This window comes from Dipodomys merriami, unplaced genomic scaffold, assembly GCF_024711535.1.
Source record: "Dipodomys merriami isolate MVZ:Mamm:240054 unplaced genomic scaffold, mDipMer1.0.p SCAF_23, whole genome shotgun sequence".
NCBI lineage: Eukaryota > Metazoa > Chordata > Mammalia > Rodentia > Heteromyidae > Dipodomys > Dipodomys merriami.
Window position 1 is genome coordinate 8564845 of NW_027203715.1, and position 72089 is coordinate 8636933.

A 72089-nucleotide genomic window follows, 5' to 3' on the forward strand; every position below is an offset into this window, starting at 1 on the left:
CAAAGTCATTTGTATTCAAGTATGACATAAAGGATATATACAGATTCTGAAAGAAAGATAGATGAGAAAATACATACTTATAATAACTGTGTAAATAAACTAAGAAATTTGGTTAACATCGTGAGGACACATGGCTCATTAGATGAGAAGGCTACTGGCATCTAAGATAATGCCAAAATGTCAGACTTGAGCCTAACTTTAAGACTGCTTAATACTATTGCTTTTTGAGTCAGTATTCTTTTTGTTGTTGTTATTGGTGGTAGTGGTGGTCGTGGGCCTTGAACTCTGTGCCTGGGTGTTGTCCCTCAGCTCTTCAGCTCAAGGCTGGAGCCACATCACCACTTCCAGTTTTCTGGTGGTTTATTGGTGATACCAGTCTCATGGATTTTTCCTTCCCAGGCTGGCTTTGAACCGCGATCATCAGATCTCAGCCGACTGAGTACTTTGGATTATAGGTGTGAGCCCCCAGCACCAGGCTTCAGTCAGTATTCTTAGTACACGGAAAAAATACAAATATTTTGGAACCAAGCTGTAGAAGACTGCCTTTTTTGCTTTAGAAGAGAGCTGTCAGGTACCTTATGAGTAGATAGATTTAACAAAAATTGAACATATCAGTCCACACTGAATGCTACCAAACATTTTGCAAAGTTCCAAAAATGATAAGAACATTAACTGTAATAATTACCTGGGCAATAAATGACATGTTTGAGTGTTCTGTCTTTATTGTTACTGTTGTAAATGTACAATGCCATTTTATTCATTTTTGTTGTTGTTTCCTTTGTATGTTCTTTCCCCTATGGCATATCCCCTGTTGTCACTGTACTCAGTTTTGATACCCTGCATCTTGTATATACATGTCTAATCTGGGGAGGGGAAGAAGAATTACAAAACGGTGAAACAAGGACACAGGATGACACATTGCAACAAATATACTCACAAGACAGTATATTGGAAATGAACTTTACCACTTCATGCAGTAAGGGGTGGGTTGATAGGAATGTGAGAGCTGGGGGAGGGAAGGGATAGTGGGACAACCCAAGGAAGAGAAAGGGTAACAATGATCAACAATTAATGTACTCATTGCCTTACTCATGTAACTGTAACCCCTCTGTACATCTTAACCATAAAATAAAATAAAGTAAAATCAATAAAGGACATGTTTGGCAAATATAGTACAATGATAACTTACAGAGAAATGAAAATAATAATATACATATATACCTATATATATGTATATACACATATATATATTCATATATGTATACATATATAGGCATTTGTATGTATACACATATAAGTATGGATATATGCACATGTATACATAGTGTGTATACATATTCATTTACTTAAATCACTTGTATCAGAAATATATTAAGATTCCTTTCTGTCCATATCCCCTCCAGCATCTATTGTTGTTAGAGTTCTTGATTTTTGCTGTTCTAACTGGAGTGAGGTGATATCTCAATGTTGTTTTGATTTGCATTTCTTTTATGGCTAGGGATGTTGAACATTTCTTCATGTGTCTATTGGCCATCCTTCTTTCTTCTTCAGAGAAGCTTCTATTTAAGTCTTTCGCCCACTTATTTATTGGGCAGTTGTTTCTTTGAGGATTTGTTGTTGGGTGGTTTAATTTTTTGAGTTCCAAGTATATTTTAGATATGAGACCCTTGTCCATTGTATGGCTAGTGAAGACCTTCTCCCAATCCGTGGGCTTTCTATTGATCTTGCTAGCTATGTCATTTGCCCTGCAGAAGCTCTGCAACCGTGTGCAATCCAATTTGTCCAACCTTTCTTTGATTTGTTGTGCTTCCGGGTCTCTATTCAGAAAATTTCGGCCTGAGCCAAGGAGACCTAGGGTTTCTCCTATTCCATCCTGTAATGTTTTCAGAGTGTCTGCTTTGAGTTCAAGGTCTTTGATCCATTTGGAGTTGATTCTGGTACAGGGTGATATATAAGGATCTAGCTTTAGTTTTCTACATGTAGTTAACGAATTTTGCCAGCACCATTTACTGAAGAGGCTGTCTTTCTTCCATTCTATTGTTTTAGCTTCCTTATCGAAGATTAGATGGCTATAGGTCTGTAGGTTCATTTCTGGGTTTTCAATTCTATTCCATTGGTCCTGAGGTCTGTTCTTATGCCAATACCAAGCTGTTTTGATTACTATGGCTTTATAGTAGAGTTTGAAATTTGGTATTGATATTCCTCCAGCAGTGTTCTTTCCGTTGAGAAGTGTTTTTGCTATTCGGGGTCTTTTATTGTTCCATATGAATTTTTGGATTGCCTCTTCTACTTCATTGTTGGTGGGAATGTAAACTTGTTCAACCACTTTGGAAAGCAGTATGGAGGTTCCTCAAAAGACTTCACATGGATCTCCCCTATGGTCCAGCAATCGCACTTTTGGGCATTTACCCAAATGTATACAAACAAGACCATACTAAAGCTACCAGCACAACTATGTTTATTGCAGCATTATTTACCATAGCTAAGATATGGAACTAACCCAGAAGCCCCTCAGTAGATGAATGGAGCAAGAAAATGTGGTATATATACACAATGGAATTCTATGCCTCCATCAGAAAGAATGACATTTCCCCATTTGTTAGGAAATGGAAAGGCTTGGAAAAAATTATATTAAGTGAAGTAAGCCAGGCCCAAAGAAGCATAGGTCCCATGGTTTCCCTTATTTGCAATATCTAGTATAGGTATGAGTCAAGCGGAAAAGGTCAGATAATGTGATGTTAGGAAAACGAACTTTAAATATGTATTTTAATGTTTTCGTTTCTTTCATGCGTGTGTTTCTAACGCATTTATAAGATTGTTTCTTTGTTGCTTTGTATGTCCCTCCCCCACAGTGTAACCCCCGCTTTCACTTTATTTGATGTCAGTATAACATGTGGAGGAGATGGGGACAAACAAGTCGTTTAAGGATTCAGGTGGACCTGTTGCAACAAGGAGAATTACAAAATGTCATGTCAAAGCAAGCTTTATAATGTCGGTGTGTGGGGGGGGAGGGGGGTATGATTGGGTGGGGGGAGGGGGGAGGCTGGGAAGGGAGGTGAAGGGTAAACAAAGGAGGAGGCTGCAATGCTTGGTAAGAAATTTATGCATTATCCTGACAATGTAATTGTAACCCCTCTGTACAGTATGTTCTCAAATAAAATAAAATAAAAGATAAAAAAAGAAATTTATTAAGAGCATATTAATACCAATGAAAAAAATTTAACCATCGTGAATAAATTATCAAAAAATTGAAATACATATCTCTATATTAATATAACAACATAGGAACATACCTAGACATTGCATACATATAGAGATTAGTGGAAATAGAAACAACAATGAGATTGCACTGCACAACCACTTTGTAGAAATTGGAATTCTTATACATTGGTGCTTGTCACTTAAAATGATAGAGTCAGTGTGTTAAACATACTGGCAATCTTTAAGATATTACACATAGAGTTGCTTCTATGATCCAGCATATTTTTTGTTTTCTTTTTGGTCAGTCGTGGGGCTTGAAGTCTGGGCTTGGGCACTGTCCCTGCACTCTTCAGCTCAAGGCGAGCGCTCTACCACTTGAGCCACAGCGTCACTTCGGTTTTCTAGTAGTTTATTGGTGATAAGAATCTCACGGACTTTGCTGCCCTGGCTGGCTTTGAACCTTAATCCTCAGATCTCATCCTCCTGAGTAGCTAAGATTACAAGTATGAGCCACTGAAGCCCAGTTTGATCCAGCATTTTGAATCATAATTTTATATACAAAATATATTTCAACGTATATCCAATGAGACATATATACAGGAATATACATAGCAAAACCTTTTACAATAACATATGATAAAATATTGAAATGTCCATTGAGGATGTTATATAATTATTCACATGCATACAAAACAATATACTCCATCCATGAGAAAAATTTACATGGTCTTACTTTGGAAACAGTAATATTACATGGAAGAAATGGATAGACTACATTTTATAATAATGTGAGCTTTTTAAAATTGGCACATCTGTAGAAGTAGAATATGAAATAATAGCTGCTCAAGAGGAGGTAGGTTGAAATGATGACAGGAAGTGACTACTAATAAATATTGGAGTATTTTGAGAGGGTAGTGATGACAAAATGTTCTAGAACTGAAGCTGATGTTCTTACTCCAACTCTTTAACATTTTAAGAATCATTGTACTTTATTAAAGAATTACAGAGTGCATTTGCATAAACCTGAGGAAAAATTTTTATACTAGTAATGTGTGAATCTGTATAGTAGTATGTGCAAATTTAGAATTTCAAATCCCAGAAATCTGTAATGCATAACTTTAGTATGTTGATGAATAAAACTAGCAATAAAGTATAATCAGTTATATATTTTCTGAGTGACAATATATAACATTGCAAGTAAGTGAATATTCTACAAAATTATGTAAATTGAGGGATGAGATAGGATTGAGAAGGATGAAGGATAATGATCATCAAGGTGCATTGTATTGGCCATGGAATATGGCTTAGTAGTATACTGCTTGCCTTGAATGTGTGAAGCCTTGGGTTTGATTCCTCAGTACTACATAATTTTTAAAAAGCTGGACTTGGCAATATGACACAAGGTGTAGAGTGTTAGAGTGAGGAAAAGAAGCTCTTGGGCATTGCCAAAGCCCTGAGTTCAAGCCCCAGGACTACCAAAAAATAAAGCTTCATTGTATAAGCCAGGCACTAGCTGCTCACCTGTAATCCTCAATAATCAGGAGGCTGAGGATTGAGGTTTGAAGCCATCTCAGGCAAGAAAGTCTGTGAGAGATTCCTATCTCCAATTAAATCTCAGAAAAATCTGATAGTGCTGCTATGCCTCAAGTGATAGAGTTCTAATATTCATGCAAAGGAGCTCAGGGACAGCGCCGAGACCCAGAGTTCAAACCTCAGAAGCCAAAAAAGAAAAAAAAACACACTAAACACTATTCATAAACTGCTTTGTCAAACAGCAACTCCCATACAATTACTTAAAGTTAATTAAAAATATGATTAGAATAAAATACAAATCACTTTGGGAACCAGACATGGATAGAATACAGGGGACAGAGTAAATTTTATATCACACCATTGAGTTGAAATATGTTCTTCAGTCTTCTTACATCATTTATGAAATTGACAATACTGCCAAATATAGGTCAATTTCCTTGAGGAATAGATTGAATTCTATTGTCTTTTCATAGTAAACCATAAAGGTGATTTTTTGCCCCTTTTTGAAGTATATCTGACACTTTAAAGTAGATTTTTCCTAATCTAATATGAATTTAATCAATAATTTATTAGGGTGATGTTGGTCAGATTTTTTTCCAGTAAATCTTATCCCTTATAATAAGTGAGAGCATGCTGTGTCAGTCTCCTATCAATATGACAACATAGTTTATAAAATTAACTTAAATTGGGGAAAGATTAATCTTGTCTTCTGATTTTATACATTTCATTTTATGTTTCTTATCCTCCTTGCTTTTGGTTGGTGGTGGCACAGTACCCCATGTCAGGAACATGTGATGGAATGTGTGTATTCATGGAAGCCAGGAAGTAAAGAAGAGGAGGAATAGGAGTGGGAGAGGGAAAAAGAGGAGGAGGGGAAGAGAAAGAGTGAGACGGAAAAGGAGAAGGGAAAGGAGAAGGAAACAGAGAAGGAAAAGAAGGAAGAGGAGGAAAGGACTTGATCTTAACATCCTCTTTGATCACAAGTTCTCAGTGACCAAATCTCTACAACTATGCCCACTTAAAAGAGTTCACTTCTTTAAGGCAACATAATGAAAGCTAATTATTAATCCCAATCCTTTATGACTTCAGATTTAATTTCTAGAGTGGTGGGTAGATATTTCTACACATTTCAATAACTTCTGTTCCTAAATATTGACTTGAATTAATCAGAGAAGCTATTTGGCATGGAGCTGGTTTGGTTATACCATTGCTGAAGAGATGAATGAAATATTTGAGTGCAAATACTTTTTATTTAACAGATAAGAAAGCTTCAAGAGATTTCATTTTGTGACCTTCAAAAATGACTATTTCATCTAACTCATAATGACTTGAATTTTTCATAAACTTTATGGCATCTACATTCAAGTTTTTGTCATCTATAGTGAGGTTCTTTCTTTCTACTTGAAGGAAAAATTAATATTATCATGATCATTTATTTCTTAAATATTTTATAGAGAGTAGGTATAATATGAATTTCCTACCATTCAAAAATAAGTTATATCCAAGTCTATAGTGTAATGCCAAAGTCGCAGGACCCCCCACAAGAAGACCACCGAGAGTCAGACTCCACAGCTGTTTTATTTAAATGGGCGGCAGCTTGGGCCTCTTCCTACACTCCGACACAGTGGAGCCCAGGAGGAAAGCCCCGAGCTAAGGATTTGCAGGTCTTATATAAGCACACAATCAACCAGGTGTTTTGATTACCACCACGTTTTGCTTTGCTAAGCAATACGTGGTGGTCACTGCCTCAAACTTTAACCTTTCATTCCCTCCCTTGACTTATGGTCCTGAGCCACAATCTTGTGGCTTTGGCTCAACACTAAACTCCAACAGCTCTTGATTTTGAATGAGTATACTAATAACAATCAGTCCATTTTTCTTTTCTTCAGGAGTGGTTGTGTAGGATGCTTGGAGACTTCCCATGTTTCCCCACAGTCGTCCAGACAAAGGGGTCAGCTGGTCTGGTGTGGGAACAGTGGATCCAAGCAGCAATGCCATCCACCTTAAGGGCAGTAGGTGTAGCCAGTAGCACCATGTAAGGTCCCTTCCACCATGGTTCCAGAGATCGCAAGTTGTGCCTTCGAACAAACACCCAGTCCCCTGGTTTAAACAAATGTGGGGTAGGAATAGAAGCAGAATCATATAATGCTCTAAGCTGGGGCCCCATACTCTTATGCACCAGCTGTAAATAGTCACGCTTACACAGAAATTCAGTATCATCCAAATCAGCAAGCAATTCAGTCTGAAGACTAGGGATTATGGGTGGAGGGTGTCCATACATTATTTCAAAAGGATTAAAGCCAAGCCGATAGAGTGAATTTCTTATTCTAAACAAGGCAAAAAGAAGGAGTGATACCCAGTCTATGCCACTCTCCAAGTCCAATTTAGTTAAGGTCTCTTTTAGAGTCGGATTCATTCTTTCTACCTGTCCTGAACTCTAGGGTCTATAAGCACAGCGCAATTTCCAATCCATCCACAGTACCACAGATATTCCCTGACTTACTTTTGAGACAAAGGCCAGTCCTTTGTCCGAGTGGATGGGAAGCCATACCTGGGTAGGATTTCTTCCAGGATCTTCTTAGTCACGACGTTCACAGTCTCATGCTTTGTTGGGTAGGCTTCAACCCACCCTGAAAAAGTATCTACAAAAACTAGCAAATATTTATATCCAAATTTTCCAGTTTTAATTTCTGTGAAGTCTACTTTCCAATGCACACCTGGCCTATCTCCATGGAGGTGACCTCCTTTTGTAACGGGTTCATTGGGGACATTGTTGAGCTGAAAGGCTTTACAATTTTTAACAATGTCCTCAATAAGTTGATTTCCTTGCCTAATTTTTACTTCTGAGTGTCGGAGCAAGTCCTGCATTCTTCGGGTTCCCTCCCCAGTTTTCTTCGAGTCTTTGTTTCCTTCTCTCTCTGGGGGTTTATAGGCCATGGGAATTTTCTTTACCCACTCCAAGTCTTCTTGGGAGTACTGAGGCTCAGGAGGCAACACGTGGTGGTCATTGCCTCAAACTTTAACCTTTCAGTAGGAATAATTGGATAAGTGCTGGAATATCTTGCTTTAGTTCAGATTTAAAGTTAAATTTACAAAGTGCCTTATAGTTCAATTTTGGCAATAAAAATGAAAAACAGGCATGTTTTATCCTGAAGAATGTCATTATTTTATGTGTGAAAAAATAAAATAAACGTAATATTAATTCAGTGGAAATAAGAAATCAAATCCTTATGTAATGCATCTATTCCATAGATTATGAAATATATTGGTAAAATTAATAAAACTTGTACTAAGTATGTTACTTAAGACATGAAGCAAGTGATAATTATTTTTCTAGGTGACGTTGATATAGAAATCAAAGCCCAAAGATTCCAGAGTTCTGTGTGATTGATACGTGTCAATTTACACATATGCTTGTCTCATCTCAATGTTATTTCAGCATAACTGAGAACAGAACTAAATAAAAATATCACTCAAATGTTTAGCTTTATTTTGTTACTAAATATGTCATTTTGTATCTATTTTATTTGAAAAATCTGGTAAATTTATTTAAGTCATATCAACAATAATGAGAAATAAACAGGATCTAGCTCCTTAAAAGAGAATGAATAAGAAAAAAAAAATGACTCTATTGTTTTCTTCCAAGGCTGAATTAAGCAAGGCCAAAAGAAACATAGGTCCCATGCTTTCACTTATTTGCAACTAGTATTTGTCTGAGACAAGAAGAATCGGTCAGATAAGTTTATGTTAGAAAAAATGGACCCCAAAATAAGGATTCAAATTTTTTTTTTCTTTCTTGCTATTGTTTCTAACATATTTATAAGATGATTTCTTTGTTGCTTTGTATGTCTCTTCCCCATGGTATAACCACTGTTTTCACTGTATTTGATGTTGGTATACTTTGTGGAGGGGGAGGAAAAAAAAACTTATTGTTTAAATAGTGATAAAGGTGGACCCATTGGAATAAAGAGATGTACAAGCCATTTTGTTGAAAAACGAACTTTAGAACTTTGGCGGAGGGGGTCTGGGTTGGGCATGGGAAAGGCTGCGAAGGGGAAACAATGGAAGAGGCAACAATGCTTGTTAAGAAATGCACTTATTACCTTGCCCATCTAATGGTAACCCCTCTGTAACGTATTTTCACAATTAAAAAAGAAAGAAAAAAAGAAGGAAAAAAGTGAAACAATAAAGAAAAAAATTGAACCTCATTTTGCATTTTGACTTTGTATATTCTGGTGCTTTGCAATTGTGTACTATGTGACTATCCCATAAATCTGGGCTCAAATCACTAGGGCTACCGGAAGAAAATTTCAATATCGAAAGCAGCTAATACCGCTGTGCAGTTGTTTGTGGGTTTCACTACAGTAGCAGCAGGGCATTGTTATACCTGGAATGGAGACCCTCCAAAAATCACCAGAGACCAAGATCAATGTAAGTGAAAAAAAGAGTCATTTATTTGCAAGTTCAAGCTTGGTCCTCCAAACACTCGGTAACCTGTGACACTTAGAAGCCCTGAGCATAGACTCAGTACAGTTTTCATGGTATTGAATACTCAACCTTAAGGGAGTGTTACATGAGATATTACATGATTGGCTAATATTTTAAGCAAATTAAGCTACACATACATGATTGGTTATTATTAATACTGACTTGTTATTGACGTATACCACTTGGCCACTGGGTCACCGTGTCTTGTATAGCCACCCAGGGTTTGGTTGATGTATCCAGAGAAAATTCCTGTAGCTTGCCAAAGGATTATTTGTTTCAGTTGCCTGGCAATTGTTTTCTTTTCTATATCATTTCTGGGTCAAATTCATATCATCTTGTCTTCCAGAGAATTGTAAAGTAGTCGTGGGATGAGTTGCACCATGACACAAAAGCTGTTTGTCCTATTTGAAACCTCCAATGCACAAAAGGGGTTAGGACAGTTGAACATGTCTACCAAACATCTTGGAGAGATAATCGATAAGCTTCCTCAGGAGTCCATTTTTGGGTCTGATTACATAAGTGAGTAAAATTAGTTAGTACTCGTCATACACATAACCGTTGTCCTTTAACTGCCTTTAGGGTAAGTTTTGCCTCTTTTTATTCCCATCTGCATGATTTACTTGTTTTAGTTACATTCTGTACCCCTGCAATACCCTCATAAAATTGGGGTCTCATATCATAACACATCCAACATGTACTGGTAATATCAGGCCGGGTCTGATTGATTACATTATAAGTTTGAACCAACAGCTGCCATAGAGAATCCGCCAGCAAGGGATGTTCTCCCTGAGGGGGTCTCCTCTTTTCGGAGGAGATGGGGTCACTACAGCCTAGGGCTTTTTCTTTACACTTGCTTTGGCTTTTGTGGCAGAAGCCGGTCTTAAAACAGTGTTTGGTCCCATTACTGTGGCAATTGTCTGTAGAATTCTATGTGTGCCATTGTGAGTCTTTCAACATCGGTAAAATCTTAGTCCCCAAGTCTTTCCTAATTCCCATCCTAGGACTTGTTTGCCCTTGTCTGTGAACCGAACTTTCACTCAGGCATCAGAATCCTGGGGAACCCTAATTTGTTGGTGCATAGGCATCCCATTAAACTGGATGCCCACTGGCCCTGATTTAGTAAAAGTAACACGGTCTCTTCCTTTTCCTTTCCATTTTCCTGAGGTACTTGTTTTGCAGCCCTAGCTCTTACAGTAAAAATCCTCTGGTCCTCCACAATTACTAGTCCTTCCTTCCCCTGGGCAAACATACCAGTGTCTCCATCTACACTCAACAAGCCTAGGTCCTTCCCATACTCCCTCAGGGAGCTGGCACAAATTAAATGTAAGCCTGTCTCAAAACCATAGTGAGGGTCCCTCTTTCACAGCCAGAGGGAAACGTTTGTCAATTACCTGATTACTAATAATCCAAGCCCAATTATATGGGCGATTAGGATTGCAGGCACCCACTATTATGTCAATACAATTTCCAAGTAAGGTATACGTCAACAACCATTTCATGACTCAATTTGAGCTTTAAGGATTGTCTTTGGAAATTGAGACTTATCACTCTGGGTTCTCTCCAAAATCGGTTATGGGATCTGCAGGCTTCGCATGCAAATGGTGGATCCAGGTAGCGATGCTGTCGACTTTGAGGACAGTTGGATTCTTCAAGATGACCACAAAGGTCCTTTCCACCGCGGTTCCAGGTTTTCCTGTCGGTGTCTTTTCACCAGGGTCCCTCTTTCACAGCCAGAGGGAAACGTTTGTCAATTACCTGATTACTAATAATCCAAGCCCAATTATATGGGCGATTAGGATTGCAGGCACCCACTATTATGTCAATACAATTTCCAAGTAAGGTATACGTCAACAACCATTTCATGACTTAGTCTTTTTTACAGCTCAATTTGAGCTTTAAGGATTGTCTTTGGAAATTGAGACTTATCACTCTGGGTTCTCTCCAAAATCGGTTATGGGATCTGCAGGCTTCGCATGCAAATGGTGGATCCAGGTAGCGATGCTGTCGACTTTGAGGACAGTTGGATTCTTCAAGATGACCACAAAGGTCCTTTCCACCGCGGTTCCAGGTTTTCCTGTCGGTGTCTTTTCACCAGGACCCAGTCCCGGGGTGGAAGTGATGTGGGATCAGTGGAGGGCCTGACTCGTACAGCACAGTCAGTCTAGGCCAGACATAAAGGCGGGTCCTGTACAGGACCCTGAGAGAAAACAAAAGTTCAGAGTCATCATCTTCCCTAAGAAACTGCTCTGAAAATTAGGGATTATGGGAGGGGGCATTTCGAACACAATTTCATAGGGGGAAAGACCAATTTTCAAAGGGGAATTTCGTACTCTGTATAAGGCAAAGGGAAGGAGAGTTACCCACTCACCACCAGTCAACATGGTCAATTTGGTCAGGGTCTACTTTACAGTTCTATTCATCCTTTCTACCTGTCCTGAGCTTTGGGCGTCTATAAGCGCAATGCAGTTTCCAATCTGCCCCAAGAGCATTAGCAATTCCCAGACTTACCTTCAACACAAAGGCTGGTCCATTATCTGATCCTATCATGCTAGGGATGTCAAACCTGGGTAAGATTTCTTCCAGCAACATCTTAACCACCACCTGTGCTGTTTCATGCTTGGTAGAAAAGGCTTTTACCCATCCTGAAAAGGGAAAACTAATAGATATTTATATCCATACTTGCCAGGTTTGATTTCTGTGAAGTCCACCTGCCAGTAGGTTCCTGGTCTATCTCCTCTTATCTGACTGCCTGGTCCTGCCTGAATTTTCCCTGCAGTAGACACCTGACATGCCTTACAGTCCCTGACAATCTGTTCTATTTTAGCATGTCTATTCTTGACCCTAAGATCAGTATTTCTCACCAGGTCTTGCATCTTCCTCCCACCCATGTGGGTGCTCAATGCATTTTCAGTAGTATTTTACTCCCTAACTGTTCAAGCAAGACAATGTTGCTCTTATAGTCTCTCCATCAACCATTCAGGCATTGTGCCATTGTTAGTTGATCAATCCATTTTAAATCTTCCGTGGTTGATGTAGGAGTGTCCAGGAGAGTTCTTGCACTGGGGTCTGGCAGGTTTATCATCATTATAGAGTCTCTTTGTGTTGTCATTTCCGGGCAGTTCTGTCGGCCAGGTTATTGCCTTTATTCACAGCATCTTTAAGTTTTTGATGTCCAGGGAAATGAACAATGGCCAACTTCTTAGGCAACCAAAGAGCAGCGATTAAGGCCAAAATTTCATCTTTATTTTTGATGGACTTTCCCTATGCTGTCAGTAATCTTCTTTCTTTGTAGATAGCTCTGTGTATATGAGCCATTGCAAATGAATACTGACTATCACTATACAGAGTTAGTCTTTTCTTCTTTCCTAGTGTTAGTACTTGGGCTATTAATTTGGCTCTCTAGGCTGACGTGCCTATGGGCAGAGTTTCGGCCCAAACCACATCAGTCTCAGCCATTACTGCTGCTCCCGCATACCTGTGTCCTTGATGAACACAGCTGCTCCCATCTGTAAACCACACAAGCTCAGCATCTGGTAACACTGATCTCTTAAGTCCTCTTGGATATTACGGACTTGCGCCAGGATCTCCGAGCAATCATGTAGTGACATGTCTAGGTCTGGATCTGGTAGAAAAATCGCTTGGTTGACAGCTGAGGGAACCAGGAAATTAATTCTGAGAGGACTGAGTAGCAGTCCTTGGTAATGGATTAGTCAGGCATTGCTGAGCCATGGATCTGGTGGCTGCTTTAACACACTCTCAATAGCATGGGCGTGGTCACATACAGTTCCTGCCCTATAGTTAATTTGCATCTTTTACCATTAGAGCAGTAGCCACTTTCATTCTCAGGCATGGTAGCCATCCTGCTGCCACCGGTCTAATTTCTTTGATAAGTAGGCTACTGGTCTGCTCCACGGGCCTAGATATTGGCTTAGGACTTCTTTCATAATCCCATTATGTTCATCCACATACAAATTAAATTGTTCAGCTGTATCAGGGAGTCCTAATGCTGAGGCTGACAATAAGGCAGTTTTTATCTGTTCAAAGGCTTGTTCAACCTACTCCATCCATGAAAACAGCTGCTTTTCTTTGGTAGCCTCATAAAGGGGTTTAGCCAACTCTGCAAACCCAGGATTCCACAGACAACAAAAGCCTGCTGAGCCCCAAAACTCTCTTACGTGGTGCTGAGACTGGGGTGTTTGAATTTTAAGGACAATTTCTTTTCTTCCTTTTGTAAGCCACTGCTGCCCCCCTTTCAATAAATAGTCCAAATAAGTTACCTCTGATCTGCAGATTTGAGCTTTCTTGGCCAACACTCAAGAAACCAAGGCTTCCCAAAGTCTGGAGTAAATCCTCCATTCCTCGGATGCATTCTCTTTCAGTTTTAGCAGCAATTAATAAGTCATCCACATATTGCAACAAAGTCAAGCTAGGGTGGCTTCCCCTAGCCTCACCTAAGTCCTCATGCAGGGCTTGGTCAAAGAATGTTGGTGAGTTTTTAAATCCTTGAGGAAGTATTTTCCAGTTCAGCTGTCCATTAATATCTCTTCCTACATCTGTCCACTCAGAGGAGAAGAGATCTTAGCTTTTAGCTGCCAAGGGTAGTCTGAAAAAGGCATTTTTTAAATCTAATACTGTGTACCACTGCCTTTCAGGAGGAAGGGTGCTCAGGAGTGTGTAGGGGTTGGGTACAGTAGGGTGAATGTCCATTACCCATTTGTTTACCTCCCTTAAATCCTCCACTGGCTTATATTCATTGGAGTGGGGCTTACAGACTGATAGCAGGGGACTGTTCCATGCCGACTGACAGGGCCGCAGTATACCCAGTTCTAGCAGACACCTAATGTGGGGTGTTATTCCCAGCCGTGCCTCCATGGATATAGGGCACTGCCAGACTCTGACTAGGTCAGCTCCTGGCTTTACCTCAATGAATAGAGCTGGTCTATTCTTCGCTAGTTCCACTCCTTCAGTCTCTGCCCAGGCTTCTGGATACCTTTCCAGCCAGTAGGTGATTTCTTGGTGAGGAGCCTGATGTGATTGGTGCAACCGGTACTCGTCTTCCAGGCTCAGAGTCAGCCCTTGTATTGGTCTCCCTTGGGCATCTGTCACCTGGAAGCCTTCTGGATAGAAGTGAATCTGTGCCCCGACCTTAGTCAACAAGTCTCTTCCTAATAAGGGATAAAGGCTCTCTGGGATAACTAAAAATGAGTGAGACACTCGTCCCGTCACCAGATCCACTGTTCTTTGGGTGGTCCATGAGTATCGTTTAACTGCTGTGACCCCTTGCACCCAAGAAGTTTTGTTCGAAAGTTTTCCATGGGGCTTTATTACTCCTTGGGACATTTTGAGTTGTGGTCATATCCCAAATTGCTGAAAGCATCGGCTATTTCATTTTGTGACAATTGTAATTAATTTTCTCCTTTCCTCTAGTCTTATGTGTGGATTGATATACATTGAAATGGGTCAGAACCAGAATTCACCTCACACTCCCCTTACCTTCCTAACCACTAATTTAAAGAATGTTAAGGACAGAGCTAACAATGTCCCAAGGTGTAAAGTGTGGACTAGCTGGTTTGTCTAAGATCCCAAAGGGGTAGACAGAGACACTTTGCGATATTCTAGCAGTGGCATCCGATAGATTACCTGACCCCAGCTTTGCTTCACGTGGGCCAATCTTTCTAGGCCAGATTTCACCCTTCGAGGTGGAAAAATAAGGGGGTCTGAAAGAGAAAGTAGTTATTATTGGACAAAGAAACAAAGCGAAGACTAACAGCCTCAAAGGGAGACAGAGTCTCTTGACATCCATCTCCGGATGAACCTGAGTGAGTAAAGTTTCATAATACTCACATTACAAACACACAGACATTAGGATAAGGCACACATTTAACATCATGCCCATGGTAGACTGTCAGACAGAAAGTGAAGGATTATAGACAGGATAAATCCCAAATGTCCTCACTAGTGGACAGTCTCCCTTGTAAACTATCGGAAAGAAAGTTTCTGACAACAAACAGGCCCAAGTGTCCACACTAGTGGATAGTTTACCTTCCCGGGGAACCGGGGGACCTCTCCCACCAGTCCAGTTGGCTGCCTTATCCGACAGGACTTTTTGCCAACTCCAATACCAATCCTGCAGGACATAAAGACCCCAGAGAGTTACAAAGTGGCAATGCCTTAACTTACCAGCCATTCTTTGCTACTCTCTGATCAGGTATCTGGGTGGGTTTATGGGTTTATCCCGGATGAGCCCCCCACCTGTTATACCTCCTCCAAAGACCACCAGAAACCCAAGATCAATGTAAGTGACAAGAGTGGTTTATTTGCAAATTCAAGCTTGGTCCTCCATGCACTCGGTAACTGGTGACACTAAGAGGCCCCGAGCATAGAATCAGTACAGTTTTTATAGTATTGAATAAACAACCTTAAGGGAATGTTACATGAGAAATTATATGATTGGCTAATATTTTAAGCAAATTAAGCTACACATACATGATTGGTTATTATTAATACTGACTTGTTATTGATGGGTACCACCTGGCCACTGAGTCACCGTGTCTCGTATGGCCACCTAGTGTTTGGTTCATGTATCCAGAGAAAATTCCTGTGGCTTGCCCAAGGATTATATATGTTTTAGTTGCCTGGCAATTGTTTTCTTTTCTATATCATTTCTGGGTCAAATTCATGGTTCTTTTTATAATCCGTACCTCAAAAGGTGGTTGCTAGTCTGTAATGGAGTTATTTAGTTCTTTATTGTGCCTCTTTAAGTCAGACTTTTCAGTACAAACTCTACAAAGGAAATAATTCTAGTTCTGTGCAGGCAAGAATGTGATGAAAAGCATACTTTTACTGTCCTACATGAAATAAGAAGACACACTTTAAAAGCTTACTAAGTGATCAGTCCTTAAATAACAGTGCCAGTTTTAAGGCACTCTAGATAATTCAAGTCCTTTAACTCCCCACAAACATAACTGCCATTCAGAAATCATTGCCAAGGTGAATTTCTAGTTCTTTTTGATATTTCAAATGTTTTAGGCGTAACATAAACAATAATTCAACTGGTTGAGAAAATTTAATTTAGAATAAGCAAAAAATCAGAGTCAACTACATAGCATAACCTTTAGGGAAAATGAATTAAGGAATATGGTATGTTCTGTGTAACTTAATATTAGACATTAGGGCAAAATACCAGGAACAGGCTCTGCAAGAAGGACATAGAACTCTTTAAGATATATTAAAGATTACCTAGGGACAAGTAATTTTACCTACATTTTCTATTATATGATAGCACATTTGCTGCTGATCAGAGAGACTCAAAACGTTTTTAAATGTGATATGAAAAATGCATTGTCATGAATGAATGAAATCAGGGATTAGAGGGCTTAGGAGCTGGGTGGTTCTGTTAAATAATCTCATTATTTTGAATGATCTAGTTTTTTTGTATGTGTGGAATTATGAATGTATATTATGACTGGGCAAGGAAGTTTATTATTAGATAGATCATTTTCTCATACCCAATGTCAGGAATCTAACCTAAGTTAGATTGGTAAATATGTGAGTATGAGTGTGTGTGTGTGGGGGGGGTGTGTGTGTGCCTGCAAGCATGTATTTAGAAGGAAGAATCTTCTTTCTCTCAGGGTATTTACGTAATTGTATTAGTTATAATAAATTAATGACAGCAGATAAAGGTAATTAATATTTTGTGCCATATGTTTATGTTCCTAAGAATGCATGAACAAACTAAAAATTATGTATGGGATATGAGTTTTTTTGAAGGTCTGCTGAAATTATAAGCATTTGGAATCTTGAGAAGGATATCAATGACAATGATTTTAATGTAGATCAATTTTAGACAACACTTGCAAGGATATGTAATCCTATATGAAAATGCAATATTTATTGATTTTTCCATAGCTATACTATTCTATAAATTTGTGGGGAAACAAGTTAAATTATGGAAATATAAAGTAATGTCATTATTTATTGCATACAGTTTTACACTTTAGTTTCTTCAAGTAGACATACCATTTGTTTCTACTATATAAGAAGGAAAACCCTAAATATTACATGTTGTGCCATATTTCACATTGGGAAGCTTTGTCTATATCAATAAGTTTATGTTTTTTGTTTCTGCTTTCCTATTCATAACTCTGTTTCTCATAGTATTCTTCTAAGAATTTTTTCTTTCTCCCAGTTTGGGGCTTGAACATACCTCATGTTCTCAGTTTGTTTGCTAATAGTAGTAAATCTACAATAAGAACCATGTAGTTATTTGGAGATAGAACCTCATGAACTTTCCTACCAGCCTGAAAACCATTATCCCTCAAGTCTCATCCTTCTTAAACACAAGAATTATAGAGATGAGTCATGGACCCCAAGCGTCAATGACTTTTCATGTCTTATAGATTCCTCATGTTTTCTAGTAATTATAATAATAAACTACCACAGATTGGGTAGCGTTAATAATGTAAATACTTTGCCTCTGAGTTGGTGGAACTAGAACTCCAAGATAAGAATTGGCTTCTTCTGAGACCTCTTTCCTTAGTATATTCAATTCCTTCTGCTTCTCTTGGAGGAGAATTCAACTTAAATGCTACCTTTGAGATACTGTATCCACATGCAGTGAACGAGTTTTTGATTTTAATATGACTTCAGTGGGAAAGTATCCAACAAATAACATATTCCTTAGTGGATAAAAGAAAATCTCTAATAGGAAATTATTTGGTTTGGCCATGGAAATTATGACTATACTTTCAAAATTAACAAAAGAGGTAAAGTTTTTATTAGAGCTTGTAAAACCAGCATGAAGTCTTGACCTTAGACATGCCGTTCTTACCCTGGCACACATTTAAATTCCTAGTGGTACGGGAAGATTGAACCCAAAACCCTGTATTTGTGAAACAACACCTCTACTACTGTCCTACCTGCAAATTGTAATTGGATTACTTATTTTGAGGTAGAATCACTATGCGTGGGCCTTATTGGACTGTGATCCTCCTAACACAGGCAAGAAAACATTGCACCGAGCAAATGGTTAGAGTATCTGAAACTTCTTTTTTTGTCTGGGCTTGCCTGGAACTGGAATTCTCTAAACTTTGTTTCCCAAGTACATAAGATTATAGGTTTGAGCCACTTTATCTAGTAAAGGTATACAATTTCAAAATGTCTGGATATTGCCTGTATTTGTGCTTAACATATATACCTAACCTTAATTTTCTCCCTCTTATGTTTAGTACTCTGAGTTGAAAACATTGGCTTTCTTGATATACATGGCTTGTTTGGAATGGAATCCCATAACAATAAAAAAAACTCCCAAAAGTTTATGTCAAAAACCATGGAAAAGAAGACTTCAGGCTGGAAAAAAACACTAATCCTTAATTTATAAATGCAATATATTTATAGTGTTAGTCAGTGCTTTCTTAAGTATGAGAAGAGAACGAAGGCAGAAATGTGAAAAATGTCAGATATAATTTTGATAACTTTCTAGGACTCTGTAGAAATTTTGTAGTTGTCACTTCATGTTATCTTACTATCTTAAAGCTTGATTTATTAAAACCCTCTGGGTAGATATTGCTTGGGCTGACTGGTAACCTTCTCCAAGAAATGAACCTTATTTTAGAAGGCTGATGGTGTAGTAAATAAAGGAATGTTGAGAAAGAGGACAGGTATTGTCACAGAATGAGCCGACCAGGTTCAACAGCTGAACAGCAAAACAAAGCAGTTTCAATTGTGATGATCCACTAGGGAAGATATTTGGATATCTATATACACATATGCATATGCATATGCATGCATGCATGAAATCGTAATTCTCCAGTAGAATGTTGAGAAACTTGGCCTGATAATTATAAAACTATATCAAACTGATTGCAGGAAAGGTACAGTAAAATATTAATATTTTAGCAGAGATTTTGCATTGATTTTGTAAAGAATGAAAATAATTCCTTCATTTTATACTTTACAAATATCATTAGTAGATTCTGTTTTTTCATATTGTAGTAGGAGAATCTATACAATGCTGAGAATTGGAATTACACAAAATATGCAACTTGGCTGGGAACTGGAATTTGAAGTATGTAATCTTAGCTAGTTAAGAGATTGAGATCTGAACATAACAGTGTGAAGCTAGCCTAAGTGGGAAACTTCATTAAATTCTTATCTCCAATTAACCACCAGGGGAAATGAAGTTCCAGTTCAACTTATATGTAGAGCACTGGTCTTGAACACAAAAGCACCATCCAGGCCCTGAGTTTAAGCCCTAGGATCAACAGAAACAAAAACACAAAATACAACATGGAATTAGATATTTTATAATGAAGTATATTTTAATACAGTCTACATTGTTACAAAGACTAGACTTCTGTGTTAGCTTTATAACCTACCATAATAAGTGATATTGTCCATTTATTAAGCAGAAAGGCTTACTCAGATTTAGAAGTCTGAAGGTTTCAGTGTATGTTCAGTTGGTTTTATTGCTTTGGAGGGCTGTGACAAGACAATGTCAAGGTGGGAAGTATGTCAAAGAGAAATGTTTTTTACCTAGAATGATTTAAAGATAAAAGAGAAAAGTATGTGAGAGGCTATGTTCTCATGGGTTTCACTCTAAAACCTAATCTCCAGAAGAACTATTCAGGTATTCTCCACAATCTCGGAGGAAGTGGAAAGTATTTTTTCTTTAACACATAGGTCTTTCTGCGGCATTCTAAATTCAAATGGCAACATTTTCACCAATGATAATGATTTGTCCAAGGGTGGAAGTAATTAGATATTTCAAGAAATTCTAAGCAGATCTCAGCAGACTAAATATTTTATGGAATTCCTATTAAAATATTTTCTTTCAGACTGACTGGGTCTTCATACTACACATGTGTATATCTGTGTGTTTGTATGTGTGTATGTGTTTGAATAAATTAATACAACAATGGAACTGATAAAAATAGTCCTTTTGTTTTTCTTCTCATACTATGAAAGCCTGTAAAAATTACCAATCAATGTTTATTGCAGCATTATTTACCATAGTTAAGATATGGAACCAACCCAGATGCCCCTCAGGAGATGAATGGATCAAGAAAATGTGGTATATATACACAATGGAATTCTATGCCTCCATCAGAAAGAATGACATTGCTCCATTTGTTAGGAAATGGAAAAACTTGGAAAAAATTATATTAAGTGAAGTAAGCCAGGCCCAAAGAAACATAGGTCCCATGGTTTCCCTTATTTGCAATATCTAGTATATGTATGAGTCATGCGGAAAAGCTCAGATAATGTGATGTTAGGAAAATGAACCCTTAGATATGTATTTTAATGTTTTTTTTCTTTCATGCATGTGTTTCTAACGCATTTATAAGATTATTTCTTTGTTGCTTTGTATGTCCTTCCCCCACAGTATAACCCCTGCTTTCACTATATTTGATGTCAGTATAACTTGTGGAGGAGATGGGGAAAAACAAGTCGTTTAAGGATACAGGTGGACCTGTTGCAACAATGAGAAGTACAAGTTGTCAGTCCCAAAAGAGCTTTACAACGTCGGTACGGGGGGGGGGTGGGGGAGGGAGGAGAAGGATTGGGATTGGTGGGGTGAGGGGAGGCTGGGAAGGGATGTGAAGGGTAAACAAAGGAGGAGGCTGCAATGCTTGGTAAGAAATGTACGCATTATCCTGCCCATGTAATTGTAACCCCTCTGTACAGTATGTTCACAAATAAAAAAAATGAAAAAAAAAATTACCAATCAAATAGCATTCAAGATTAAAACATTAGTGCTGTCCAAAAGATTTGCATGCAAACCCAAGAACTTGTACCTCATTTCAGACCGCCATGTTTTAGGAAAATTTTAAGTCTATCAATTATGTCGTCACCAAGGAAACAATATACAATATTTCTTTTAAAAATACCTAGATTGCAGAACACTTTAGCCACTAAATTGAAGGAATATAATTTATGGGATTTAATGTAAATATTTAGACACTTAAATGGATATCTATTATTATTATTATCATTGTGAAAGTATCTTACAGAGGGTTTACAATTGTTTCCTCCTTCTTTATTTCCCGATACCATCTTCCCCTCTTCCCCTCATCCACACATCCCTCTACCATCACCATCCTCACAACCTCTCCGCACACTCCACCAAAGTTGTAAAGTTCGTTTATCGACATAACATCTTATACATCTCATTGTTGTAAAATGCCTCCACCTATAAACCTATTTAAACAGTTTGTTTTTCCCATTCCCTCCAAAAATTATATCAACATCAAATACAGTGAAAGCAGCACTTATAGCCTGGGGGAAGTACATACAAAGCAACAAACAAATCATCTTATAAACATGTTGAAAACAATAACAAGAAAGAAAAAAAAAACTTTTGAATCCATATCTTGGGATTCATTTCTCCAAACAACAACCTGTCTGACAGTTTCTGTTTGTCTCAGACATATATTAGTTATTGCAAATAAGGGAAACCATGGGATATATGTTTCTTTGGGACTCACTTTGGGACTTACTTCACTTAATATAATTTTTTCCAATCTTTCCATTTCCTAACAAATGGGGCAATGTCCATTGTGTATATACACCACGTCTTCTTGATCCAATCAAGAATATGTCTAGATTGGTCCCCTACCTTAGTTATGGTAAATAATGCTGCCATGAGCATAGTGATGCTGGTAGCTTTAGTATGGTTTTGTTTGTGATCATTTGAGTAAATGCCCCAAAGTGGGATTGCTGAGTCATAGGGGAGCTCTATGTGGAGTCTTCTGAGGAAACTCCATAACAAATTCCAAAATGGTTGAACAAGTTTCTACTCCCACCAACAATGCAGTAAGGTTCCCTTCTGCTCACATCACATCCAGCATTTGTTCTTATTAGGGTTCTTGATTATAACCATTTTAACTGCGGTGAGGTGGTATCACAATGTGGTTTTCATTTGCATTTCTTTTCTTGCTAGGGAGGTTGAGCATTTCTTCATGTGTCTATTGTCTATCCTTCTTTCGTATTCAGAGAAGTTTCTCTTTAAGTATTTAGTCCACTTATTTATTGGCAAGTTGTTACTTTGAGGATTTGTTGGGGATTTAATTTTTTGAGATCCAGGTATATTTTAGATATGAGACCCTTGTCCAATGTATGGCTAGTGAAGTTCTCCCAATCAATGGGCTTTCTATTGATCTTGCTAGCTATATCCATTGCCATTCAGAAGCTCTGCAATTTCATGCAATCCCATTGGTTCCACCTTTCTTTGATTTGTTGTATTTCTGGGTCTCTATTAAGAAAATATTGGTTTGTGCAAAGGAGACCTAGGGTTTCTCTTATGACATCCTGTAAGGTTTTCACAGTGTCTGCTTTAACTCTGAGTTCTTTGATCCATTTGGAGTTGATTCTGATTCAGGGTGATATATAAGGATGTAGCTTTAGTTTTCTACAAGTGATTAACCAATTTTGCCAGTACCATTTACTGAAGAGGCTGTCTTTCTTATATTCTTGTTTTTAGCACCCTTATTGAAGATTACAGTGCTATAGGTCTGTAGGTTCATTTCTGGGTTTTCAATTCTATTCCATCTATCCTGAAGTCTGTTCTTGTGTCAGGACCAAGCTGTTTTGATCACTATAGCTTTGTAGTAGAGTTCAAATTTTGATATTTATATTCCTCCAGCACTGTTCATTCTATTAAGGATCATTTTGCTATTTGGGTTCTTCTTCTTATTATTCCATATGAACTTTTGGATTGCCTCTTCTATTTCCTTGAAAAATGAGGTTGGAATATTGATAGGTATCACATTGAATTTGTAGATAGCCTAGGGAAGGATTTCCGTTTTCATGATGTTGATAATTCCAATCCAGGAGCATGGGAGGTTTTGCCACATTCTAATTTCTGTTTTGATTCCTTTTTAAAGTTTTTAAAGTTTTCATCATTGAGGTCCTTCACTTCTTTGGTTAAGTTAATTCCTAGGTATTTTATTTTTTGTGGGGCTATTACAAATGGAGTTGCTTTCCTGATTTCAGCCACACTTTACTCATTGTTGGCATACAGAAAAGGCATTGATTTTTGAGGGTTAATTTTATACCCTGCTACTTTTCCAAAGTTTAAAATCAGCTTGAGTTATTTAGGAGTGGAGTGCGTGCGATTCTTTAAAGAGAAGATCATGTCATCTGCAAGTGGGAGAGTTTACCTTCATATATCCCTATTTGGATCCCTTTTATGTTTGCATCTTGTCTTATTGCTGTAGCTAGGCATTCTAATGCTAAAATGAAGAGAAATGGAGAGAGTGGACATCCTTATCTTATTCTTGAGTTAGGAGGAAATGGCTTTAGTTTTTCACCATTAAGTTTTATGCTGGCTGTAGTTTGTAAGTTTGTCATATACAGCCTTTATTGCTTGAGGAATGTTCCCTGGAATCCTAATTTTTCCAGAACCCTCATCACAAAGGGTTATTGAACCTTGTCAAATGCTTTTTCTGCAACTATTGAGATAACCATGTGGTTCTTATCCTTGCTGTTTGTGATGTGATGAATTATACCAGATTATTTGGTTATATTGAACCAACTTTGCATCCCTGAAATGAATCCTGTTTGATCCTGGTGTATGATTTTTAGTATGAATTGTTCAAGTCAATTGGCCAAAATTTTGTTGAGAAGTTTTGCATCAATACTCATCAAAGAAAGAGAACAAAGAAATGGGTCTATATTTCTCTTTCTTTGATGAGTCCCTGCCTGGTTTGGCGATGGCTTCATAGAATGAGTTCGGTAATGAACTTTCTCCTTCAATTTCATTGAAGAGTTGAAGGAGTATTGGTGTGAGCTCTGACATGAAGGCCTTGTAGAATTCCGCTGTAAATCCATCTTGTCCTGGGCTTTTCTGAGATGGGAGGTCTCTTATTACTGTGTCTATTTCAATACTTGATATGGGCCTCTTAAGATGGTTTATCTCATCTTGGTTTACTTTCAGCATTACAATATTTGCTAGGAAAACGTCCATTTCTTCCTGGTTCTCTAATTTATTAGTATAAAGGTTTGATAAATGTTCCGTTATAATGTTCTGAAGCTTGGTTGTTTCTGTGGTGATGTTTCCATTCTCATCTCTGAGTTTATTTATTTGAGTGTATTCTCTTCTTTTTCTCATAAGATTTGCAAAGGGTCTGTCAAATTTGTTAATTTTTCAAAATACCATTTCTTTGTTTTTTTTTGGTTCTTTCTGTTTTCATATTTGGATTCTAATTTGTTTAATTCTGATGTAATTTTAATGATTTCTTTCCGTCTACTGTATTGGCGTTTATCTTGCTCCTCTTTTTCAAGGCGGTTCAGATGTCTCATTAAATTGTTGGTTTCAGATCTCTCCAATTTGTTGATGTAGGAACTCAGAGCTATAGACTTGCCTCTGAGTACTGCCTTTGCTGTGTCTCAGAGGAGCTGGTAATTTATGTGTTCATTTTTGTTGAATATCATGAACATTTTAATTTCCTTTCTCATCTCTTCCATGACCCACTGGTGATTCAACAGTGTGTTGTTCAGACTTCATGTGTTACAGGAAGTTCTTTGGTGGATTTTGGTGTTGAGTTCTAACGTTATTCCGTTGTGGTCTGGGAGAATGAATGGTATAAATTTAATATTTCTGAATTTGGACAATATTGTTTTTTGGTCTGTTTGGAAAATATTCTGTGTGCTGCTGAAAAAAAGGTGTATTCTGATGCTGCTGGGTGATATATTCGGTAGATGTCTGTTAAATCTATCTGATCTATGCAGTTGTTTAGATGTGCAGTTTCTCTATTGAGTTTTTTGACGAGTTGATCTACAAAGTCAGGATAGTGGTTTTTTAAAGTCGCCAGCAATTAATGTCTTTGCATCTATGTTAGGTATGAGGGAAAGCAGTGTTTCTTGGATAAATTTTCGTGCTCTGTTCTTTGGCAAATACACATTTAGAATTGTAATAATCTCCTGGAGGGGAGATCCCCTAATTATTATGTAGCGACTTTGGTAATCTCTTCTCATTAATTTTAATTTGAAGTCTATTTCATCTGATATTTGGATTGAAACTCCTACGTGTTTATAGGAGTCATTTGCTGAGTAGATTTTGTTCGAGCCTTTCACTTTCAAAAGTTGTTTGTTTGTATGATCAAGGTGTTACTCCTGAAGGCAACAGATAAAGGAATCTTGCTTTTTAATCCAACTAGACAGTCTATGTTGCTTAATTGGAGAGTTAAGTCCATTAATGTTGAGAGTTAGGACTAAGTGGTATTTGGGAGTAGCAGGATACAACTGTAACATCATTATGGATGTTGACACTGGCATGAAATTCATTTCCTTTTTTATCTGACAAATGAATATACAAAATAACATAACTTTAACTAAATATCAAGACCTAATTAAACATATTACCAGAAAAGTCATCATGCAAGCCATATTGCAACTGAGGTAAAAGAAAAATCCGTCATACTCTGTATTCTGTATTTCTTTTACATGTTGATTTTTTCTTAAATTATTTACTTTAGCTCGCATCTTAAAAACATTGTGTTAAATGATGTATATTTTGGTAATTAATTTTGGATGCCTCCTTAAATTTTGTTTTGAGTATAAAGTCTCACTTCATTTACTAACTCATGAAATGATGCTGATTACAAAACAAATGCTAATAACCACTGTTTATAATACACAAAATCTCATAAGCAAGATTTCATGAAGCAGTGGTTAACATTTTGATTTCATGGTCTCATGATGATGAGGCCTACCTGCAGGAGTACAGGTGTACCTAGATTCCTCAACCTAAATTTAGCCACAGTTAAAAAATGTTTATATCTTTACCTGTCATCCAACAGAGATTAAACTTGAGTATAAAACCTAAGAAAATGATAAGGTAAGAATTTAGCTTTTCTTGACATAAAGTAAACAATATGCCTCATAGAGTAACTCATTAGTTTAAAGTCAAGTTATTTCTCCAAAACATTCTAAATATTTCCTTACAATGTATATTATTCTCAAGAAGGGAATGGGGAATGTGAGAAGACTAACCAAGTATTGTCTTCAAATATACATAATTTATATTTACCTCCTTTTTTTCGTTATAAGCATTTTTGATAGAACTCTTTGAATAATTGTTTTCCTGGTCAGCTATAATATGTCTTAGTTGCATATACCAAACTACATTCAGAAAATGGTACATAGTAATTAAGTAAGGAAAACATATTCAATAAATTGCAAAAAGTATATACCTATAGGGATAATATTTTGAAGAGTGCATTGGAAATATTCTAATATAATTATTAATTTGATTGTACAATTTCACATTGACAGTAATGAAGTAGATAACTTTAATGCTAATTGGACAAGATTGTCTTTCTAAATGAGCAAATCCAATATCTCCTTCTACTTTATCAAGAAAACAACTGAGCAAAAAATGGAAATTAACATAGGAATCTATAACATCTTCAATGAATTTTTGTTTATTAACAAATATTAATTTCACAAAGTATTTTATTGTGTTATATACATCTGTCCATATAATGTAGCTTGGTAAATTATATTCCTTTTATTAATTTCATTTTCCTATATTTATACTCACGTTTTATTCTGTCATCATACTAACATAAAATATTTGAATATATTTACTCCACAATATTTCTCTTAATCTCCTCTCTTAATTTTTTCCAAATTTAATACTTTCCAACTTTTACACCTGAGTCATTCATTTTATTTTCTGAGTCTAGAGTCTGCATATGAGAAATCTAGTATTTGTTTTTCACGCTATGGCATATTGCTTTAATATGAAGGTTTCCAGTTCTAACTATTTTCTTGACGATGAAATTGTTTCATTATTATGTGTGACTAAATAATATATCATTGTGCATATATGCATATATATTATAATTTCTTTAGTCAATCAGTGATTAAGGAACATGTAGGTTGAGTCTGTAACTACTTATGTTTTTTATGTGGGAGAAGGAAGGATGGAAATAATGATGTTTGGACTGAGAAACATGCTCTTTAGGCAGGCACTCTAGTATTTGAAACATCCTCTCAGCTGCTCTTTCATTAGTATTTCAGTAATGCATTATATTCAAAAAGTAAAATTTAATTACATTTGCAAAGGAGTTCTTTTTCAGTATCAATATTATTTTTATTACAGTTTTACATTTAGTATGTCATATGAGTATGGGGGTGTATGTGAGCATGAAAATGCATGCATGTTTGTACCTGTAGCTGACTCTAGGGAAATGGACACTGTGAGAAACAGGATTCAAATAAAAGTTTACGACCTGTAAGTTGATAAATTAATGTATAAGTCCAGTTTGTTGAGTGTAATTTCAAGATCATATTTTTTAGGTTTCATACCAACAAAGTAGATGTTTCTAATCCAAAATCATAAGGAATAAAAAGCTACTCTGTTTCATAATCATTGTCTTAGTACTCCAGACATTTTTTATTAGTGAAAAATATGATTGGTCAGTAGTAAGTCTTTAGAAACTCTACATTTTCCCCAAAATCTTCAGATGTACTATTTGGAAATAAATTACAAATATATTTATAAACATACAGTTACAATATGATTTTATATATCTAAATATATGTATATAATATAAAAGTATCATATATTTAGTTATGATTTAAATGTGTATCTTAAATATTTATTTAATTTTAAATGTAATTCATTTCATCATATATATATATATATATATATACATATATATATATATGTAGACATTTTTTTTGGTAAGTCATGTGGCTTGAACTCTGGGCTTAAGTGCTATCCCTGTGCTCTTCAGCTCAAGGCGAGAGCTCTACTGCTTGAGACATAGGTCTACTTCCAGTTTCTGGTGGTTTATTGGAGATAAGAATGTCAAGATAAGTATTCAAATGTTTTTCTCCCCTTGGTATTATTTCTAACATATTTATAAGATGATTTCTTTGTTCTTTGTATGTCTCTCCCCCACGGCATAACCCCTGCTTTCATTGTAGTTTATGTTGGTATAATTTGTGGAGGGAAAGGGAAAAAAACAACTTGTTTAAATAGGGATACAGGTGGACTCATTGCAACAATGAAATATACAAGGTGTTATATCGAAAAATGAACTTTACAACTTTGGCTGGGAGGTGGGGGTAGATGGGAAGGGATGGGAAGGTGAAACAAAGGAGCACGCAACAACTCTTGATAAGAAATGCACACATTACCTTGCCCATGTAACTGTAACCTCTCTGTATGGTATTTTCACAATTTAAAAACAAAACAAAACAAAAATAAAACCTGAGAGAGTCCAGGACAAAGACGCCAGAAGCAGCAGGAGAGCAGATTCTGCTCAACACCAGCTATAACTGACAAGGAGCAGATATCTTCATCCTGCAGATCACTGAACAGAGACGGCCCAGGATCCAAGACTGTGGTGTGAGTAGAACCCTGACATCCTTACTCCTCAACGAGCAAAGGAGGGAAGGCCACCCCTCCCCCATCACCAGAGATCTCCATCTTTGATCCTGACAAAGCCCCACTGAGCAACTACCTCCAACTCAGGCCTTGGTCGAAAATAAAAGAGTCATTTAACTGCTCACAGGAACCTGACCTGACCTGCCAGGCTCAACTCCACCCAGGGCAAAGTCACACATCCCAAACAGAGATTGCTCAGCCTCCAGAGCAGTGACTTTCTACATTGGGTAAACAGAGTCAGAGGCTGCCCCTCCCTACAGCAGCCTAGACAATCAATTGAAATTTAATAAACAAAAAACCTAAGAATGTCTCTAGGCTGACCTCTGTGAATGTCTCAGGAGCTAACCCTTCAGGAAAAACTACTGTTTGCTGAAAGGCCTCAACCCTACCCAGAACCTAGCCTCATCACAGCATCTCCAAACTAGAGGAAACAGCCATCTCCCTCTTTTGTGATACTCAAAGTAGATTGCCCTCACACTGAACTAGCCTGGGAGGCAGATCACAAAATCCTGGGTAATGCAGAGCATTTTTCTGCCTGCTCAAACAAACTAACTTAAGAAACCAATCAAGCCAGTGGAAAAACAACCACCACAAGCAGACCAGAGACTCCACCAAGAGACTGGTTAGGGACACAGTGGAGATACAGGATTTTCCGATTCTCACCCTCCCCCACCAAAAAGAAATCAAAGAACTCTTTTTTTTACCGTTTTTAATTTTTTTGAAAAATACTTTTTCTATTAATCTATTTTTTTCTCTCATAAATTTTTAGTTGTGTGTGTATGTTTTTTTATTTTTTGACCTTTTAGTCCTTTTTTAATTCTTTTCATTTTTTCTATTTTTTTTCCTTTTTTACATGACTTAATTGCTGTTCTGCTCAGCCCCAGATATATACCTGCCATTGATTATTAGACCTTATGCCCCATTGTGTACATACTTAATCCAGAAGTTTATCACTCAATTGACAACCTCAGGCGTAAGTTCTTCATTAGCAGTATTATATCTTTATACCTATATAATTTTCAAGTAACTAATTTTAGGAAATTTTATTTTTTAGTTTTTCATACCTCTTTCTATCTCTCCCCTCTTCTCATCCTATCCTTTTCTTCTCTCAACATCACTTCTTTAAACTTATATAATTTTTACGTGTTTAATTTTTAAATTTAAATTTTTGTTTTTCCATTTTTTTCTTGTTTTTTTTGTTTGTTTGTTTTACTCACTCTCCTATCATTCTGTCCAATCCATTTCCCTCTCTGCGATTAGGATTTGGTTAAATTCACTGTTTTTTTACCTCTCTACATCACTCTAATCCTATTTTTCAACACATGTCTCCTTAAACCTAAAAATTTCTGGTTTGCCAAATTTATATTTGCTATTTTTAGCCCATAAATCCATAGTTGTTTGATGTTGAATAGATCGTATCTGATTAACTAGATTGTATCTGCAGCCATTTTGATGGTGCAACTACAGTACTTTGGTTGATGCTTGCCGTAAAACAGTGTTCTAGCACAAAATTGGTGTTACTTTCATACAAAATGGGCAGAACAAGCCAGTAAAACACAAGAAAAATGGCAGGTCTGGGTATCTCAAGTCCCACTCATGACATCTGGTAACAGAACAATTCATGAATAATCCAGAGGAGAGTTCCTAAAAAGATCTACAAATACTACTGGTGAACATGGTGAATGAAAAGATTTAAAATCTGCAAAGGACTCAGTGTGAACATAATAAGGAGAGAGAGGAGGCAAAGCAAAGGATAATACAGGAATCTCATGAACGTGATTAAGCTACTCAAAGATTGATACAGGACTTGAGTGAACAGGTTTAGAACAGTCAAAGAGAAATTAAGGAAATGTGTGAACAGGCTGAGAACAGTCAAAGAGAAAGACAGGAATTGCATGAGGAGGCTGAGAACAGTCAAAGAGAACTACAGGAATTGTGTGAAGATGAGGAAGCTAATCAAAGACTAATAGAGGCATTGTGAGAGTGGGGATGACACTAGACAAAGATCAATAGAAGCATTCATGGAATCCACAAACAGACAGCTGAAGGAATTCACGGAGATCACAAATGGAATGCTGAATGGAGCCCTACAGAAGGAATGGGAATCCAAGGAAACATAGCCAATCAACTAAGTGATTTGAGAATAAACTCTGAACACCAAATTAAGGAAGTAAAAAGTTTATACAAGATTAAAACAAAGTTCCAACAATGAATTTGAAGCCATCAAAGCTGACCAATTAGAAGGAAAAGAAATAAAAACCAAAGTAGAAAGTCTTGACAGTAGATTTGATCATGTAGAAGATACAATCAAGGGGATTGAAGATAGCCTAGATATTATAGTGAAAGAACATACAACTATGCAAGACAAATCCAAGTATTATAAAAGATCTATTCAACATTTGGAAGACACCATCAAAAGTCCTAATCTGAGGATAATGGGTATAGAGGAGCCCATAGGGACAGAAGTTAATGGTTTAGGAAATTCATTTAACAGGATGTTAGCAGAGAACTTCCCAAACATGCAAAAAGTTAGGCCTATTCAGATACAAGAAGATTTTAGAACCCCAAATAGACCAGACCATAACAGTACATGCCACCATGACATTAAAATCCTCAGAGGATCAATTCAGACCAAGGAAAAGATCCTTAAAGCTGTCAAGGAGAAAAGATAAACCACTTATAAAAGGAAACCAATTAGAATAATCTCTGATTTGTCAGCAGAGACAATTGAAGCAAGAAGAGCCTGGAATGATGTATACCATGTCCTAAAGACAAACAACTATCAACCAAGATACTGTACCCAGCTATACTCTCCTTCATAACCGAAGGTCAAATAATAATTTTCCATAGCAAAGAAAAGCTGAAATAATATATCTCCAACAAGCCAACCTTACAAAAGATACTTAAAGATTTCCTCACATGGAAAACCAACAAGACCACAATAAGAGCAAAGAAACCGCACAAAAAGTGAGAATCCAAGAACCATAAGAAGAACACAGTTGCCTCAGCGCCCAAGAAGTTGGATAACATGGCAGGAACTCATAAAAACCTCTCAGTCATATCTTTCAACATTAATGGGCTTAACTCTCCAATTAAGCCACATAGATTATCTAATTGGATTACAAAGCAAGATTATTCTATATGCTACCTTCAGGAGTCACACCATGCCCATAAAAACAAATATATTTTGAAAGTGAAAGACTAGAACAAAATGTACCAAGCATTCTCATTGTGGTGAGGTGGTATCACAATGTTGTTTTGATTTGCATGTCTTTTATGGCTAGGGAGGTTTAGCATTCCTTCATGTGTCTACTGGCCATCCTTCTTTCCTCTTCAGAGAAGTTTCTCTTTAAGTCTTTCACCCATTTATTTATCGTACAGTTGTTTCTTTGAGGATTTGTTGGGGATTTAATTTTTTGAGTTCCAGGTATATTTTAGATATGAGACTCTTGTTCATTGTATGGATAGTAAATATCTTCTCTCAATCCGTGGGCTTTCTATTGATCTTGCTAGCTATATCCTTTGCCGAGAAGAAGCTCTGAAATTTCATGCAATCCACTTTCTCCAACCTTTCATTGATTTGTTGTGTTTCTGGGGCTCTATTAAGAAAATTTCAACCTGTGCCAAGGAGACCTAGGGTTTCTCCTATTCCATCCTGTAATATTTTCAGAGTATCTGCTTGACTCCAAGGTCTTTGTTCCATTCGGAGTTGATTCTGGTGCAGGGTGATATATAAGGATCTAGCTTTAGTTTTTTACAAGTGATTAACCAATTTTGCTACATCATTTACTGAAGAGGCTGTCTTTCTGCCATTCTATATTTTGAGCTCCCTTATCAAAGATTAGATGGCTATAGGTCTGTGGGTTCATTTCTGGGTTTTCAATTCTATTCCATTGGTCCTGAGGTCTGTTCTTGTGCCAGTACCAAGCTGTTTTGATTACTATAACTTTGTAGGAGGGTTTATAATTTGGTATTGATATTTCTCCAGCACTGATCTTTCTGTTAAGGATTGTTTTGCTATTTGGGGTCTTTAATTGTTCCATATGTATTTTTGGATTTCCTCTACTATTTTCTTGAAGAATGAGATTGGAATATTCATAGGTATCGCATTGAATTTGTAGATAGCCTTGGGGAGTATTGCCATTTTCAGGATGTTGATCTATCCATTCAAAGAGCATGGGGGGTTTTCCCACTTTCTAACATCCGTCTTCATTTCCTTTTTCAGATTTTTAAAGTTTTCATCATAGAGGCCCTTCACTTCTTTCATTACATTAATTCCTAGGCATTTGATTTTTTTGTGGGGTTATTACAAATGGAGTTGCTTTCCTGATTTCAGCCACACATTTCTCATTGTTGGCATACAGAAAAACCATTGATTTTTGAGGGTTAATTTTATATTCTGTTATTTTGCCAAAGTTTTGAAGATGCTGGAGGGGATTTGAACAGAATGGAAAATGACTGCAATGTTTGTGGGAGTGTAAACATGTTCATGTACTTTGGAAAATGCTATGGATATTACTCAAAAGACTCCACATAGAGCTCCCGTGTGACCCAGCAATCCCACTTTTGTGCATTTAACCATATGATCACAAACAAGACCATACTAAAACTACCAGCACAACTATGTTTATTGCAGCATTATTTACCATAGCTAACATATGGAACCAACCCCGTTGCTCCTCAGTAGATGAATGGATCAAGAAAATGTGGTATACATACACAATGGAATTCTATGCCTCCATCAGAAAGAATGGCATTGACTCATTCGTTAGGAAATGGAATGACTTAGAAAAATTATATTAAGTGAAGTAAGCCAGTCCCAAAGAAATATAGATCCTATGGTTTCCCTTATTTGCAATAACTAGTATATGTGTGAGACAAACAAAAACTGTCAGACAACTTGATGTTAAGTTAAATGAACCGCATGTTAAGGATTCAATTTTTTTAATTTCCTGTGATTTGTTCTAAGATGTTTATAAGATGATTTCTTTGTTGCTTTGTATGTATATCCCCCAGAGTATAAGCCCTGCTTTCACTGTATTTGGTGTTGATATATTTTGTGGAAGGAAATGGAAAAAAATACAACTGTTTAAATAGGCTTACAGGTGGAACCATTACAATTATAAGATGAACAAGAAGTTATATTTAAAAATGTACTTTACAAATTCAGTGGGGTGGGGGGTGGACGGGTGGGGATGTGGTGGTAGGAGCCTGTAGGGGTGGGGGTGTGGAAATGGGAAGGGATGTTATGGGGAAACAAAAGATGAGGCAACAATGCTTGATAAGAAACTTACTCACTATCTTGCCCATGTAATTGTCAACCCTCTGTATGATATTTTCATAATAAAACAAAACCAAACCAAACAAACAAAAAATCTACCAAGCATATGGCCCCCATAAAGAGGCGGGAGTTACAATCCTAATATCTGAAAAAATTGACTGCAAATTAAAATTAGTCACAAGAGATAAAAAAGTTTATTATATACTAATTAAGGGATCTCTCCTTCAGGAGGATATTACAATTCTGAATATCTATTCACCAAACAATGGAAAACCCAAATTTATGCAAGAAACACTACTTTCTCTCAAAGATCACATAGATACAAAGACATTAAATGTTGGGGGATTTAACACACTACTATCACTACTAGATAGAGCAACTCTTCAAAAACTCAATAGAGAAACTGCACATCTAAGCAACTGCATAGATCAACTAGCTTTATCTGACATCTACTGAGTATTTCAACCAGCAGCATCAGAATACATGTTTTTCTCAGCAGCACACGGAACATTTTCCAAAATATTCCACATTTTAGGTAACAAATCAAACTTGTCTAAATTCACAAATATTGAAGTAATACCTTGCATTCTTTTAGAATACAAGGGAATAAAATTAGAATTCCACACCAAAATACACCAAAGAGAGTCATGTAACACATGGAGGCTGAACAACACACTGTTGAATCATCAGTGTGTCATGGAAGAGATGAGAAACGTAATTAAAATGTTCATGATATTCAACAAAAATGAACACACAAATTACCAGCTCCTCTGGGACACAGCAAAGGCAGTACTCAGAGGCAAGTTTGTAGCTCTGAGTTCCTACATCAACAAATTGGAGAGATCTGAAACCAACAACATTTGAACCACTTTGAAAAAGAGGAGCAAGATAAACTCCAATACAGTAGACGGAAAGAAATCATTAAAATTACATCAGAATTAAACAATTTAGAATCCAAATATGAAAACATAAAAAATCAAAAAGATAAAGAATTGGTACTTTGAAATATTAACAAATTTGACAGACCCTTAGCAAATCTTATGAGAAAAAGAAGAGAATACACTCAAATAAATAAACTCAGAGATGAGAATGGAAACATCACCACAGAAACAACCAAGCTTCAGAACATTATAACGGAATATTTATCAAACCTTTATACTAGTAAGTTAGAGAACCTGGCAGAAATGGACATTTTCCTAGCAAATATTGTAATGCTGAAAGTAAACCAAGATGAGTTAAACCAGCTTAACAGGCCCATATCAAGCATTGAAATAGACACAGTAATAAGAGACCTCCCATCTCAGAAAAACTCAGGACCAGGTGGATTTACAGCGGAATTCTACAAGGCCTTCATGTCAGAGCTCACACCAATACTCCTTCAACTCTTTAATGAAATTGAAGGAGGAAGTTCATTACCGAACTCATTCTATGAAGCCATCATAACCCTCATCCCCAAACCAGGCAGGTACTCATCAAAGAAAGAGAACTATAGACCCATTTCTTTGTTCTCTTTCTTTGATGAGTATTGATGCAAAACTTCTCAACAAAATTTTGGCCAATTGACTTGAACAATTCATCCCAAGTATCATACACCAGGATCAAATAGGATTCATTTCAGGGATGCAAAGTTGGTTCAATATAACCAAATAATCTGGTATAATTCATCACATCACAAACAGCAAGGATAAGAACCACATGGTTATCTCAATAGTTGCAGAAAAAGCATTTGACAAGGTTCAATAACCCTTTGTGATGAGGGTTCTGGAAAAATTAGGATTCCAGGGAACATTCCTCAATGCAATAAAGGCTGTATATGACAAAAACCTACAGCCAGCATAAAATTTAATGGTGAAAAACTAAAGCCATTTCCTCTTAACTCAGGAACAAGACAAGGATGTCCACTCTCTCCACTTCTCTTCAATTTAGTATTAGAATGACTAGCTACAGCAACAAGAAAAGAGGCAAATATAAAAATGATCCAAATAGGGAAAGATGAAATAAAACTCTTTCTCTTTGCAGATGACATTAGCTTGTGTTTAATGAATACCAAAGTCTCCACACCCAAGTATTTCAAGCTGATTCTAAACTTTGGCAATGTAACATGGTATAAAATTAACCCTGAAAAAATCAGTGGCTTTTCTCTATTCCAACAATGAGAAAAGTGTGGCTGAAATCAGGAAAGCAACTCCATTTGTAATAGCTCCACAACAATAAAATACCTAGGAAGTAACTTAACCAAAGAAGCTAAGGATCTCTGTGATGAAAACTTTATAAACTTGAAAAAGGAAATCAAAACATAAATTCGATAGTGGAAAAATCTCCCATGTTCCTGGATTGGAAGGATAAACATCGTGAAAATGGCAATACTTCCCAAGGCTATCTACTAATTCAATGCAATACCTATCGATATTCCTACCAGATGCTTCAAGGAAATAGAAGACGCAATGCAAAAATTCATACGGAACAATTAAAAGACCCAAATAGCAAAAGCAATCCTTAACAGAAAGAATAGTGCTGGAAGAATATCAATACAAACTTTTAAACTCTACTACAAAGCTATAATATTCAAAACAGCTTGTTACGGGCACAAGAACAGACCTCAGGACCAATGGAATAGAATTGAAAACCCAGCAATGAATCCACAGACCTAGAACACTGTAATCTTCAATGAAGAAGCCAAAAGGTATAATGGAAGAAAGACAGCCTCTTTAGTAAATGGTGCTTGCAAAATTGGTAAATTACTTTTAGAAAACAAAATCTATATCCTTATATATCACCCTGCACCAGAATCATCTCCAAATTGACCAAATACCTCAGAGTCAAAGCAGACACTCTGAAAACTTTAAAGGATGGAGTAAGAGAACCCTAGGTCTCCTTTGCACAGACCAATATTTTCTTTAAAGAGACCCAGAAAGAGAAAAAAAAAAAAACAAAAAAAAAGGATGGACAAATGGGATTGCATTAAATTGCATAACTTCTGCATGTCAAACACATAGCTAGCACGATCAGTAGAAGGTCTAGGGATTGGGAGATCTTCACTAGCCATACAAAGAACAAGGGCCTCATATCTAAAGTATACCTGGATCTCAAAAATATTAAATCCCCCAACAACAAATCCTCAAAGAAACAACTTCCCCATAAATCAATGGACTAAAAACTTAAAGGGAATCTTTTGTGAATAGGAAAGAAGGATGGCCAGTAAACACATGAAGAAACGCTCAACATCCTTACCCAGAAAAGAAATGCAAATCAAAACCACATCGTGATACCTCCTCACCCCAGATACAATGGCTATAATCAAGATCTCTAATAACAACAGATGCTGGAAGGGATGAGGACAGAAGGGAACCTTACTGCATTGTTGGTGGGAGTGTAAACTTGTTCAGCCACTTTGGAAATTAGTATGGAGGTTTCTCAAAGACTTTACAAAGAGCTCTCCAATGACCTAGCCATCAGACTTTTGAGCATTTACCCAAGAGATCACAAACAAAACCATACTAAAGCTACCATCATAACTATGTTTATTGCAGCATTATTTACCATAGCTAAGATATTGAATCAAACAAGAGGCCCCTCAGTAGATGAATGGATCAAGAAAATGTGGTCTATATACCCAATGGAATTCTATGCTTCCATCAGAAATAATGACATTGCCACATTTGTTAGGAAACAGAAAGAATTGGAAAAAGTATATTAGGTGAAGTAATCCGAGCCCAAAGAAACATAGTTCCCTTGGTTTCCCTTACTTGCAATCCCTAGTATATGTCTGAGACAATCGGAAACGTTCAGATAAGTTGATGTTTGGCGAAATGTACCCGAAAGTAAGGATTCAAATGTTTTTCTTTCTTATGATTGTTTCTAACAAATTTATAAGATGATTTCTTTCTTGCTTTGTATGTCCCTTCCACAAGGTATAACCCCTGCTTTCACTGTATTTTATGTTGGTATAATTTGTGAAGGGGAAGGGAAAAATCAAATGAGGACCCATTGCAGCAATGAGATGTACAAGATTTATGTCGAAAAACGAACTTTACAACTTTGGCTAGGGGGGGGATTAAAGGGAGGGGGAGTGGGGGGACGGGAAGGGATGGGAAGGGGAAACAAAGGAGGAGGCAAAAAAGCTTGATGAGAAATATACTCATTTCTTTGCACATGTAATTGGGCCCACTGTTTACTATATTTTCACAATAAAATATTATCTGAAAAAATTGTATGAATAGATATGATTTTATTTTTCATTACAAACATAGAATGTAGTAAAAGTTTTCATAGCAATTACACTGCACTAGGTTGAGGGCAGATTCAAATGTAAATAATATACTGTGTTCATGTACAGAATTTGAGCATGAAAAATTTTAATATGCCTGTGGTCCTAAAACCAATACCTTACTGATATTGTGTGACAAATACAACTTCCTATATGTACAGAAATTTTCCTTGTATCTTTCTAATACATATTTTTATTGTAAATGTCCTGTGCACAGGGTTTACAGTTACATAAATAAGGTAATGAGTACATTTCTTACTGAGCATTTTTATCCTCTCCTTGTTTTTTCCCATACCGTCCCTTCCTTCCACCCCTCCCCCCAACCCTTTTCTACACACCCCCCCGCATCTGATAGAGTGTCTTGTACATCTCATTGTTACAATGGGTCAACCTGTATCCATTCCTTGTATCTTAAATGAAGAATTGCTGGCTTGATTTATGCTGATTCTACTTGTATAGATACACCTAAAATCACTTGCCAAGTCCAAGAGCACATAAATAATATTCACATCACTTTTTTTCATTTTGTTATAATTGTGTTCTACACATTTATTGACAGGTTACAAATTATTCTCAAATTTTAATGCATTAAAATACTTTCTTTTTTTCTTATTTTCTTAGCTAGGAAATCAGCAAGACCTCAGTAAGTATTCCTCACATAAGACTTTTCAAATGGGTTGGTGAAATGTTGAGCTGAGCTCCCATCTTTTCAGAACTCACACTTCTGCTTAGGAATTGATGCTGGCTGTTGGAAAAGAGCTCAAGGAAGAATGTCATTTAAAGCCTTATAACTTTATTCTGTACCGGGGTATTTTCTTGCTACTTTGTTTATTGAGCGTGTCTACAAGAACAACATTCCCTGGGGAGCAGGGAGATGCCATATGAGGTTTTCTTACTGAGATTTCTGAGTGACTTGCTATCACTTGTACTGCATTTTGCAAATTGAATCTGTCAAAACCATTTTAAGAGATATTTGGTTTTAAAAGATATTTGGTTCCAAGCATTTTGTCTAAGGCATATTCAACAACTAGTGAAACTTGTGTTGTCTGTAGCTATGTGTCCTTCTCTATGTGTGCATGTATAGATGTGTATAAGTATGTGTGTATTTTTGTGTATAGTAACATGCATGTCTACATATAGACGGGCATATACACACATATATTCATATACAAATAAATATACATATATAAATATATGTGCATATATATATATATATATCAGTTGTTCAGTGATTCAATCTATAGTTCCCAGCATATTGCCACTCTCACAATGTGTACATGATAAACTGCTCTGAGGGTATTTGTTGTATGATAGACATCTTTTGTACTCACTTCCCCCATTAACCTTGTTTTTCATCCCTGAATACCTTCGGTCTACTTTGCATAGGTTAGCATTGTTTTCATTATATGTATTCACTGATAATAGAAGAAAAATTGGTTTGTAAAAGAAAGAGAACTTTTAGGTCAGAGGTTAAAAGTATCCTAACGTCTCAATGATTCTTATGAGATAAAATTTGTAATAGTAGTAAAAGTGAAAAGGAATTCCTAGATCTGTTGTTTTGCCATTTAGAATAGGAAAGAATAACATCACGTCACTATTATAACTCTTAAAGAATGCAAGGGTAACTGATGGTCGCTATCATTTTTCCACAACACCAGTGGATTCTGAAGAATAATAGTAGACCAGCAGAAATTGTAAGTACCAGACATGGAGCATGAAAGATAAAGAGAGGAAATGAGAGAGTGAAAGAGAAAGAGAAATATCACAATACTGAAAGTGCATAACAGATAAACAAGAGCTGTATGAGAATATTCATACTGCTATCTTTAGACTTTACATGTACATTTGGAGGTATTTGATGTATGTTAACCCATTAACATGAAATATAAAGTTATTTTGATAAAAATAAAAATGATTCAGGAGAAATTATAAATGCAAAAACAATCTTCACAGAAGCAAATTCTCAGAAATATTTCATCACTTTGAAAAGGATAAAGTGGATGAAGTTAGTAGTATGACAATTCACAAAGACATAAAAAGATATTATTATATTTCATTATATATCCCAAAGAAGAAAGCAATTATTGTTTAGATGATTTTTTAAAACACAGTCTCTCAGGTGTTGGGAAGGTGGCTCAGTGGTAGAGTGCCTGCCTTGCATGCACTGGGTTTGATTCCTCAGCATGATATAAGCCAAAAAAGATGGAAGTGTGTTGTGGCTCAAGTGTTAGCGCTAGCTTGGAGCTGAGGGAGAGCACCTAGGACCCAGAGTTCAAGCCCCATGACCAGAAAAATCAAAATATAAAACAACACAAAACACAGTCTCTCACTTTTGTGGCTTCAACTCTGTAATACCACTGCTTCAGCCTAGGGCTAAGGTTTTAGGTGTGTATATTTATCAACACTCCTGATTCAGACTCTACTTAATCATTTTTTTAAAATAAATATTTTGTTCTTAATTTTCCTCTTTGTAAATTCACATGCCCTATAAAAAATGGTTCGGCCATCCCAGTAACCTTCTCAATGTACCTCCTAATAACGACTTTCAAAAAGTTGTATTATATTACAAGGAAAACAATGCTACAAATAAGGAAAACCAATAAAAATATTAATGATTAAAATAAAAACTAAAATAATTATCAGTGTTTTCAGTATTTGAAGGGTATTACCTATTAGATTTTACTATTTTCTCATATCCCTGTAATTTAAAATGGGCTAAGGTTATGATATTCAACAAGAGGTTTTTAGGTTATGAGTAATCTTTAAAGTTACCCACTAAGATTACTCTTTATGGCTCATCTAATCATTTGTATATGTCTTATATCATCATTTGTTCCTCGCTAACATATAAAATAAGGAAGCCAGGGGCTGGGAAGGTAGCTCAGTGGTAGAGAGCTTGCCTTGCATGCTTGAAGCCCTGGGTTCAATTCCTCAGCACCACATAAGCAAAAAGAAAAAAGCCGGAAGTGGCGCTGTGGCTCAAGTGGTAGAATGCTAGCCTTGAGCTGAAGAGCTGAGGGAGAGCGCCCAGGACCATAGTTCAGGCCCCACGACCGGACCCAAAAAAATTAAAAAAACATAAAATAAAATAAGGAAGCCCTATAGTTTTAACAGAAACTGTGTAGTTAACAAAGTCTTAACTCTTTATTCTGCTCCTTTACATAAAGACTTGGCAACTTCTGATTAGTAATGTTCCTATAAACTCTTAAATATACATTCATAGTAGCATATGTCTGTTCTGTTACCATAAATCTTAAATATTTTATCGAAAAGTTTTATTACCTGCCAAACAGTCCTTGTTTTAGCATATATAAGCAAATTCCCAAAATTAAATATATTTAAACCATTAAAACTTTTAACAAAACTTAACACTTGCTGCAGTGTTCATTATGACAGGTGCCTTGTATAGAATAATTTAATTCCTCCTCCTACACATCTCTTGAACAACAAATATCTGGAATTATTTTGTTTTTGACATGTCAATCTTGATTTTAGTCTTAAATGTGTGCTTATTTAAGAAGTACATGGTTCTAAAATTTCATGAAAATTCTTTTAAACTTACTTTTTGTTGAATTGTCTAGTTTAAGAAAATCAATTACATTTTATATATAAAACATGTTCTATGTTCCATTCAGCATCACTTACTCTAACATTGGAACTATACAGAGAAGATTTGAATGACCCCTGTGCAAGGATTGCAGGCAAATTCCTGTACCATTACCTACTTTCACAACAACAGATGCTGGAGGGGATGTGGCCACGAGTTAACTGTACTGCACTCTTGGTGGGAGTGTCAACTTGTTCAACCACTTTGGAAAGTAGTATGGAGGTTCCTCAAAAGACTTCACATAGAACTCCCCTATGACACAGCAATCCCACTTTTGAGCATTTACCCAAAAGATCACAAACAAGACGGTACTAAAACTGCCATCACAATTATATTTATTGCAGCATTGTTTAAGATAGCTAAGATATAGAACCAACCCCAATGCCCTTCATCAGATAAATAGATCAAGAACATGTGCTATTTATACCAATGAAATTCTATGCCTCCATGAGAAAGTATGGCATGACCCAATTTGTTAGAAAATGGAAAGACTTGGAAAAAAATTATTAAGTGATGTAAGCCAAGTCCAAAGAAACATAGGTCACAGGGTTTCCCTAATTTTTAATAACTAATATAACTGGGATAAGCAGAAAAGGTCAAAATCTATGCACATATGACCAGATAAGATGTTGTTAAGGGAAATGAACCCCCAAATAGGAACACAACTGTTTTTGTTTTCTTTCTTGCTATTGTTCTAACGTACTTATAACAGGCTATGTGATTTTTTTTTTGTTTCTTTATATGTTCCTCCCCCATGCTATAACCCCTGTTTTCACTGTATTTGAATTTGGTGTGCCCACCTCTTGTATATATGCTCCTGTAATTTGGGGGAGGGGAAGGAAAAAAGCAAAATGCTGAAATAGGGATTCAGGTTGACCCATTGTAACAATGAGATGCACAAGACACTATGTTGAAAACTGAACTTTACAATTTAGGCAGGGGAAGTGGGGAGGGGCGTGTACTTGTAGAGGTGGGAGGGAAAGGACAGTAGAGGGAAAATAAAGGAGGAGGTAACAAAGCTTGTTAGGAAATGTACTCATTACTTGCTCATGTAAATGTGACCTCTCTGTACAGTATTTTTAAAATAAAAAACATATGAAAATGTTCTGAGATGAAAGAGTTTATTTCCTTTATTTTACTCATATAATATGGTTAACAAAGAAATTAATGCGAAACACTGATATGAAGGTATTTTGAATGAATGTGTGTGTGTGCACGTGCACGTGTTCTCATGCACTTGCATGTATGTTGGTGTGCTCACAGTTTGAAAAAAGGGCGTCAAAGTCTTGCTAGGCCTGCTCTCTAGATTGGTGAGCTACTATATGAGCTACATCTCCATTCCTGGCCCTTTGCTAACATTAAAATTTTTGAAAAATTATCTCATGAATTTATTTTGTCCTGATTGGTTTCCACTGTTATCCACATATCTCTGGCTCCTGAGTAAATATGCCAAGTAGTTAGGATTACAGGTGTGATCAACCAGCACAAGGCTTTCAGAATAATTTTAAAAGTGGAAGAAAGTTTACTTCACGGGGGCTTGTTTTATCATCTCCTACTTATAAAGCACTTTGGAGTGATTATTTGTGATTTTTTTTTGTTTTTTAGATTCTTAAGAAAGTAAGTGATGATATTTAAAATTTAGTACTTTTTAAAATGGAACCTGGAAAATTGGGACAGAATATATTTGTCTCTCTTATAAGCACAGCTCTGTGCATGATAACCCAATACCACCAACACAGTCTGTGTTGAAGACAAAAGGTAACAGAAAATAATCACCATGGCCAATAATTGTTATGGTATTATTTCTTGGACAATATGAACCTTGAATAGAGAGTGTAAGAGAATGGAAAGATTTTACCTACCTTTTGTGTATTGCTGAAAGACTGTTGGAAACTTTGACTCATTTCCTTCCTCACAGTGTGTGCTTGGACCATGCACTTATTGACTTTAATTACAATTTTTCCCAACACTAAAATGGCAATAACATTAGCATTATAGAAAATGTTATCTTAAGAATTAAGGAAAATAAAACTTGTGAAATACTTAACATAAACTTCCATGAATGAGTTTTGAGTTTAGTCAGCAGTTTTTTTTTAAAATACTAAAAAGAATGCGAAAAGTATTACAGAAATCATTGCATATAGTGAGCAAACAGAAGTAATGTTATCTATTGACCATGCTCTTCTTCCAAGGAAGCCAGGTGGATTATTTCTCATGCTGTAAATCAAACTTGTTATCTTATGTCTTGATAGTGTAAAAATATCAGGACAAAATAATGAAGGAATGTTGTAGACTGAGGTGAAGTCCATATGAAAATGTGCAAAACTGATAAAACATAAAAGTATCTGAGCATTATATTGTGTTTTACATCATTTAAGTTACATTGCAAAGTTAAGAAAGACCTACAAGAATGGATTCTCTTTTTGATGTCCTATCATAGGTCCTTGGATGAACTCTTTCCTCATTCTTGTAAAGACATCATCAGATGAGGGGAACTATATTATTTTTTGTTTGCTTCTGTACATTTATTCTTCATTTGAAATCTGAACTACTTGAGACTGAAAGAAAACAAGGAAATTAGACACGCAGTCTTTGGAAAGAACAATCAATGTGAAATAAATAAAATGCATACAACCTTGTAAAAGGTCTGACTAAAGTGAGTTATATAGTCTCAAGCATAAACAGAAAATGATTAAGCAATATCATGTTATTTAAAATGGAAAATGTTAGGAGTTGCTTAATATTGTTCCTTTATAATACCTTGAATTAATTATTGATTTTGTATAGAAAGATTAAAGATGAGATTAAAAAGAAACTTGATTAAAAGTGGACAAAAGTTCTGAATAGACATGCTCTCCTTAAACCCTGAAAAATTCCAGTGGGTTTACAAAGTTCCTTAATACCACTTCTATGCTGGTTTAATTCTTTTTGAGCAGAAGTCATTAGAGAAATGTAATTCAAACTTACTATGATACTACTTCATAATTATTGTAACTTTTATCAAAAAAATCCAAGGAATCCGGTGTGGTGGTAAAGGCTTTTAATTCCAAGCATATAGGAGATTGGATTTAAGTCTAAGGCCAGTCTGGAGTACTGAAGATAATAAAAACCTGCCCTTTTTTACCTTTTAATAAAGGTAATAATGCTGAGAGTGTGGAGAAAAGGAAATTTTCTACACATTTCAACAAAATGCAGGTTAGTATTCTCCTTGTAGAAAGTAATATGCAGCTTTCTAAAGAACTCCAAAGTTGAAATATCATCTGCCCCACCAATCATGTGATTATTTCTCTATGAGTAACTCAAATATATCTGCAGTTCATTGTACTCATCATTCACAACAACAGCCAAGATATAAATCGAATTTCAGTGTTCAACTACAGACTAATAAAGCCATGCAAAAATATCTTTTTCTGTTTCATCCTTAGAATATCAAGAGACTTCTCCCATTAACCACAACTTACAATGACCTGAAAGATGTATTCTAAATGAAGAAAAATATTGTCTTCTGATCTTTGTAAACACACACACACACACACACACAGAACACACACACAAACACACACACACACACACACACACACACACACACACACACACACACACACACACACACACACACACACACACCCCAACATCAAACATTAAGAGAGAAATTTTTAAAAAGTAAAGCAAGGTGGAATTGCTGGGGCATTTAGGTCACAATGTAGAAGATAGTAGATATACAAGATGAACCGGTATAGAGTTGTAATGTACAATCATGAGGATACAGGGGACAACACTGGCCTTACATGGTTTCCCTTATTTGCAATATCTAGTATATGTCTGAGTCAAGCAGGAAAGATCAGATAAGGTGATGTTAGGGAAATGGACCCTAAGATATGTATTCAATTTTTTTTCATTCATGCGATTGTTTCTAACACATTTATAAGACTATTTATTTGTTGCTTTGTATGTCCCTCCCCCACAGTATAACCCCTGTTTTCACTGTATTTGATGTCTGTATAATTTGTGGAGGGGAAGGGGAAAAACAAATCGTTTAAATAGGGAAACAGGTGGACCTATTGCAACAATGAAATGTACAAGTCGTTATCTCGAAAACGAACTTTACAATTTTGGTGGGGGGAAAAGGGGGAGGTTTGGATGGGGGGGAGGATCAGAAGGGATTGGAAGGAGAAACAAAGGAGGAGGCTACAATGCTTGATAAGAAATGTACTCATTATCTTGTCCATGTAATTGTAATCCCTCTGTACAGTATTTTCACAATAAAAAAACTATAATGAAGCTATGTAAGTAGGAGTTGTTCTTCTGAGTATGGGTTGCTCTTTTTGTTGTGCTTCCTTCAGTAATGGATAAGATGAACATAATTCTTTAAATATACCTGCTTGTTTGCAGAAATAATAACAAACACTATACCAATAATGTTGCATGCTCAATATAGAACAAAATGTCAAATTAAAATACATGATATTATCCTTGTTGTAAACTAATTATTGCAAATAAAGGAAACCATGGGAGCTATGTTTCTTTGTCCAGTTTACTTCATTAAAATGATTTTTTCCAAGGGGAGTACTATGTGAAGTCTTTTAAGATCTTCCATTTCCGTAAAAATGAGATGATACCTTTCTTTCTGATGAAAACATAGTATTGCATGTACCTATATCTCTCTGTTGTGTGTGTGTGTGTGTGTGTGTGTGTTTCACTTTCTTGATCTATTCATTTACTGAGAGGCATCTGGGTTGATTCCATATCTTAAGTAGGGTAAATACTACTGTGATAAAACATAATTGGGCTGGTAGCTTTAGTGTGGCCTTGTTTGTGGTCACTAGGGTAAATGCCCAGAAGTGGGATTACTGGGTAATAGGGGAACATTATTGTGTACATCAAGGATAATATTAATAGTTGAGCGGAATAGCTCAATAGCTATGTACATATGACTCTATAAGGTGATTTAAAGTTAAATCAACACTTGTTGATTTAACTTTTTGTTGTTCTTAATATACTACGTGATTTGTTTTTATCCTTTTTTGTTTTCCACACCTATAGTTTATCGCCTGAAGACACTGTATTTTAATATGATGCCCGGGTATTGTAAATATGTTGATCTGAACTTGGAAATGGAAGGAGAAAAAACAAAATGGTGAGACAAAGGACAAAGGAGTAACCTATGCAACTGTGATACTCACAAGACAATATGTTGGAAATAATCTTGGGGGGGGGCGTTGGGAGAGAAGAGGGAAAAATTGGAGAAGGGGTAACAAGTTAGAAAAGAAATGAATTCCTTACCTTACTTGTGTAAGTATAACCCCTCTGTACTTTTCCTTAACAATAGAATTTAAATAGAAAATAAAATCTATGAGAGCAGCAATACAGGAGATAGCAGAGGGGGGAAATATTGTAGTATAGTGCAGTAAAACAGCTGTGGAGACCAGAAATTTTACTTTTACATAGGAAGTAATAAACTAACACACAGATTTTCAGCCTTATGTCAGTCATTAAAATGGGGAAACAAAATGCACAATCAGTAAACCAATAGAGATAAAATAGAAAACTAAGCAAGTTGAATAGATGATTTGGACCAAGAATAACAAATGACACAATTAGGTAACAAATAACAAGCTGGTAAGTTTAAAAAATATTACCCATAATTCTATTAAATGTTGTGTACATCACAATTTGTTAGCACTATAATTCAAATCACAGTTAAATAATATATCATTATTATAATGTCATTTATTTTTGATTTCTTAGTATTGAATGTTTAATATAAAATTTTAATTTTAGCAGCTATAGAAAAGAAGAAAGTGAAATTAATTTTAATGATATATTTCATGAATTGTAAAATTGAGAAACATTAGAATTTAAAGAAATAATTTATCATTATTGTTTTATTTCTGTGAATTAATGTAATAATTCAAAGTGTATTCTACACTTAACACTCATCGTAATATCAAATAATAAATAATTGCACATGACTCGGTTTTAGGTGGAAGGATTTAGCACTGTGGTAAAATTCATACCACACAATACAGGAGGGAATGACCCGTTTCATCTAGTTTAAGTTGTGGAAATTTGATTTCTACATGAATGTTAAATTCCTGTCTAGGTGACATCTATACAAGTATATAGAATTATATGCATGAGGAGTACTTCAGATGATACTTAAAAGTCATATTCATTAATTAAATTTTTAATATTTTGTACCAAATAAAAATTTATAGAGAGACTGAATTTCTGAGTAGATGATGGTGTATGTGGGCCAGATTATGCACATTGAGGCTTATTTTATATTCCTGATATTTTTTTCTACAGTTAGATTTAATTTTCCATAACTGGGTTAAGTTATTATATTGGATATATGAAAGTGATTCTTTGCCATTAATCCTTTGCCAGTTGTCTAATACTAATATAACTTATCCATGTGTTAGAAGTAATGGAAATAACAACAGATATAAGCAAGATAAATCAGTCTGAGGTAGAAAAGAATTTTCACCTTTATTTTGATAGCTGGTCCTTTTTACACTGCAGAATATTCTTGGGAAAATGTGCTCCAGGCTGGCCACAACTGCAGAATATTATGGTTTGATCTATCATAAGAGAAGGAAGGATGGGGAACGTCCCTTCCAAAAATCTGCTCCCAGAGATGTGATCTGCTTTATGGTGGTTACTTGAAAATGAACATTTTTCACAGTCAACCTTGAAAAGCTATCTTGATAGACCATTTCTGTAGCTGGATTACTACAGACTTCTTCATAGTTTTGTAAAGATGCCAGGTTTCCTCATTTTGAGACAATTTAACAGGAATTTAGTCACCTGTGTTTTGTATCTTTCAGGGAAAAACCAAATGACCCTAAGCCAGGGAATCACTGGGGCCCAGAAATGCTACTACCTTGAATAGTAATCCTAGACCTCTAAAACAAAACACACACACACACACACACACACACACACACACACACACACACACACACACACACACAATCAAACAATCAAACAAACAAAAAAATCCAGTTAATACAGCCAGTCAGGGCTGCTATCATATCCTACTTGAAGTCAGGCAAAAAAAGAGAAGCTGAGAGTTATTTAGCTGATAACCAATATATTTTTTATAAGGCAGACGGAAATGAGACCCCAGAGAGAGGGTCAGGAAGACTGATCAGAGAGACTAAAATTGGTCACACAAATATTGGAAAATAAAATTCTTTGCAGAACAAATAAATCATAGTAAGCCTGCGCATATAAGAACAAGACAGCAGACCAAATTCCAGAAATGCACATTTTCTTAGAGGTCAGCTTAATGAATTAGCAATGGAAATATTTGAATTCTTAAATATTTGACCACATGTGGAAGAAGGCTGAAGAGAAAGAAAATGCCATCACTCTGTTAGGAGGTCCAACATCAAATTAGGAAGTAATCAAGCACAGATTTGTAATAAAAAAAGTAAATAATTATTCCAAATGAGGGCTTCATTTGTTTTGATCTAACAGTTCTTGATTTAGGTGCTAGCAATTACCATACAATTGATCCAGTCCCACAGCTGAGTTAATACTGACCGCAGTATTCTCACATGAAGGAACAGAGAAAATTTACAAATGTCTGATGAAATGAGTAGAGGGTGAAATGTTCTAATAATGATATCTGAGGTTTAGAATCAGGTGATGAGGTGGATTTTCTTTTCTAAAAATTCCTCATTTTTAGCCTGGTGCCAGTGGCTCACAGCTGTAATCCTACCTACTCAGGAAGCTAAGGTCTGAGGACGGCCGTTCAAAGCCAACCTGGCAGGAAAGTTCCGGAGACTCTTATCTACATTTAACCACCAGAAAACCAGAAGTGGCACTGTGGCTCAAGAGGTGGAGCACTCACCTTGACTTGAAGAGCTTAGGGACAGTGTCCAAGCCCATACTTCAAGCCCCTCAACCAACAACAAAAATCTCCCTTTTCTTGGATCTTTTCCTAACATTCAACAAAGAAGCCATTTTATCAAGCACTACATTTAAGTCCTATTCTAGCTACTGCAAATAGAATGATTTGGTATCCTATGACAAATGGTTCATATTTGCGGAAACAAATACCAGCAGTGGTAACTTTTTTCCAGTCCTTGAACTCTGGGTCTAGGCCCTGAACATGGTTATGCTGGTAGCTTTCATTTGAGCTTGTTTGTTATTTATTGGATTACTGCCAATGAGGGTAATTACTGGGTATAAAGGGAGATATATGTTTAGTCTTTTCAGGAAACTCCGTACTGCATTCCACAGTGGTTGAACAAGTTTAGTTTCCCACCAACAGTGTAATAGAGTTCCCAATTGGTTACATCCATGCCAGCATTTTCTATTGCTAGTTTTCTTGATAATGGGCATTCTAATTGGGATGAGGTAGAATCTGTCTTGTTTACTTGTAGATTTGTGGGCACCTTCTAGCTACCATGAATGAATCCATGAAATCTATATTGCTCGGTGTCTGCATTCCTTTCTCTTTTCTCTTAGTATAATTTTCCCAAGCCTTTCATTTTCCTTAATATTGGTGAAAAGTCATCCTTTCTGATGGGTGAATAGAATTCCAGTGTGTGTGTGTGTGTGTGTGTGTGTGTGTGTAAGATGATTATAGGCCCATGAGTTCATTTCTATGTCTTCTGTTTCATGTGTACTTTTGTAATTCCATATTAAATTTGGATTGATTTCTTTACTGCATTGAAGAATATTGTTAGGATTTTGATGAGTATCACATGGTCAATTGTTTGGGGCAGTATTGCAGTTTTTGACACTTTAATTCTTCCACCCAGCAACATTGAAAGATTTTCCATATCCTTGAATCTCCTTCAATTTCCCTTTTTAGAATTTAATGTTTTCACAGTAGAGTTCCTTCACATTTTTAGTTAAATTAATTAATTCCTCATTTTGTTGTTGTTGTTTTTTGTTTAGATTAGATTTTATTTTGAGGCTAATACATATGAGGTTGTATTTTGGATTTCAGATTGGTTCTTCCCATTGTTGGTAACACAGAAAAACTACTGATTCTTGGTGGGTTTTATACCGTGCTACATAGCTGAAGGTTAGCATCCCCTTTCCTAACTTCAGGGAGGAAGCTATAAGGACTTTTAAATACAGGATCATTTCATCTGTAAAAAGGGATAGTTTTACGTCTTCCCTATTTTTATCCCCTCCTTTTTTTCTCTTTCCAATTCCTCTTGCTAGAAAGTCCACTACCATTTTGAAGAGTAGTAGAGAGTGGACATCCTTGTCTCATTCATTATTTTAATGTCTTAATGCTTCCACTGTTAGGTAAATGCTAATTATCTCTATCATAACCATACTCTGTATTATATTGAGGAGTGTTCCATGCATTCCTAGCTTCTCAGACTTTTTTAATCATAAAAGGATATTGGAGGTTTTTAAAAGCTATTTCTATATCCATATAGATGATCATGTGTTTCTCACCCCTGCTTCTACTGATGGTTTGTGCTATGGTTATTGACAAGAATATTGAATCAAATTGTATCCTAGGATGAATCCTTTTTGATCATACCATATGGCTTTTTTTGTTAGTTACTGAAATTGGCTGGTGAGAATTTTATTAAGAAGTTCTGTAGTAATGCTTATCAAAGAGTTCTCTTTCTTTGGTGAGTCCCTATGTGATTTAGGGAAGTGTCTAATTCTATTTTCATAGAATGTGTTTGATAATTCCATTTCCCTTTCCATTCCATTGAAGAGTTAGACCTGCGTATTGTAAGTTCTTTGCAGGCCTTAATTTCATGGTAAATTCATTGAGTCCTAGCCTTTTCTGGAATGGGAAGTGGTTTATTGACATTTAATTTTCATTAATTCTTATGTTTTACTTCTTGCTTCAGATTCAGTATAGGAAAGCATCAATTTCTTCAGGATTCTCCAGATTATTGGCATAAGGTTTTCAAAGTACTGTCTTATACCATTCTCAATTTTGCTTATATCTGTTGTGTTGCCTCATTTTTGTCTCTAATTTTCTCTATTTGAGTTAGTCCTCTTATTTTTTTTATTATGAAAGTGATATGCAGAGGGGTCGTTACAGTTACATAAATAATGAGTACATTTTTTTAAGTTTTAACCCTTCCCCATTTTTTCCTGCTTCCCCCAACCCTGACATCCCACTCCCGCAAAGTTGTAAAGTTCATTTCTAACATACTGTTAGAACCAGGTTAACATGTACAAGACAAAGGGTACAGAAATAAAGAACAGTGAGTACAAGGAATTACCCAAAGGGTAAAAAGTAAATAGAAATAACCAAAAACAGGTCACTATACAATCATCTTGTATCCATTTCTTGAAGCTCATTTCGATAAGCATCATTTTATATGGTGATATGCATATTGCTTTTGAGCTAATGTGACTATTGTAGACATATTCTAGTGTTTCCAAAGGATTGAAAATCGGTGGCTTATGATTCTTTGGGTCTTGCTTGTTTGACTTATTATATTTTAGAAGTGATTGCATTTCCTTACAAATGGGGCAATGCCATTCATTCTGATGGAAGCATAGAGTTTTGTTGTGAACGTATATGACATTTTCTTGATCCCTCATTGCGGGCTCATAGGGGAGCTCTATTGAGGAACCTCCATACTTCTTTACAGAGTATTTGAACAAGTTTACATTTCCACCAATACTGTAGTAATGTTCCTTTTTGGCCACATCCCCACAGCCCAGCATCTTTAGTTTTAGTTCTCTTCATAATGATCACTCTAACTGGGGTGAGGTGGAAGGCCAATGTTGCTTTGATTCGCACTTCTTTTATGGCCAAAAATGTTGCATATTTCTTCATGCGTCTATTGGCCATGCATATTTCTTCTTCAGAGAAGTCTCTCTTTACATCTTTAGCCCACTTATTAAGAGAGTTCTTATTTCTTTGAGGATTTGTTTTTATTTGGGGGGGAGTTAACTTTTGGGGCTCTAAATATATTTGAGATATGAGGCCATAGTGTGTTGCAGAGCAAGTAAAGATCTTCTCCCAATCTGCTGGCTTTTTTTATTAACTTATCTATATAAGTTCTCTTCTTAGTCAGATTTGGTATGGTTGTGTCAAGTCTGTTAATTTATTAAAAAAAACCAACTCTTTTTAAAAATTCTTTCTATGTTTTATTTTGTCTTTATTTATTTATTTCTGATTTTTTAAACTTGTTTCTGTCTACTGCTTTGGGTTAGGGCTTGCTCCAGTTTTCAAGGCGTTTGAAGTACATAATTAAAATATTTGTTTGAGATTTCCCAAATTGCTTGATGTAGGTACTCAGAGCTATAAATTTTCCTCTAAGTACTACATTTCCTGTGTCCCAGATAAGCTAGTATTTTGTGTGATCATTTTTGTTAAATTCCAGAAACTTTCAGTTGTTTTCTAATCCCCTCAGTGTCCCACTGGTCATTCAGCAACGTGTTATTCAGTCTTCATGGGTTTGACAATGGTTTTTTTTTTTTGCTTTAGCTGTTTAATTCTAAGTTTATTATGTTACATTCTGACAAGATATGGGAGTTCAATTAATTTTTCTTTCAATTTGGACAGAATTTCTGAGTGACATAGGATATGTTCTATTTTGGAGAATCTTCCATGAGCTGCTGTGAAGAATGTATATTCTGATGATGAATGTATATTCCGTAGATGTCTGTTTGGGCTAGGTGGTCAATGTAGTTATTTAGGTCTGCAGTTTCTTGGTTGAGTTTTCCTGGATAGGTCATTCATGGATGACAATGATGTGTTGAGATATGTTTTTAGGTTAAGTAATATTTGGTTGATGATGTGGAATGCTCCAGGATTCAGGGCATTGATATTTAGACTTGTTATATCCTCCTAATTGAGCGTTGTCTTTATCAATATGTAATGTCTCTTCGTACTAATTTTAATTTAATTCTATTTTATCTTATGTTAGTAATTCTACTGCAGCCTGTTTATGGTGTCCATTTGCTTGAAAATATTCCTTCCAGCATTTCAGTTTGAGTATGTGTTTGTTTTGGTCAATAAAATATATCTCTTGTAGATGTTAGATGGATGCGACTTGTTTTTTGATACTACTATTTAATCTATGTCTTCTATTTGGAAATTTAAGTCCATTGATGTAGAGAGTTAAGACTGAGAATTTCCTGATAGTCCTGCTATGTTATACATCTGCTGTTAGGAGCTGTGCCTCATTTACTCTTAATATATTTACTTTGTTCTCTGATTGGGAGCATTTTACATAATCAGTTCCTGTTCTTCTTGATCTTCTCTATGTAGGATATATTTGATTAACTTCTATCCTGCTGATTTGGTGGAGATACATTGTTTTAAGTTGCTTTGTAATGAAATATTTTTATATTTCCTTTAAATGTTAAGGAGTTTGGCTTGGGACTGTATTAATGATTGGTAGTTGTTTACCTTTAATGTTTGTCATATATCATGCCAGGCTCTCATTTTTGCCATATCTGCTAAAAATCTGTATTTAATCTGACTATATATTCTTTATAAATAATCAATCTTTTCTCTGTAGCAGCTTTAAAAATCCTTTCCTTGATCCTTAATGATCCTCTAATGGATTTTGATGTAGTGGTTGATTGTTCAGTTCTAGAATTCTCTGTTTGGTGTTCTAAAGGTTTCTCTTTTCTGAATGAGCCTATCTCTTTGGATGTTTGGCATGTTCTCTGCTATATTTCTGTAATATGTTTCCCATCTATTTAGTTTCCTACTCTTCTCCTTCTTGATACCTATCTCCCTGAAATTTGATTTCTAAATGAGTCTTGTACTTCTGGAAATATCGTATCTTATTTCTTGTATTTGTTCTAAATGATAATTTCCTCTTTCCTGTTAAACCTATTCTGTCTTTGACCCTGAGATTATCTTATATGTCATTTATATGCTGTGGAGACTTTCTATTTTGTTTTTGATTTCCCTGTCTTCTAATTGGTCCTTTTTTAGGCCTTCTATCTCTTTATTAAATATTTGTTTTCGGTATTGTATGGAATTTCTGTACATTTTTTATTTGGGTAAGGGGGTTGCAAAGGTTGTTTTCTTAGCTTTGCCTTCTCTCATATCTTTTAACTAGGCATCCATTTTTTCCTTGGACTCCCTTTACTTCTTAGAATTTATTTATCTTTGTTTCTTTTCTCCACGAATTATTTTGCTAATCGTTGTTTGTTCTCATCTTGTTCACAAATTTCCTTGTAGAGGTTTTCTCTCTTTTCATTAATCACATTTTCAGCAGCATTTGTAATATATTTTGATATATCTTCTATGTCCTTGATTGTCTGTTCTAATGCCTGGTTATTTACTGTGTGAATTGAAGTACCTTGACATAATTTTTCTTGTATTTTTTTCTGATTGGTTTTGTCCATTTGGAAGTTTGCTCTTGGGGAAACTATGATGTTAATAATTGACTCTCTATGTTCTTGGTTGGTTTGCCAGGTGTGGGTTTGGTCTTCTGTTTTGACTTGTTTTTCTGGAATTAGGTTTTTTTCTATACAATTAAGTGTAGAAGTATAAATCAGTTATGGTGAGATGTTGTGATGTTAATACTTATGGTTCCAGTGACAGTTCGGACGGTCCAATGGTATAATGAATAGCTCTGTGTATGGATGTGGCTTTCTCTGATGTACACTTCTATTTCTACCTTTTTCCACGTGGCCCTTTTATTTCTACATTGCAGATGTGCTTTTGAATATGTTGGCAATACAGTCACAGTAGTCACCTGCCTGGCTGGGCAGGTTTTCATAGATTTCTATTTTCTAGTGAATATAGTATAAAATCTTCTTATGAATTTTATGTCTATAATTATATCTATAATTAAAGCTGTATATCTATAATTATAGTTGTCTTGGTGTGACCCTCTAGAAGTGGAGTACGGGCCAGGACTCTGTTTCATTAGAGAGAGCTAGGGAAATTTTCTGTTGTTATTCTGCCATTGTTTTTCCTCTTCCTCAGATTTGTTTTATATATTGTTGATTTTTTAACATAATTTAGGATTTGTGATGGTTGTATCAGGTTATTTTTGTTTTTCTGCTTGTGTTATTTTGAAGTAGTTATTTCAGGCTTCTGTGAAGAGACAGAAATATTTGTTATTACATTGAGAGAAATCGAGAAGACATTTTAACCTATTTGCTACAAGTAAATTAATATTAAGCAAAGCTAATGTAAATAATCACTTCTTACTCTACAGAGGACGAGTATAGTACCTGCGAATATCTTGGAGGAAAAGACTTTAGACTCATTACAATTGATGCCTTACATTGAAATTACCGGCTAAACATTCTTCTTCAGAAAGTCAAAAGCTCCATTTATTTCATATTAATATTATAAAATCATAATACATGCATGTTGAATTGTTTTCCTCTGCTATTTTCAATTCCATTCTTCATCCATTACATATCTTTGAATGACCAATTCCTTCAAATACCTATATTTCTTATATTGTGTTATAAATCTCAGTAATATTAATGCGAATTTATCTCTGAGCCTCATCTTGAGCTACATTTATATGTAATTTATGCAGTCTCAAGAAAGAAACCTATTTTACTCTATTTTATGTTTTAATCAATAAATGCATTCTCTTTAGAAATATGTTCTCTCTTTTATATTGCTCCAGTAAACATCATGTGTCTAGTACTTTTAATGAAATATAAGATTTGGAACTAGAAGCCACCCCCCCCCCCATTATCACTTTCACGTAAACCCTTGGAGACTATTTTACCTATAAAAATATAAAAGTGCAATGCACATGTTTATATATAAATAATATAATGGTTAAGACAATTAGACACAAGGACTACCACATCAATTCCCAATTGACTTAAAGGCACCAAATCATTGTGTTCATGAATATCACTATTATTAGAAAATGACTAGTCAATACAAAGTTTATATTATATTTGAAGTTTACAAAATGAAAATTACACCCAGATTTGCTGTCAATATCCTGTTTCCATGAATACACTTTTTCAGCAAACAGGTAAATAAAAATAAGGGTTTGACACAGAATGTAAGATGTAGAAGTAGACTGTCTTTCCTTAAGATGATTAGTACCTGCAAATCATGTGATATATTGAAAGATACTATAAAAATTCATAAGAAGATGTATGATCAGAAATGATAGGTAAGAAAAGTAACTAGAAAACTGTATATGTAAATTGACCTTTCAATATAAGATGGCAAGTTTTCAATATATGGGCCTATAGAAGGTGATTCGGTATTTCTAACTCACATACAATATTCTGCATTTTTCCACATACTCCCGTTCTCTTACCTCAGTTCCTGATCAATATTCTTCTATTTCATGATGTCAATTCCTACTAAAATAACAAGGTGGATGTTTTTTTGGTCTCTAGATCCAATACATTTTAGTATTTTGGAATAGTATGAGTTCATGGAGTTTGACTTGAATGTCAAGATTGTAGATATTGTATTCAGGTTACTGTTAATTGGCCTGAAGCATACAAAGACACACAGTATACTAAAAAGAAGGGACTTGATCTCAGGGAAACATACAGGTCCAGGCAAGATCCTGAAGCAAAGAAAAATCAATGGAGCAAACACCAATCAACTATAATTACAAAGGAATGGAACTGATCTCTGATGTTTCTGGGTGGCAGGTGTGTGTATTTGCGTGTGTGTGTGTGGAGAGAGAGAGAGAGAGTGAGTGAGTGAGTGAAGAGAGAGAGAGAGAGAGAGAGAGAGAGAGAGAGAGAGAGAGAGAGAGAGAGAGAGAGAGAGAGAGAGAGAATTTTAGTGTGGCTTCCATATTTATAGTCCATAGAGCAATAATTATTAGGGAGGAGGTGCTCATATCAGAGCTCTGATACCGTTGTCTTCATTTTTTACTGAGATAAACACTTGCTTAATCTCTAATTAAATAGGGAAAATAAACTAACATGTAACGCGATTGTTTTGACAATTAATTAGTATATTGAAGGCCAAAGGGAGCAATTGGAGATCAGTTTAACCTTTTTCCTCTCAGTTGAATATTACACAGCAATAGATGTGATTTCAGGAGTCTCTTGCAATGTACTGACAGCTGAATTATTAATATGCTTAATAATATGAAACATATGATGGAGAAATAGATCAGCCAGCAAGCACAAAGTACTAGTGATAAGACCAAACTTTTGAGCAGTTTACCACATCTTTTAGGAATGTAATTCGTTCATATGAACTTCAAATTTTAATCACACAAGGAAAGCCACAAAATTTGAAGTTCATATGAACGAATTACATTCCTAAAAGATGTGGTAACCTGCTCAAAAGTTTGGTTTTATCACTAGTACTTTGTGCTTGCTGGCTGATCTATTTCTCCATCATATGTTTCATATACTCTACTGTTCAGCCAAGTAGAAAATGCTCATGATCCCATCTCATTTTACAAATTTCCATTCCATACAGACTCTATTTTAGAGTGCTTGCATTTAATATACTGCACCACCTCATCCTTCCCTGTGGGAGACAGGAAAAAAGATAATTTTGTTTGAATATTAAATTACATAAATTAGTGGATACAGGCATGATTTGTAAAATTATAGAAGTTTGTAATAAATGTAAATAGGGAACATGTCACAAACAAAAAATATAATTAAAATCACATGACAAGACTAGAAGTCACAGCATTTTGTGCAGGGAAATATACATTAGATTAGTTGCAGAATTTCTAATTTGAGATAAATTATATATTAAAGCGTAATTCCCTTTACCTAAGGATTGAAACATTTTATTGAAAAAAAAAAATATATATAGTTTTTTTGGTCGGTCATGGGGCTTGAACTCTGGGCCTGGGCGCTGTCCCTCAGCTCTTCAGCTCAAGGCAAGCGCTCTACCACTTGAGCTACAGCACCACTTCCGGTTTTCTGGTGGTTTATTGGAGATAGGAGTCTCATGGTCTCTCCTGCCCGGGCTGGCTTTGAACCGCGATCCTCAGATCTCAGCCTCCTGAGTAGCTACGATTACAGGCGTGAGCCACAAGCACCCGGCTTAAAAAATATATTTCTTAGAGATATTTTTGCTTCATAATTTTAGGGATACAGGTGAACCCATTGCAACAATGAGATGGACAAGTCATTATGTCGAAAAACGAACTTTACAACTTTGGCTGGGGGGGTGGAGATGGGAAGGTATTGGAAGGGAAAACAAAAGAGGAGGCAACAATGCTTGATAAGAAATGTACTCATTACCTTGCCCTTGTAATTGTAACCCCTCTGTATGTTATTTTCACAATAAAAAAGAAAATAATTTTAAGAAGACCATAATCCCAAAGTTATAATTTTTCTTATTATTTTCCTATTTCCATGTGATTTACCTCCAAATTAGAATTCCAGATATATGATTTAATTTAGTTTAACCGAAACTATTATTGAGTATAAGGTTCTTATACTCTCTACATTCATCACACTAAGATCATCAAATATGGTGGCTTTGAAATGATTAGTCTCTTTGTCAACTATGTTAACATTATTTACAATGTGAGTGAAATGTTTAAAAATAGTATTTATTTTAGTTTAATTACTCTGAAGAGACAAGAACTGATATAATAAAAGGCTAAAAATGATTAGTTTTTAAATTGAGAATTTAAGAATTGTTTTTGACCACACTGGTTACTGGAGCCTTCACAACATGAAGATAATTTATATTGAGATAATTTATATTGATGAAGCAAAAATCCTAGAGCTTACACATTTACAAATACAAATATTATGTCATTCTGAAAATTTAGATCGCATATTAAACAGAAAACTTAGCATTCAAATATCTGAATATAGTAATACATTGAATTGCAGGGTAAGTACTTGTTCTGAAAGGAGATAAAATTGCATTTATTTTTAAAAGTAAACCTAAGTATACATTTGAATAAAAGAAAATGTTTAAAATATCACTCATGCAAGACAAAAGATGTAAAATTTGTTGTCTTTCATGCCAATTATGTTCTCTAAACTTACTGGAAATACTAGAATAGTAACCCTAAATCATTGTTTTGTAAGGAAATAGAAATTTAGTTCTTAAAACTCATTACTATAACTTTTTCTCAAGCAATTTCTAAGTAATTGTTTATATTTTTTGTTTATATTTTTTGTCATGGAATCATATTTGATTTTTATTCATTAAGTTAATTAATTAGCCAATAACAATATAAATTATGCATGAACAAAGTTTATCTAACACATGTATTTCTTTCAAAAGACAAATGGCACTCTTAAAGAACACAGGAAGGGGGCTGTGAAGGTGGCTCAATGGTAGAGCGCTTGCTTTGCATGCTTGAGGCGCTGGGTTCGATTCCACAGCACTACATAAGCAAAAAAAAAAAGCCTGATGTGGCGCTGTGGCTCAAGTGGTAGAGTGCTAGCCTTGAGCTGAAAAGCTGAGGGACAACGCCCAGGCCCAGAGTTCAGGCCCCACGACCAGACCACCCCCCCCCCAAAAAAAAGAACACTGGAAGGCAGTGTTATGTATTTATTAATTTTTAGTTATTTTGTTAATGGTTATTAATTTTCAGAAGTGGCATTTTCATTATTCTCTTTCCATAATATATTTAAAACTTTTGATTATACTCCCTCTATTTCCTTTTTATTATTATTTTCTCCAGAGGTCTTCTGCATTTCACATCAAATTACATCTTTATATATGCACATATAATCTAATTTGGAAAATTTTATGTGAACTGCAACTTAATTCAAGATGTACAGTGGATTAACAGGATGAACAAAACCTTGAGTATTTTCATTTAACTTCTGAATTGAGCTATCATTATTATTTTGGTTAGGGTTAGGATCCCAGACAGAAATAGAATTAGGGTTAGAGTAACAGAAAATTTAGGTTTAACACATTGAAACAATGATACTCACAACACACTCTATTGAAGATGAATTTTACACCATCCATCATCGGGAGGGAATACTGAGGGAGGTGGGAGAGGGAAAGGCTAGTGGGACAACTACAAAGAAGAGGGTAACAATGCTCTACAAGAAAAGAACCAATTACCTTACACATGTAATTGTGATCGCTTTTTAAGCCTCTTTACAAAAAAATAAGATTTAAAAATTAATGAAAAATAAAACCGGACATAGAAATATAAATAGAAAATAGAAATAGAAAATGAAATAGAAAAACACTTTAAAAATTTAGGTTCAAAATGCAAGTAAAATTTAGAACTACACGCTGAGCAAGAGAGATGATATTTGTGAAATAGAAACTTGCTATTATCATTTTGATTCAGTTATATGTAGGCATAGGATTAGGCAAGGTGTTACAGTTAGAGCTGGGGTTAGGATAAGAAATAGATGTAAGATATTTTGTAAAACTGCAACGTATTTTAAGAAGAATGAATGGCATCAAAGTTAAAATGAATTAAAACCAGTGTTGGTGTAATTTTAACCATTCAGATATAATTTGGTTTAAACTGTGAGTTAGTTTTAGTTCTTGTTAGGATTAGGGAAGGATAAGCTTAAGAGTAAAATTTACTTTTCCACTAAGTAGTAGAAGCAAAAAAATGAGTGATTCAATAGATTCCAAACAATTTTACTTACATTAACCATTTGTTGTTAACTCAGATTGTGATTAGGATTTGGTTTCTGGTTAAAGGGGGTTGAGGATAGAGTAAAGAAATGGATTAAACGTGTGGCTCACGCCTATTATCCTAGCTACTCAGGAAGTTCATTTCTGAGGATCACAGTTCAAAGCCATGCCAGGCAGGAAAGTCTGTGAGAATTTTATCTCCAATTAACCACCAGGAAACAAGAAAGTGGTGCTGTGTCTCAAGAGGTAAAGTGCACAACTTGAGTTAAGGAATTCAGGGATTGTGCCCATGCCTAGAACTCAGGGATAGTACCCAGGCCCAGAAATGATGCCCCACTACCAACAAAAAGAAAAAAAAAGAATTGGATAAATGTTTAGTAAATCTGAACTTATTTTAGGTTCTAAGAATTCAGGAAAAGATATTAGAATACATTATACTTCCATTATCACAGCTGTTCCTGAATGTTCCAGTTAAGTTTCAGATTAGAAAAATAACAACATATTGAGCAAAACTACAAACTATTTTAAGAAAGATGAGTTGAATCAAAGAAGGGATTAATAAATCTAATATATTTGTGTGGCTTTTAGAATCCAAATGCAATTGGTTCTAGGGTTAGGGTTACTTTTCTAATTTATGAACTAATGAATTAAAGGCACAATTCTTTCATTCTTACAAACCAAGAAAGTCACGCTTTTGAAAACAATTTCAATTTTGTACCTGAAAATGTGCCTTAAAATATTTTCCAACCAAATTAAAGAATAGTGACCAGGGTGTCGTTTATTAAAATTAGGTAATTTGATGATAAAGCTTTCAAAAATATCCAAACATATGGGATAAAACTCAGACATGGTACTGGGAAAACAGATATTCTGCTTGCTCTAGCTGGGAAATTGTGTGTGTGTGTGTGTGTGTGTGTGTGTGTGTGTGTGTGTGTGTGTGTGTGTGTGTGTGTGTGTGTGTGTGTGTGTGTGTGTGTGCACCCACCACAGGTCTTCAACTCAGGCCTGGGTCTTGCCATCAGCTTATTCTATGCAAGTATGGCACTAAACCTCGTACCCATAGGTTTTCTTCTGGCTTTTTAGTAGTTATTTTGAGATAAATATCTCATGGATTTTCCTGTCAGGACTGATCCCCAGCAATCCTTGTGTTAGTGTTGCTGTGGGTGCTACCACAAAGTGACAGTTCATTAAACTGGGAGCAATATGTAGTACTTTTACTAGATACAAACTAACCAGTTCATTAATGTGGGAGTAACAGGATCACATTAGATTGCCTTCAAACACATTATTTCTAATGAGTTTAACTGAAGCCCAAAATATAATCAAAACCTATTAGCCACAATGTATGAAGTAGCACATATTTATGGTGTAGAATATGTACAATGAATTAAATCCTGAATCAAAAGTCTTTGCTGGGTTTGCAGCAAAGAAATAGAGAGTCATTGAAATGAAGTACAAACTGGAGGCCTGTAGTGAGCAGCAGAGCATCTGCTTAGTGTGTGTCCAACCCCCAGGACCATAAAGAAGTAGAAGAAAGTGAAAGTGTAGGAGAAAGAGGAAAGGAAAGGAGGAGGAAGGGGTAAGAAAGGAGAAAAGGTATAGCAGGAGGGAGAAAAGGAGGGGAGAGGGAAAAAGTAGAAGGGAGGAGAGAAGCAAGAGGGGTTCATTACCCTGGGGAAGAGAAGCAAGAGAGGAGGCAGGAGGAGGAAGATAAATGCAATATAACAACAAGAATTGTTGGAAAACATTTTGCATAAGTGATCTGCATGTACATGGCAGGATTGATTTCTAATCAGAGAGAGATAGCACGGTGACAATATGGGTGTTACCTATTGCTTGGTTATTTTATTCATTCTTCAGTGAGGAATTCAGATGAAATCCTGACTTTGGTGTTTTACAGAACACTTCAGGATTTCTTTTTCATGAATCAAATATGGGAAAGAACTAATGCAACCTCCCTTAATTCAGAAAGAAAGTTTTAGTGGATGCTTTTCGGGTTTTTTTTTGGTCTTTTCTTTTTTCTTTTTTTGCCAGTTGTTCAGTACTCCAAGGCTGTGCCCTGGAGCCCTTTCCAAGTCCCCATCTGAGCATCCATTCCTGTAGTCTCTGTGGTTGTGGGTGCCTCATCAGATCACCCGTTGAGAGGGGTGGCCCCTTCCCTTGCAGTGGATGTGCAGTGAGTGTATGTGTGTGCATACTCCCCAGGATTGTCAGATGAAACCCGCCCACCCTGCCCACCTAACTTCCCAGTCTCAGTTTTTCCATTTCACCCAGGAGCTGGTAGCCATGGGGCTGGAATTGAGTCCACTGATGCCCTCTCCTCCAGTTGTGCTGGTACTGCTCTGCAGTGGTCCTGGGTGCGAGTGCCATTCCAGGGAGACTCTGTTATGGGGTCACTGCCTGCACCCAAGGTTGTGTGGTGGGGGGACACTATGTTTGTACACTGCACAGTCCATGTGAGAAGGAAGGTTGGGTGTGCAGCCAGCCAACTTGCGGCCAGGCAGTGCAACCTTGGTTCACCTCATCAGTCTTTAAGTTCATCTGTGGACTGGAGACGTGTGCTAACCCCTCTGCCAGTGGGCTTGTGAAAGCTGCAGAAGCTCAGCATCCTTGATCCCCTTCAGCGTCTCTATGGACCTCCATTTTCTGGCCCCTGTGGACTCGGGTACAGGGCCATGCCTGCATATGCCCATCACTGCCAGAGGAACCTGGACTTGCAGAGTATCAGCTGCACCACCGGGAGTATGAAGCCCCTTTGACTTTGCTGTGTAGCCTCCTCCGTCGTCCTTCTGGTCCACATGGGCCCAGCTCTGGGTGCCATTCTGGGGATGCTCTTTTTGGAGGCAATGAGTTCACCCCATACCATCATTGGTCTCCAAAGCAGGGGAATGGATTTGGCCTTGGCAATGTAGACTGCACAGGTGGAAAGCAGGACTTGGGGTCTGCCCTGCCTATCCCCATGGCTTTGGCACCTGAGTCTGGATTTCTTGGTTTGGTCAATGATGGAGCCTTTTTGGCTACCGTCTACTGCAACAAGTCCTGCACTTGCTGCAGCACCAATGCAGTGTCTTGGACCCCCTCAGGGACACCACATGGACATCTGATAGGTCTACATGGGCTGGGTGTGGGTTTCATCCAAGGACTTCATTAGGAAGTGCTACTCTCCTTCATGGTACTGTAAGCAAGAGGTGCCACATATAATTTCTACTTTCTAACATTTTCCTTCACTGAGATAAACAGAACTGGGACATATAGATAAGTTTTATAAAAACAAAATATATAACCTATATCAATTCAACCTGTTAAAACATTGTAATATTTTTTATCCAGTAGGAATTCTGTCTGTAATTACTTATTTTACTTTTGAATGTAACTAATATAATATATTTTGTGTGTATTTTAGTATTCTAGTATAACTTCATTTGCACTACTTCCATACAATTTTTTTTCAAATTCTGAGATTTAATCATGTGTTTTTTGGATAAGAGTTTTGTTGTAATTTTATTTCCAATTGCCATTATGGCCTTATAAATACAAACAATAAAATCCATTCTTGCTAGTATCAAGTTTAATGATTTTAGACTAGAGACTCAAGGATATATCATTTTATATCATACAGTAATGTGTATCACTTTGTTTAAAATTGCTTCATAAAATAATAAGTAATTCAGGCAGCAGCCACTTAATCTGGCATGCTTGTCCCTCTGGTGAAGTACGATCCCAGTGGGAGCGTGCCCAACTTGGGCCCTTGTGGGCACCTCTCCTGGGACTGTGGGAGAAAATCAGGATGCACCTGCTTTTGGGATAGGGAAGCAACACTGAGGCTGCTGAATGAATGACACCACTGACTAAAGTCAGTGACTTGAGTCACATCTAGCACCCAGCTGCCCCACGGGCTTGGGTCCTGAGGATCAGCCCCTGGGAGCACACGCACCGCATGGCCAACCTAGGAAGGAGTGCAGACCGAAGAGAATCCACTCTGTGGATTAGCTTGTACAGTTTTTATCCTTCGTGGAGCAGGGGACGATTCTGCTCCACTGTCGGGAGCAGACAAAAAAGACAGGCCCAGGAGGGGTGATGCCAACTTTTGTATTCAGGCTGGCAAGGAAACGTTCCTCCACGCACTCTCCAGCATGCTCAGGAAGCCCTTCTATGGTCCTTGTCCATGGAGTAGCAGCCAGGGATACACACATCCTGTATTCCTCGCTGTTCTTTTGGGTTTGTATGTTAATTTATACAGAGACCCCCTCCCTCAGACAGCAGAGTTATCTTCTGGGTTTTGTTAAACATTCTGTATCTGAGCATTCCCAGTGTTTGGTGTTTGTATTGTTACTTATAAATGCGTTCTGAAATTTGGGTTTTATGTGTTGAGGTGTCGGAGGAGACAGATCATGAACATAGTTTCCTACAAGCCTTTCATCTATAAAAGAAAACAGATTCTCTCTAAAAATGCCTTTCAGGAAATAAATTTGAGGGGGGGGATAAAGGCTGTTTTCTCATGAGATCAAAATGTGCTCTTTTTATATGCATATTTTATGGTTCAAAATACAATTAAGTAATATACTATCTAGTAACAATTTTCCAGACCTAAGACTTAACTGTCATGGGAGCTAGAGGCAGGTTGTATTTTTAGCTTTATCCAAAAGGTGGGAAGAAAGTTAAAATCCATAGATTACTTTGTAGAATCAAAGTGGTAATACAAAATGAGAATCACGATAAACTTCTTTGCTATTCAAGGTTTTTTATTGTTCCATATGAATTTTTGGATTACTTCTATTTCATTGAAGAGTGAGATTAGGATATTGATAGGTATCACACTGAATTTGTATATATCTTTGTGAATATTGCCATTTTCATGAGATTAATCTTCCCAATCCAGGAGCATTGGAGGTTTCCCATTTCCTTAGTACTGCTTTTATTTTCTTTTTCAGGTTTTTAAAGTTTCCATCATAGAAGTCCTTCATCTCTTAAGTTAAATCTTAGGTATTGTATTTTTTGTGCGGCTATTAAAAAGGAATTGCTTTCCTAATTTCAGCTGCACTCTTATCGTTTTTGGAATACAGGAAAAGCATTGAATTCTGAGGGTTAATTTTATACTATGCTAGTTTGCGAAAGTTTCTGATCAGCTCAAGTGACTTGGGAGTGGAGTCCATGCAGTTCTTTAAATACAAGATCATGTCATCTGCAAAGGGGGAGAATTTTACTTCATCTTTCCCTATTTGGATTTCCTTTAAGTTTGCATCTTGTCTTATTGCCCCAACTATCATTCTAATACTAAGTTGAAGAGTAGTGGAGAGAGCAGACATTTTTATCTCATTCCTGAATTTATAAGAAATGGCTTTAACTTTTCACCATTAAGTATATGCTAGCTGTATGTTTGTCAATCCTTAGCAGAAAAAACACCACTGGAGCACTATCATTTCCAAATTTCAAACTCTACTAAAAAGCTATAGTAAAAGAACATCATGGCACAAAAACAGACCTGAGGACCAATGAAATAGGAATGAAGACTCAGAAATGAACCTCCTGACCTATGGCCACCTAGTCTTTCACAAGGGAGCTAGAAAAATAAAATGGAAGAAAGAAAGCCTTTTGAGTAAATTTTGTGGCAAAAGTGGTTAAACTCCACTAGAAAACTAAAGCTATATCTCCCTGCACGAGAGTCAACTCCAAATGGATCAAGACCTCAAAATAAAAGAAGACACCATGAGAACATTACTGAAGGAGTAGGAGAAACTCTAGGGCTTTAGCCTAGGCAGAAATTTTCTTAATAGAGAACCAGAAACAAAAGAAATCAAAGAAATATTGGACAAATGACATTGCATGAAACATCAGAGCTTCTACAAGGCAAAGGACATAGCTAGTAAGATCAATAGAAAGCCTATGTTCTGGGAGAAGATCTTCACAAGTCATAAAATGGACCAGGTCTTATATCTAAAATATACTTAGAACTTAAAAACATTAAATCCCCCCAACAATAAATCCTCAAACAAATCCTCAAACAAATCCTCAAACTGCTTGATAACTAATTGGGCTAAAGACTTAAAGAGAGATTTCTCTGAAGAGGAAATAAAAATGGCCATTAGACACATGAAGAAATGCTCAACTTTTCTAGCCGTAAAAGAAATGCAAATCAAGACAACATTGAGGCTGCATCTCATTCTAGTTTGAAAGACTATAATCAAGAAATATAATAACAATAGTTGTTGGAGGGGATGTGGCTAAAAGGGAACCTTACTGCATTATTGATGGGAGAGCAAACTTCTTTAACCTCTTTGGAAGCAGTATGAGAGTTCTTCAAAAGACTCCACGTAGAGCTGCCCTATGACCCAGCAATCCCACTTTTGTGTATTTACCCAAATGATCACAAACTAGGTCATACCAAAGCTGCCAGCACAACCATGTTTATTGCAGCATTATTCACCATAGCTATGATATGGAACCAACCTCAACACTCCTCAGTAGATGAATGGATCAAGAAAATGTGATATATATATATATATATATATATATATATATATATACAATTATATATATATGTATATCTATATACATATGTATGTATATAAAGAGAGAGAGAGAGAGAGAGAGAGAGAGAGAGAGAGAGAGAGAGAGAGAGAGAGAGAGAGAGAGAGAGAGAGAGAGAGAGAATGGAAATCTATGCCTCCATCAGAAAGAATGACATTGCTCCATTTGTTAGGAAATGGAAAGACTTGGTAAAAATGATATTAAGTGATGTAATCCAGGCCCAAAGAAACATAGGTCCCATGGTTTCCCTTGTTTGCAAGGACTAGTACATGTCTGGGACAAACAGAGAAGATCAAAGGCTATGCACATATGACCATTTAAGATGATGATAAATGAAATGTACCCAAAATCAGAGACACAGTGGGTTTTCCTTTCTTGTTTTTGTTTTTAATATACTTATAATGCGCTATGTGATTCTTTTGTTGGTTCATCCCACCACGGTATAACCCTTGTTTTCACTGTATTTGATTCCAGTGTTCTGCATCTTGTATATACATTTTTGTAATTTGGGGAGTGTAAGGGATATAGCAGAATGCTTAAATGGGGATGGAAGTTCACCCATTGTGATGATGAGATGTGCAGGACATTGTGTCAAAAATGAATTTACAATGTCAGGTAGGGGTCAAGGAAGGAGGAGTTTGAGAGGTGGGGAGGGAAGGGATGGTAGGGGAAAAACAAAGGAGTAGGTAACAATGCTTGATAGGAAATGAACTCATTACCTTACTCATGTAACTGTAAACTCTATATGCAGTACTTTTACAATAAAAATATATAAAAACTCTCTGCCCGGTGTAGATTTCCAGCGCTGCCCTTGGCATTGCATTTTTTTGCCTTATCTGGCTGTGGTTATGTCCACCTTCCCAGTGGATCAGTAGTCTTCAAGGCATCTTGGTCATGAACTGGGACTTGGGTTATCCAGTGGTGGTTGGAACCAGTCCAAGGGCAGGACAAAACCATTTCCAGGACATAGCTTCTTAATTCCCAATGCAACTGGGATTGCAAGCAGAATTTCTCTGAATTTGACTCCAGAAAACAATCACGGAACCAAAAGGCAAGGTCACCAAACACCTACCCTTCTCCCCCCATTCTCTCCTTTCTTCCTCCTTGGGAAAGTACAAAATAATTTTGCAGGTTTTGGCACACCAAAATTGCCCACCACTCTCCTGGTAAACTAGGTTTCAAGTCACTAAGTCATGTAAACGGATAATGCGACATTCATTATTCTGGACATCATCTTCAGATTATTTGATGCTTTAATTGGTTGTTGGTGGTGGTTGTGGTAGGGGGCCTGAACTCTGGGTCTAGGTGCTGTCCCTGAGCTCTTCAGCTCAAGGCTCATGCTCTACCACTTGAGCCCAGTACCATTTCCACTTTTCTCTGCTTATGTGGTGCTGAGGAATTGAACCCAGGACCTCATGCATGCAAGACAAGCACTCTACCACTGAATCTCCTTCCCGGCCCTAATGCTTTAATTCTTTAAAATTTATTTTAGTCAGTCATAGGGATTGAAATCAGGACCAGGGTGTAACATATCCCTGAGTTCTTCAGCTCCAGGGAAGCACTCTACCACTTGAGCCACAGTGCCACTTACTGTTTCTAGATAAGCAACTCTCAGACTTTCTTGCTAGGGTTTGCTTTGAACCATGAATTTTAAAATTATTTTTCTTTTACTTGTTTATTGGATCATTACAGTTTTTCTGAAATTTAAAGTTTTCTGTAAACCTTTGTTTTCAAGTAATCCAACAGCATTAAATATTACATTTAGAAGCTATCCTGTAGAACATCCTTTTTGAAATTCTTATGTTAAGATGAAATTCTTATTCTTGGTAGAAAAATTCCATTAAAGTCCAAATGGGAAATATGCTAATTTCAGCAGTCTTGAGTCTCCTTCCTATTTTTTTCTCTCTCCTATCTTTTCTTGTTCTGAACAAGTGTCATGGAATGTCCAAACATTCAAAGGAAGCTTATTTCATTAATTTTATAGAAAAGGAATGCAGCTTGCCTGCATCTCAAGGCAACTTTGAGTAGGTTATTCTGAAAATTCACACCAGTGAATTTTCAAAGTTATTTTGATAATTTTTTAAACCATTCATTAAAGAGGTTCCAAATAGCAAGAATAAAAAAACAATGTTCTGCTTTCTAAGAATGTTTAAAATCTAGTAAGTCAACAAAACACATTCTATTCTTCCAAGATTCCATGGTGAATAATTTCTCTTTTATCATAACCCTGACACTGACCTCTCCCTTCAAACTTGTAGCTTTATTCAGTTTTCCTGTTCCAGCTTTCATTTTGGTACCAGCATCCATAATCTCCTTGTAGTATTTGACAATGAAATTCCATTTGTTGTTAGAAAGCTCAATTAATATTGCCTTTGGCAGGCTCATGAGCATATCACAGAGCATAAACTATTGAATATCGTCAATGTGATCCTATGCAACTATTCCACCAATTAATATAAATACCAAATGAATTGCATCTTCATATAACTTTTAAAATACAAAATAGTTACATATCTATGTCATAAAATAATTCAGACCACTAGTAGAAGATACTAAGCTAAACCTTTTATATTATCCCCAATAATTTTTGTAAAATTTTCTTTGCTCATTAACATTCACCTTAGGGCCTCCTTTTCCTAGCAACAAGTTATAAGTCATGTCCTTGGATTTTAGTCATCTCTGAGTAACGTCTTTTCTTTCCACTGCCAGTTAGTCCCTCATGTTAAATACCTGAGGAATTACTTTTCCTAATGTGCCTGCAAGAGGAATATCCAAGTCGACTCTCTGTAACCACTCATCACTTACTTTGTTTGGGGATGGGGTATCAGAGACAGGGGTTTCAGGGATCAGGTGGCTGGAACCATGTTATTATGAATTATGGATAGCAGAAAAGAGTAGTAGAGACTAGGATACCAGGGAAATGGTAGTTGTGATTGTAATTGCTGAGTTGCAGTGGCAGGAAATTGGGTAGCAGCAACAGCTAATACAGGCATACAAAACTGTTTAGCAAGGATAAGAAAGCATCGAAAAAGTGAAAGAGTAAAAGTTGTGAGGGATTGTGGGGCACAATCAGGGTAACAAGGTCATGGGTGTGCAAATGGGTAGCCAGTACTATGGTACAAGCAATTGGAATGGTGGGCTTATGTGGTTCAATGCTCTGGGTTTGCCTCTCAGGTTTTGGCTGTTAGATCTTTAGGGAACGACCTCTAGCAGTTCATTATCAGCTTGTTGTTTTCCGGCATGTGCCATCTATAAATACCTACTCCAAGTAGATTCATTCTTTGACACCAGCTATATCATATTTGCCCTAAGCATCCTGAGAGACCACACTCCACAATACTGCAGAACAGGCTCCACATAGTGATTTGCAATCACCTCAAACAACTCTTGATGCTCCTCTCCAGTGTCAATTATCATGATAGAAAGGGATCTGAGATGTGCTCAACAGCAGTGTTCTGAGAAGCTGCCAATTCTTACCCTGGCATTATGGGAGCTCCCTAGAAATAGGCAAGAGCACTTGCTGATGCTCTTCCAAATTCTCGCTGTGGCTCTGGACGGCCAGACTGTTCTACCTCAGATGGGATACTTTGATGTCCAGCAGGCCTCAAACTAGCTCTATCTTCTCTCTCTAGGTGCTCATCATCTTCAGCTGCTTCTCTTTTTCCCTCCAGGTAGCTCACTTCATCTCCACTTCCTTTGAATTGTGCTTCATGTCAACCTGTGGCTAACACACCAAGCCCTTCCACTTTCTCATCTATCTCTCTAGCTGTGAATCTGGCACAAAAAGCTACATTTAACTTTTTTATCTGTTTATCAAGATTTCAGCTGGAATCCCAGGTGGTACTAGCTAACTGAGAACATGAGGAGCACCTTAAATACTCTCCTGCCTTTCACTGCTCATTGAGAAAGATGCAAATGTGTTGTGGTCAGTCTCTTCTTCTCCATTTCTTGTTCAGTAGAATAAAGTGAAGTCACAATGGAGATACTAGACAGCTGCTATGTCAGCAAGTGACCCAACCAAAGATAATTTAGTGAGGGGATACTTATCAAATATAGTAGGATAAATCCACATATTTGTAGGACACTACTAAGGGCTTTCATCAAACTAGTTATTTTATGTCCCAATTGGTAGACCAATCTTAGGGTCTCCCCTAGATCTTCCTGATCTGAAGGCCTGAGGACTCCTACATACAACACAGACCAAATGATATGGGTGAATAGAATAGTAGGTGAGTATGGATTAGTATTCTGAAGGTGTGTTAAGCTGTTGTCTTGTCATGATTACCATTAAATCAATGTCCTTTCTCTGAC

General features: G+C 36.3%; 1 protein-coding gene and 1 non-coding gene across 2 annotated transcripts; one reads left to right on the plus strand and one right to left on the minus strand.

Moving 5' to 3' along the window:
* Nucleotides 1-10766: 10766 nt before the first annotated feature.
* Nucleotides 10767-14562, minus strand: LOC138835150 (uncharacterized). Its single transcript, XM_070033796.1, is given in 4 exon segments — nt 10767-10943; nt 11731-11864; nt 12698-12871; nt 13500-14562. Coding segments are annotated over 4 exon segments (1548 nt in total).
* A 27229-nt stretch (nt 14563-41791) lies between these two features.
* On the plus strand, nt 41792-41898 carry LOC138835181 (U6 spliceosomal RNA). The gene has a single exon (XR_011374496.1). It is a non-coding gene; the product is annotated as a U6 spliceosomal RNA (small nuclear RNA).
* Nucleotides 41899-72089: the final 30191 nt, after the last annotated feature.